Source organism: Nelumbo lutea, chromosome 5, assembly GCF_056320005.1.
Source record: "Nelumbo lutea isolate HS-2025 chromosome 5, American lotus-T2T, whole genome shotgun sequence".
Taxonomy (NCBI): Eukaryota; Viridiplantae; Streptophyta; class Magnoliopsida; order Proteales; family Nelumbonaceae; genus Nelumbo; species Nelumbo lutea.
This window is the reverse complement of record NC_142688.1, coordinates 19334321-19405945: the sequence shown is the minus strand read 5'-3', so window position 1 is coordinate 19405945 and position 71625 is coordinate 19334321. Positions and strand designations below refer to the sequence as shown.

The 71625-nt window shown below is 36.5% G+C and overlaps 4 protein-coding genes, 1 non-coding gene and 2 pseudogenes across 27 annotated transcripts in view; all 7 read right to left on the bottom strand.

The window, feature by feature from the left end:
• LOC148850778 (uncharacterized) overlaps window positions 1-7504 on the bottom strand; it is a 7622-nt gene extending 118 nt beyond the window's left edge. Inside the window, exons 1-17 of one of the 2 annotated variants that reach the window (XM_088942786.1) lie at window positions 7397-7504; window positions 6877-7035; window positions 6652-6787; window positions 6371-6495; window positions 4420-4470; window positions 3840-3959; window positions 3620-3739; window positions 3030-3171; window positions 2782-2952; window positions 2537-2692; window positions 2330-2436; window positions 2131-2221; window positions 1905-2046; window positions 1652-1808; window positions 1399-1515; window positions 452-575; window positions 1-366 (exon numbers count right to left, since the gene is read on the bottom strand). The exon at window positions 1-366 is cut by the window's left edge and continues 118 nt beyond it. In XM_088942786.1, the coding sequence (XP_088798912.1) occupies window positions 109-366; window positions 452-575; window positions 1399-1515; window positions 1652-1808; window positions 1905-2046; window positions 2131-2221; window positions 2330-2436; window positions 2537-2692; window positions 2782-2952; window positions 3030-3171; window positions 3620-3739; window positions 3840-3959; window positions 4420-4470; window positions 6371-6495; window positions 6652-6693 (1923 nt within the window). In that variant the 5' untranslated portion in view covers window positions 6694-6787; window positions 6877-7035; window positions 7397-7504 and the 3' untranslated portion in view covers window positions 1-108. Of the gene's footprint in view, window positions 367-451; window positions 576-1398; window positions 1516-1651; window positions 1809-1904; window positions 2047-2130; window positions 2222-2329; window positions 2437-2536; window positions 2693-2781; window positions 2953-3029; window positions 3172-3619; window positions 3740-3839; window positions 3960-4419; window positions 4471-6370; window positions 6496-6651; window positions 6793-6876; window positions 7347-7396 lie in introns of those variants that run through there. The other variant, XM_088942787.1, reaches the window with a different exon arrangement.
• A 7528-nt stretch (window positions 7505-15032) lies between these two features.
• On the bottom strand, window positions 15033-31245 carry LOC148850777 (receptor like protein kinase S.2-like; annotated as a pseudogene). The gene is made up of 5 exons (XR_016099403.1): window positions 30684-31245; window positions 24174-26610; window positions 23925-24014; window positions 16421-16634; window positions 15033-16253 (listed from the first exon to the last, which is right to left on the bottom strand). The product of XR_016099403.1 is annotated as a receptor like protein kinase S.2-like (transcript).
• Window positions 31246-43689: 12444 nt separating this feature from the next.
• LOC148850775 (uncharacterized) lies at window positions 43690-48595 on the bottom strand. Of its 19 annotated transcripts, none has more exons than XR_016098679.1 (11): window positions 48197-48595; window positions 47985-48057; window positions 46175-46253; window positions 46002-46061; window positions 45600-45766; window positions 44969-45070; window positions 44716-44794; window positions 44580-44622; window positions 44324-44504; window positions 44131-44229; window positions 43690-44045 (listed from the first exon to the last, which is right to left on the bottom strand). XR_016098679.1 is itself a non-coding variant. In XM_088942531.1 (9 exons), the coding sequence occupies exons 1-8, from the start codon at window positions 48336-48338 to the stop codon at window positions 44591-44593; spliced, it is 651 nt and encodes a 216-aa protein (XP_088798657.1). In that variant the 5' UTR covers window positions 48339-48595; the 3' UTR covers window positions 43690-44504; window positions 44580-44590. The 19 variants fall into 19 exon arrangements, 2 of the variants coding, with proteins under 2 accessions (XP_088798657.1, XP_088798656.1); XR_016098681.1 differs by having other exon boundaries at window positions 44401-44504; XR_016098680.1 differs by having other exon boundaries at window positions 44131-44341; window positions 44448-44504.
• On the bottom strand, window positions 43911-44549 carry LOC148850776 (mitochondrial arginine transporter BAC1 pseudogene; annotated as a pseudogene).
• Window positions 48596-53833: 5238 nt separating the features above from the next.
• Window positions 53834-57162, bottom strand: LOC148850774 (Concanavalin A-like lectin protein kinase family protein). Of its 2 annotated transcripts, none has more exons than XR_016098847.1 (2): window positions 54909-57162; window positions 53834-54794 (listed from the first exon to the last, which is right to left on the bottom strand). XR_016098847.1 is itself a non-coding variant. In XM_088943129.1 (2 exons), exon 1 carries the CDS (start codon window positions 56874-56876, stop codon window positions 54963-54965), a length of 1914 nt encoding a protein of 637 aa, XP_088799255.1. In that variant the 5' UTR covers window positions 56877-57162; the 3' UTR covers window positions 53834-54794; window positions 54926-54962. The 2 variants fall into 2 exon arrangements, 1 of the variants encoding a protein (XP_088799255.1); XM_088943129.1 differs by having other exon boundaries at window positions 54926-57162.
• Window positions 57163-57304: 142 nt separating this feature from the next.
• On the bottom strand, window positions 57305-57431 carry LOC148850773 (U6atac minor spliceosomal RNA). Its single transcript, XR_016100129.1, has one exon. It is a non-coding gene; the product is annotated as a U6atac minor spliceosomal RNA (small nuclear RNA).
• Window positions 57432-60646: 3215 nt separating this feature from the next.
• LOC148850772 (uncharacterized) lies at window positions 60647-69158 on the bottom strand. Of its 2 annotated transcripts, XM_088943145.1 has the most exons (6): window positions 68917-69102; window positions 68690-68781; window positions 67591-67726; window positions 64440-64577; window positions 64234-64352; window positions 60647-60994 (listed from the first exon to the last, which is right to left on the bottom strand). In XM_088943145.1, exons 2-6 carry the CDS (start codon window positions 68731-68733, stop codon window positions 60835-60837), a joined length of 597 nt encoding a protein of 198 aa, XP_088799271.1. In that variant the 5' UTR covers window positions 68734-68781; window positions 68917-69102; the 3' UTR covers window positions 60647-60834. The 2 variants fall into 2 exon arrangements, with proteins under 2 accessions (XP_088799271.1, XP_088799272.1); XM_088943146.1 differs by lacking the exon at window positions 64440-64577 and having other exon boundaries at window positions 68917-69158.
• Window positions 69159-71625: the final 2467 nt, after the last annotated feature.

Sequence of the window (71625 nt, the reverse complement as noted above, 5' to 3'; positions counted from 1 at the left end):
TCAAATACAAGCTTTGACCTACTCTCCTCAAAGAAACCAAAAGAAGGGAAACTGTTGGTGGGCTTTCCCCAGAAATGTACTTAATTCTTATGGAGATAATTAGTAACCTTATTTGTTCTTGTTTGGATAAGTTGTTGAGGGCCCTTCTAAACGAATATAGTCATACATTATCCCTTGGAATGGGCTGGAGCTTCTTGGTTGAGTTAAGAAAATGGTATTGTCTCCTTCCACAAGTCGAGTGCCTGGTACATCAACATTGTACAGCCAATACAATCCGTGAATGCCATGTCTTGCAATTGAGTTGTCTCTCCCTATTAGCCCTGTTGTAAAGTGAGGCCGGTTCGCTTTGGGATCATTGAATCGAACCTAAACACAGAGAGTGAATTCAATTAGTCCAATTTAACCTAAGAAAGGACTAAATTTTGTTCGGGAGTTAAGTTGGGTTCCATACCTGTAACTCAGAAAGCGTGGCTGATGCAAGTGCCAATCGCAACTTATACTTTCCGGTTCGGTTCACGCTATCGAGTTTGAATTTAATTTGCCATGTTGTTGCCTGATATCCGTTATCTTTCTTCCTGCAGTGAGTGTCTACAATTATCAAGTTTTATCTATAAATATTTGTGGCGGAAATAATGTCATACCATCTATTTATTTTTCATTGATTCATATTTCATAAGGTGTACTTACTATCACAATTTTTAATAATATTAAGTTCAACAATTTTTTTTTTCTTTCATAATGCCATTCATGCACCATAGATTTTGACCAATTATCAAATAATTGGGTGGTCATGCCTAATCTATATCTATATCTATACCACCTATAAAAGAGCAAATGCCCATTCTTTTTAGAATTTTCATTGGATGCTTTCTATCTTCCCTGTCTAAACATATAACGGGCATAAAGAGGGTATTTATGTCCTTTATTCTCACTTTAGAAGCTGTTCACTTATAACCGTTTAGAAACTAACCACTTATAACTATTAAGAATCTGTCTATGAATTACATTTGTCTTAGAGATATTGCCATGTGTATTTAAATACAGTACATGTTTACTAGTTTGTTAATCTATCTATATGCTACCTATAAAAGAGTCAATGTCCCTTTTTTTTTTTTTCTGGAATTTTCATTAGACATTTTCTATCCCTTATCTAAGCAACATACAATGGGCATAAAGAGGGCATATATATACTTTATTCTCACTCCAAAAACTGATCATTTATAACAATTAAGAAACTAACCACTTATGATTGTTCAAAAAGTGTTTATGTAAATAGTTGCGTTGGAGATGCTGTCACGTGCAAATCATTTGCACATACATATTTACTGGTGTAAACAAAAACATAGAAAAAAAGGACGGAGAGAACAAATTCAAGTTAGGGGGTTGAAAGATCCTCACCTGTTAACTTGAGCAAAGAACCAATCTTTCATGTAGTCGCTTGCTCCAATCGTGAAGACCAGATCTCCGTCGGGATATAATTCTGTATATCGATCCCACAGTCCATACTGCCTAAACCTGTAAACCAAAGTTGGAAATATGAAGGTTAATAACTAAAAATCACTCCAACGAGTCCCTTAAGGCTGCTTTGTATGAGAGATTACAACAAACACACAGTGTACACCGTTGAAGTAATCTTCTATCATAGGCTAACCTGTCTGGATGATTGACGTAAAGCTTGTTTACGTAGTTGGGGTTAGGATCAGGAACGTAGAACTCTGCTGCAGATCTATCAGGAATGCCTATCTCCCACAAGGTTGGCCCATCTCTAGGAGGTTCGTATACGATTTCACCCAGGTCGACCTTACACCCTGATTTTGAATGTTGAAGCAAATGACAAAGGTGTAACGTTTCATGTAATTAGATCAACTCTGAAGAAACTTAAAAGAAAATCGGGAGTCTCAGACCTCCAGTGATGGTAAGGACAACTTCGTATCTGTAATCCCCAATAAATCCAGGAGCCCATGCATAGAGATTGTAGTCTCCAGCGCGTATGTTGCTGATAGAGAAAAACCCATTCTCGTCAGCTCTAGTCCAGAACTGGTAACCCTGAGAAAGTAATCAAAGCTTAAGGTTTATGATGGAGAATGACAATGTAACTTTCGGCCGGAGATAGTTTAAACAGAACACAACCTTGCATTCTCTTTGCCAGGACCCAACCTCACCAGGCAAAGCCAAACCAACATAAGCAGAGTTTGCAGGTACCCACTCTTCATCGACGTAGCTGTAGGCGTAGAATCATTAAGAACAAGAAAGACGGAGTAGATTGACAATTTGACAGACTTGAAGCGAAGGAATAGAGCTACAGAAGTTGAACGAGAGAGGGATACACCTATCACGGACGAGTAGTCTACCGCTAACAGTGCCTCGTTGATCTGAAAAAGGGAAATCTTCTGAAGCTGGGAAACTGTATGGCCAGCTTTGGACTTCGGTCAGCATCTAAAGAAGCATGTGCCGAGTTTAGGTTATTTATTCTTCAAATACATGAAGATGTAGAAATTTGCAGAGGGAATTGAAACAAAACGTCAAAACTCAAAACCTGCGTTTTTGCATCATTCCAGAGCGACAGTGGATCCTCCCCAATGAAGGCCGAATTAAGATAAATAAAAACAGGCCCAAAAACCTTCTTCCATGCTTCTCCCTGCTGGAATTTTGGCCCAAGATCCGGTCCGGCGTAATGAGTACTATGAAGCATCTGAAGATGCCAAATTAGCTATGAGAATTGAGAACATGATACGAAAAAAAGAAACTTTGAAAACATGTAGGAAGAGTGGAAATACTTACGGCAAGGGTCGTAGGGCCCACATGAGAGGTGAGGTTTTGCTTTAATGGCCCACAAGTTCTGAACTCATCGCTGGGTGTGATCTGCCAGAAGCCCACTGGAGGGTCCATGCATATCCACCCATGGACCTTGTTATCCTTGTTCTCGCATGAATACTGGTACTTGTCATCCACCTGTTGCATTATTCATTATATCAACTTCTCTAGAGCCTCTATTGAGACTTTGAGAGAGAGAGAAAGAGAGAGAGAACCTCTCCTTTGAATTCTGGTTCTATTGGATTTGTTAAGAGAACTGCTTCAGCGTAGGCAAGGGATTGGCAACGTCCTTTTGTCCGGTCATCCGGCAGAGGCATGGGCCTTTGCCTATTGTCTGCAATAACCATGTAATGGAACCTACATTCCCACATCCTTGATGTTAATGTTAATATTCTGCATTCAGGGATGACTTGGGTCTGTATGGCAAGTCTTTCAATAGCCCAGTAAACAAGAAGATACGTTAAGCTTTTGGGGTCTTATCTTTAAAGACCAAAACTGTTTGATTCACGTTGTGATCTATCAGCTCTACCGGACTGTTAAAAACATAGGAAAGACTAAAAGTTTCATTTGAAGTTTCCCAAATAATTTTTTTTTTTTCATCTTTCTGCATGCTCGTATTCAGGTCTTTCGGTCTTTGCGATATCAAATGGGAAAAGACCATTTTTTATTCTTTTAGCAGCTTGTATACTGGTGGGTTAAGACAGACCTGGGCATGGTCCAAACCGGCCCATTAACACTATCAGCTATAGTAATAATAATGGAACCAGGTGAAGAGGGGAATTGATTATTGATGTCATGATCTTACTTGTCTTTCTTAAGCTTGAAGGCAATCCTGGTTTCACCAAGGCTGAATTCAGGCCATTCATTCAAGTGCTCATAAATGGCATAGGAGTAGAAGCCGGAGCACCCACGCAGCATTATAAACCTGCAAATTTGCAGTAAAAAAAAAGAAAAAAAAGAAAAAAAAAAAACTAAGTACTCTACTGATGAGTGATGACGAGAAGGGGAAACTACAGAAATCAGACCTTTTATCTATATTCAGAGGGATGACTTTGTCCTCAAGGGATGGATCCCATGGTCTTGTGAACGAAAGCTCCACCTGGTCTTCATCTTCCTTTATTACCTTAAAACTTGTTCCCTTTATCCTGAAGAAGAATTAACCCGGTCCAACCAACAATAGAACCAAGTAAGATGCTTATCGTTTCCAACATACTAGTTCAATTTGATGATCTTAACCTCTCTTTGAATCTTTCTGGGTTGTTCGCCACCAACACTATATGTAGAGCAGAGTTGAATTTATAATTTGGATAAAATTCAATTTTATTTCTCTTCTTTGTTCCACTTTTAATTGCCCCAATCCATTTTTCTTCTGATATACTCATAATTTCTCCCAAAATTAAACATATATGACATTTATCCTATAATTATATATAGTCCAGACTGGACCTACCCTAAACCCAGAAGTGACTTACCCTATAATTACCACATTTATGATTTCAATTAATTTGTCAAATGTTTTTCGAATATCATATCTTTTCGATACCTTTTTTTGTTTTACTTCTTTCTTTTTCTCATTGTCTTTTTATATAGAGAGGAGTGACTTACACATCAAATATTCCGCTGGCTTTTGCTCCATTCCAAACAACATCCCAGTACCTGCGGATTTGGTTATAACCAAGTCAACTAATATCATTTGCATAAACACTTATATAACAAAGAATAAAAACACACGAAAGTGATGCCCCATGAAATTTTACATGCTTTTATGTCTGAAGAATTTTCCATGAACTTTATATGTTGATCGTTGATCCAAATCATCAACTCCACCTGAATCTTGAAGGATGGTCATTATTCTTTTTTCTCCATTTTAAGTTCAATATTTTTTTTTTTCAGGCTGAAATTCAGATTGTTAATTAACTGAGCATTCCACTTGCATCCTTCATTTAAGGAGAGAAGATAAACTTTGGAAACATTTTTCAATGTACCAGTACCACAAAAAAACTATAGGGCTGTAAATTTTGCATACTTAATTTGGTTGTAAATTTTGCATAGTTTAAATCTTGTGAACAATGGGTGCAATGTTCACAGCCTCCATTTTGTAACATTTTACACCCTATAATGTTTTTACACAAGGTTTTTAAAATCGAATTGGACAACGAATGTGTCAGGGGTCCGATTTCTGAGTTAAATGGTCCAATCGTTTGAACTGAACGGATGACCCACTTTGACAAAACAATAAAAAAATAAAAAAAAATGATCAAAACCATTGGACGGTTCGATCACCTGGGTCAACAGTTTGCTAACCAAATCAACGGTTTTTGGCAAAATAACAGTTCTAAGGTAAAACAGAACTGATCACCTGACCTGTTCCCGGTTTTTCCGGTCCAGTTTTGAAAACCATGTTTTCACAGTATGATACTGTTTTGAGTCATAGAGTAGCATTTTTTTTTTCAAAAAAAAAAACTATGGTATTATTGTATTTTTAATGAATAATTCACTTATTTACATATTTTTCTTTTCATTTTTTAAAGTGCACAATTGTGTAAATGTTCTTTCCAAAATACAGAATATAATGTATTTTAAGTAAATAAGTAGACTGCCAATTTTTCTTAGTTATATATGGTTAATGATATATACTGAGTAGAGGTGTTACATAATGACTTACGATTTTACAAGCCAACTTGGAATTTGGCCAAATCAACTGATTAAGAAAAGCTAAAAAAATCTTAGTCAGATGATTGAGCTTTGATCATTACATAGACAAGTGTTAACTATGCTTCTTCTTCTGAAGTAACAAAAAGGGGAAAAGAAAAAAAAAAATTACTAATAACCAGACGTGAGTAAATGGATCGGTTCTACCTTCAATCAATTAGCTAGAGCCGATTTCGAAGTGGCATTACTCCAATCAGTTCTTGAATAGGGTACAGTTCTAAATTCTTGAAACTGACTTTCACCCAAGCTGGTTCTAGGTTATGGGGTTTATTCTATCTGAACCAAACCAAATTCGAGAGCTGGTCTTAATTGGTTTTGGTGAAACTGCCTTAATTAAATTGTGTTAGTGACAATGAAAATTGGGAGATTGGTTCTTTTCTTTTATTGGTTATGAGATTTGGCTTCTAATGTAATTTGAACTTAACCTATTAATTACTTTGAATGATGGTTTGATTATGTATTAATTATACTGTATTGTTTAGATTGATTATGGATTACAATTTATTTGCATTGAGATTGCATTTAATTAAATTGTGAAAAAATTGTGATTTAGTAATGATTGTGTTTTATTTTCTTTGAGATTGGATCACTATGTGGATCTGAAATATGTAATTATTGTCATTAACCTTGGAACCTATATTTGAGAGGATGGATGGATTGTGATTCCAAAAGCGTAGATTCAACCCAACCTAAACTGATCCATACTATGTTACAGAATCTGTATCCCTAGAAGCATTCTAAGCAATTCCTCAATTCCAGAGTTTCCGATCTTTGATTTGTGACAAATAAAGAAGAGAGAGAGAAGGAACAGATTAGTAAATAAGTTTACAAGTAAAATTTATACCCTCCATAATTATCTTTTCCATCGACAACCTCTAGTAAATTGTCGATGCCGTTGAATTGTATTCCGGTGACAATTCCCTCTGGTTTTGACAGAGTTACTTGCAGGAGGCCGTTGTCCATCACCACCTACAAAATCAATTTCCTTGTTAACCTCTGTTGATCACGGAGTTCATGAGATCGATCGTCGGAAACCCAATAAAACAATTCAACGTTGACAGTACAAAGCATGCAACAAAAAAAATGAAGATACAAGAATAAAAAGAAGAAAAAAAAAAGAAATACATATCGATCTTGTATCTGCAGTCGCACAGCGATCGGTGCCATTGTTTTGGGGTTGTGCTAGCTCCGTCAACAACCTTCCAATATGAGTTCTCAAAGCTTTTCGACTTGCCAAAAGGAGCCCCAGAAGTGATAATTTCTTAACTTACAAAGAAAGGGAATATCAGATCACCCACTTCTGTTTTTTTAACCCACAATGAATTCAAAGTAGAAATTTATATATCTCACCTGTTTAATCTGGATCCGAACGGCGTCTTTCTCAAGAGCCAAGCTTCACATTGCTTAGCCGACATTCTTTCTCCACACACTCTCTCTCTCCCCTTTCCACCACCAGCGAGGCTTATCATCACTTTACTTGTCCGCCATTCCTTCAATCCTTGTGCTTAACTGTTATGGTGGTTATAATAGGAGTTATATCCAAGATTGCACAGGTGAACTATGAACACCTAGATCTTCATTAATACAAAGAAATTATGAGGAATTAAAAAAAAAAGCCAGAAATTAAAAGAAAAGAAAAGAGGGAGAAAAAGGAAAATCAACATATGCTCATCAGAGTTTGATATCTAAGCTGGTTCAGGAATCATGGCTTGTTGATTATAGAATCAGCAACAAAATGAAAACATTTGAATGCAAAAAACTTCTTAAATTGAGAAGTTATTTAGAAGATTAATATTTTTTTTTCATGAATTAAATGAAACGCACACAACCACGGAAAGAACAGCTCCTAAATTGGGGACAATTGACATACTTTTTGTTAGAACTAACAAATTCATCCTCATACTATATTAAGGATATGCCGTCGGCTTCCATCAGGGCAAGCCTGTACCCACACCCTTCTAACAGCCTTTTTCCAATCTTATATAGAAAATATTTTTCTATGAAATAAAACACACAAATATGTAGATGTTCTAAATGCAAGGCAATAAAGACTGCTCCAACCGAAGTGGAACTCGGATATAAGCTTAGGATATTTATTAAAAAGGCGCCTAAGATATTTATTAAAAGCCTTTTTACCGTCTACTCCACCTCATAATTCATAATTAATTCTCCAAATGTAATTATCCCCACCCCCGTAAACATCACTCTCCTGTACGATTCGCATTATGAATTCTGGGGGTGGACTAAACTCCAATTACCCCTTTATGAATGAAACATCCACAAATTTACTGTTCTTACAGTGTCTTACGTGGTGCGCGCAACAATGTTTTTTGCAACAGTTGGGTCCGCAAAAACAGACCAACGAAGTTTTAAATGACCCGGATTTTTTGAAGGTGGCCGGGCCCATGCCCTATAGATGATCTACTCGAGGTCATGTCATGTATTTGGTTACATGAGAGCGGAGGGGATGACCAACCATTGCACTAAGCGAAATAATACATCATCGTTTTCAAAATCGGACAGGACCGAACTGGATGGTCAGACTTGAAAACTAGGAATCGGTCAGGTTCTGTTTTATCTGAGAATCGTTATTTCATAAAAAATCGTGGATTTAATTAGCAAATCACTGATTCAGACAGTCGAATCATTTAATAGTTTTGGCCTTTTTTTTTTTTTATTGTTTGAATGAACCATCTGTTTGATTCAGTTAGACCGTTCAACCTAGAAACCAAATCCCTGATCGGTTCATTATCTGATTCTATTTTAAAAACCTTGTAATACACCGTGAGATTGGTGAAGATTATAAGACACGGCGGAGAAACGACAGAGTAACAGACAGAGATTAAAGCAAATTAGATCACTTGCAATAATTTTAATTAGAACAGAGAAGTTTGAGAGTTAAAAAATGAAGGAGTAAAACCGGTCTGCATCTCGTAGTCTTAAACTATCTTTAAGCTAAATGTGGTGCTGCACTATTCAAACGGCTCCTATAAGGGATTTGGGCGTATCACCGGAAAACCAAACAAAAAAAAAAAACAAAAACAAAAAATTAATTTTACTAACAGTTAAAATTCATCAAAATTCACAGGAGTGGCTTTAATTGGTCAAACTTAAAACTGTAAGATTTCTTCATACCATAGCTACCCACTTTCACATTTGAGAGTTTGACCAATCAAACGCCACATGGTGAACTTTTGGTAATCTTATCTCCACTATGGATCAAAGTGGTGAAAACCAATGACCCATTAATTGAAATGGTCACTCAATAACATCCCTCAGAAAATGAAGGATCAAACCTATAGAATCGCAGGCTCTCAGTGATAAGGTCAATAGACCTCATTTGCACCCTATTCTGTCCCCACACCTGAAGAGAGTGCAGGATTTGATGATAAGCATAGTGAGGGATAGTGGGCTGTGGGCCAAACCTGTAGCCATCTCCACTGTTCAGGATTTGTCAAAGATTAGACTGTGTGGTGTAGATTTGATGCATGGGATTGGGGTCTGGGGTTATTATGCCAGAAAGGCAATAAAGGCTGATGAGCTTTCCATGACATTTGTGTATTTGATGTTTTCTTTGTTTCTTTTGGTATTTCATAATGCATATACACTACTATGGGAGGGATTCTGTGTGGCTTATTCAGCTATAGCTAGGTCATTTGGGTCAATATACATGTAGGTTGTTATTCCAAAATATCCTTGGGATGCCGCCTTAGCCAATCTCACGGAGTCTCTTGGGTATAAAATATAAAATCTTCCCCCAAGGTTTTTGGCAATCATGAAAACCTCCCTCCCCTGAGATTTCACTTTAACAGTAATTTTGTAAAAAAAAAAATTGTATTTACCTCCCTTCTGTCATTGTTCCATTAAAGGAGATTGGAAGTGGAAGCTAAGAAATTACTGTTATTAATTACTTGTTAGAGCATTTTTTAACATAATTCAAAATGTCAATTTTTTACCATTTTAAATTTCACTACATGATGAGTTTACAAGGTAAAAACATTTTTCTTGGGGGATTTTTTAGTTAAAAGTTAAAAGCTCTTTGTGGGTGTTTTAGTAATTATAGGTAAAATGGGTATTTTAAAAAAATATAATACATTATCTGTCTAGGACAATGAGGACAGCAAGTAATTACAGGTTTTTTCAAAACAACGGTGAAGGTTCTTGTTAAAAAACATCATGTAATCATGGGAGGTTTTTATAATTGTTAGCAATCTCAAGGGAGGCTTTTATATTTTACCTTTTGTTTTGTTGTGGTAAAGACTAAGGTATATTTTGTATGATGGGGAAAATAAGAGAAAAAAGTTCAGGGGCATGCAATACATACTCCTACCATGTTGGAGTATACACGTCCTACCAACCCCTCGCTTTTCGATCTAAACCCTAAATTCTTAAACCTAAAACCCTAAAATCTAAACTATAAGCCTTTAAACATTAAACCCTAATCCTGAAGTCTAAAATCTAAACCCTTAAACCCTAAACCTTAAGCCCCTAAAGTCTAAAGTCTAAACACTAAACTATAAGCCCCTAAACCCTAAACTCTAAAATCTAAAACCTAAACTTTAACCCTAACCTTGAACTCTAAAATCTAAGCTCTAAATCCTTAATTCTTAACCCGCAAGGTGCCAACCAGCTGGTAGGTAAAGTTTCTTGCTGATCGTAGCGGAGGCTTGAGATTGAATCCTGCCTCCATCTGTGTTGGGAGATGGGCTACTCTCCATTGTGTAGCCCTCAAGAACATATAAAAAAAAATCCTAAACCCTTGAAACCATAACCCTAAACCCTAAAATCAATGTGTAAATGGTTATGGTAGGGCACATGTCCTCCAACATAGTAGGACTTAGGAGCCAAGTATTTTCCAAAGTTGAGAGAATACTTTTTAACAAAATCGATAAAATTAGTTAAGAAATTCCCACAAACTTCTGTTTTTCTCCTATTATTTTCTGCGAAATTAGGATAGCATTAACAACCCTAACCCTAAAATCTTAAACCCTAAAAACTAAACTCTAAATCCTTAATTCTTAAACCCTAACCCTAAACTCTAAAATCTGTGTTTAAAATAGCTATGGTAGGGCACATGTCTTCCAATGTGTAGGAGTCAAGTCCTTTCCAAGGTTCTGACAATGCTTTTTTAACAAAATTTGTAAAATTAGTTAAGAAAATTTCCTCAAATTTTTATTTTTTCTTAGTTTTTTGTGAAACAATGACAACATTAATGACCTCATGAAGGCTCAGTTCGAAAAGAGCATAAATACAAATATTTAGAGTGCAAAACTTTATATTTCGTATTATGTTATATGTATTTGTGTTGTATATATTTATATTTATACTCTTTTCAAACTGAACCGAAGCAAAATTTAATGACCTTATTGTTTAGATCAGCAAAAATTTATACTTGCTGATAAAATTGGGAGAATCAAACAAGCTGCCTTTGTTTTCATGCCAAATATCCATTGCGGGAGATTTACCACTTTTAGTTGGAGCCAAAAAGCAGAGTAGCAAGGTACACGGGTAGATTATCCATTTGGGAGGGCTGAAACACAGCGGCTTCTGGCTTTCCCAGATGGGCCCCATATGGACAACTTATAAATTATGCTTGTTAACAAATCTGGAGAGCCCAAATCCGCTGTCAGTTAGTCATTTTAAAGGATGAATCTTCAGCTCTCACAATTTGGCCCGTAGTAGCGAGGAAGAAGACGAGGGTTAATCACCTAATCAGCAGAGAACGAACATAGAGACTTAGGAAGGAAAATTAATAAGAAAGGGTATGATGTTAAATCAAGAATTAACGACTCCTTCCTAATTCTTGTTTTGATCTTTGGGCTGGGTGCTACTGCTAAGTTTTGTGTTTGTCTGGTTGTGGAACCAACGATAACGCCAGTGATAAAATGAGACCGGATCTAGTCCCAACAATTGATCCCAATAGACACTGCAGCTGTACATTGGGAACATCTTCAAGTGGAAGACAAGGGAGATGTTAGTGTTCCAATTCATGGCTGCAAAGGCTACTGAGACCTGATCCGAACTCATAAAATATATGAGGCCCACAAGGGAAAATTTGAATGATGCGGATTCATATATATATATATATATATATATATATATATATATATATATATATATATATATATGTATTCGATCTCATATAACAAATTCACTCCTGTTAAGAATTCACATCTGTGCCCCATAATACATTCTAATCGTGTATTGGAAACATCTCCCAATGACAAATATGAGAGATATTCACAATACACACTGAGATGTACATAGGGAGTATTTGTGGGGCACGATCCATTGAGTATAGATGTAAACTCACCTGCTAGACATGGTTTTGGAATTGGGATAAAACTGAAAAATCATGGCCTTCGATGAAGTGACCTCATGATGGAGCCACAACAACACAGAGAAGGTTAACCCCAGGCTAAAACCACATGGTAGCAAAAGTAAATTGTATAACTAGGCTGACAAGTGAGCCGGTCTCCATCTTACTAGTTCTCCACGCAGGGGTGCATATTCTTGAGAAGGCCCATCCCTATGAGCTTGTATATTTAGGCTCTGGTATGGACCTGGACCTGAAAGGTTAGGCCTGTCAACCCTGGCGTGAATGAAGCCTCGTATAGCTTGATCAGCATCACCAAATTGCTACTAAAATATTTGATAATTGCTGAAATAGTTGAACTGAATGACTTTTGCTTCATCTTTTAATAAATATGATGGTGTTTGGTATGACATTGGTTCATTTGTAAAACAATGGCAGTTCATCATCATGTGGGCATTTGTCCCAAAATGTTATTTGATAAGTCTATTTATTAAATAAATATTTTTCTCGATTTATGTATAAGTCGAACGTTAGGGGAAGCTTCATTTTAATGTTTTCACCACTGTTTTCAATTGGGAACTGGTCACCTAACTGATTCTATTTTCCTTCAAAACCGTTTTTTCCCATAAAACCATTGATTTTGGTCAGCAAACCGCTGAATCGGCCAGTTATCCATTCGAACCATTTGAACCATTTGAACTGTTTGAACCATTTTAACCATTTTCTATTTTTTTATTTTTTTAATTTTTTTGTCAGAACGGGCCGGCCGTTCAAACCAGTAACTAGACCCCTGATTGGTTCGGTCACCAGTTTGTTTTTAAAAACCATGATTTTCACCAACATTAAGGTATTTATTTACTGTTCTGCTTATGTGTAACATAATGATATTTAATGGCACCTACCTATCAAACAACAATAGAAAAATATTTATAAACAATTTTTCTTGGTTTCAAAGATAAATCAAGTATATAAACCATACCAAGCATCACCTATGTTATTAAAGAGGTTGCCTACTCCTGAAGCTGAAATTAGGTCACTTACTATACCCTTGAATATTTCATTCTTTAATTATTTTATATACATAAAACAAAACAATAAATCATTTAGTTGAGCAACTTCAGCCGTTATCAAATGGTCCCTTCTTATATTGATGTACGTATAGGCAAAAACCCCATAAATGATGTTACAACCTTAAGAGAAGAAGGTTATGAAAACATTAGAAATAACAAAATTAAATGTAATATTTACTTTGATACCCAAATTTGTGAAGAGAATTAATAAATAATATAACATTTAGGGGTGTTCTCCAATGTTAATTGTTTTTCTTGTTGTAAGTTTCAAAATATAAACCAAAATCACCTGGTTTTGAATGCAAAATGGTTCTTAATCAAAACATAAGAACACATTTTTGGTTGTATATGTGTTTTTTTTTCTTTTTTTTTTGTATTTCTGGTTTGAAAAACATGTTTTAAAACACGCTCATGCTTCATGGATCATATAATATTTGTACTGCTGGTTTGCTAGATGGTTAACTCCAGTATGGTTTTAAAAAATGACCCAAAAGTGGAACCGGCCACCGGTTTTCGAGTCAATGATTTGACCTTTTGGTTCGAATAGATGACCCATTCTGAAAAAAAATAATAAAAAAAATGGCCAAAAACCATTGAATGGGTTGACGATTTGACCACTCGGGTCGATGGATCATTGAATGATTCAACGGTTTTTGGTCAGAGACTGGGTTTGAATAAAACAAAACCGGTTGCTTGGATGGTTCCCGGGCCGAACAGTCCAACTATCTAGGTCAATGGTGATTCGAAAACCATGAACTCCAGTATAGATTTGGTTCCCGCAACCACCGACTTTGGGGAAGGGTGGGTTATTAATGGTGTGTATCACTAAATACAAAAACAACAAAAAAAAATTGTACTCTAAAATTTGTTTTGGTTTTAAAAAGCATTATTTTGATGATTTGATAAACATGAATTGTTTTTTACAAACAAAATTTAGCTTTTGAAAACAAAAAACGTATTTCAAGAATATGCTTCGTTTTTTTTTTTTAATTACAGAAGGGGGGACATTGAAAACAAATGACCCCGAAGACCAAAATTGTTATTGAACTGCCTCTTGCTGCTTAAAAGTTAAAACTAGTTTGTTATTCTGAACCTGGTGCAACTTGAGTTGGGGTTTGACTTGATCTACCCTTGGGATCGTCGGCTATACCTTAGGTTGTGCCTGAATTTATTCGAAATTTTTATTCAAATGTTTATTGTACATTAAAAAAATTATACAACACTTACCAAAATAAGAAAAATAAAACCATTTAAATTATGAAAAAGCAAGCTTGGGTTTTGGGATACAGGAGCCATAATAGATATATGGATCATCGAAACTTGCTATTTGTCGTAGATTAGGATGATCAGAAACGCTATTCAATGGAACCCATCTCAAAGAATAAAATAGAGCCAAAAGCGACCTTTATCTAAAATATGTGTTTTTACTTTTCATAGCAAATACTCCCTTGTCTAGCCTTTTTCTTCCCAAACCTGTATAAAAAAAGAAAAGTAAATACTGAAAGGTGGTAAAGAGGTCTATTTAAATATTCTTTGAAACCTCTGAAAATTGTTGATGAATCATTGAGATCAATGAGCCAAGGACAGTTGATCATGCCCATCCTTAATGTGGGCCGCTTCTTAGATGGGCTCCGACTCATCCATCGATGGGCCATGATAATGACGTCACCTGGTAAGTTATGAGGGCCTCAATTAGTCGTCCAGTCAATTCCTTAAAATATTAATATTATCTTCAATATATTTTACGAACTTGTAAACTTATAAATTAAGTTGTGTTTGAATAAATTTGAGGATTTGTGCTTTTTAAAGCCCAAAAGCTCAAAGCCCCACTTTTAGATTTTGTGCTTTGCGCTTTGGAACTTAACCTAAAAATGAGGCCCCAACTTTAGGTGCTTTGTGGTTTATGACATTGGTCCCAATTTTAGACTAACCCACAACATTTTTTCATTCAAAACCTGCCCCATAGCCCTTTCATGTAGCTAAATGAAGCCCTTTGTACAATATTGCGAAAGGGATTCCCTATTCCCTTCATCCCTTGAAGAATAATGATTTTTCATTTTGAAGTTTGAACAATACATCATCACCAACAAATTTGAATAATATAAAAGGCAGAATATCAGAGGAGAAAGCACATTCTACACAATCGATAGAGAATTGGTTGCCATTGAGGCCCCTGCTGCTGTTTGTCTGGTCTGATGATTCGACCAAGTAAACGAGTACTGGTCGGACAACATTGGTGAAGGGGTCAAATAGGTGGGCACGGGCATCTTGCAGGGCAGAGCAATGGAGCTTCAAAGTTCAGAACATGAATTGCTTGCTTAATGGAGGGCCTTAGACTGTGATCGGGGTGAACGCACCATAGCCCAACATTCATCAAACACTCCGCTTCCATCTCCTCAAACTCACCGCATAATGCCTCGTCGACTGCTTCCAGAATCCTTCCTCTTCCATGGAACTCCCATACCCATTCCACCAACCTCACCTTATTAGCTTCTTCAGCCTTCTGTTCCACCGGCTTTCTCCCACAAGCTATCTCCAACGCCACCACGCCAAAGCTGAACACGTCTGACTCTTTACTAGCCTTGCCCGTGATGAGACACTCTGGAGCCATGTAGCCCATGGTCCCAGCTAACACAGTTGTCTGCGAGCCGAGCTCATGGTCTACTAGCCTAGCCAGTCCGAAATCACCCAGCTTGGCGTTGAAGTTCGAATCCAGCATCACATTGCTCGATTTAATGTCTCTATGAACAACGCATTGCTCCCATTCCTCGTGCAGATAAAGCAATGCGGACGCTAAACCAAGAGCAATCTTGTGTCTCAGTGCCCACGTCAGAGTGCTTTTCTTGTGAAAGAAAGAAATGCGAGTCGAGACTCCCATTGGGCATGTACTCGTAAACCAGAAGGAATTCCCCACGTTCATGGCTCCAACCAACGAGCTGAACCAAGTTTCGGTGTCTCAAGCGGCTTATTATCTTAACCTCAGACATGTACTCTTTCTTCCCTTGTTTGGACCCTCGCGATATTTTCTTTACTACAATTGCCATGTTTAGCTCGTTGGAGAAACCCTTGTAAACACCCCCAAAGCCCCCTTGTCCAAGTTTTCCTTCCCCGGAGAAGTTATTAGTTGCAGAGACTAGTTCCTTATAGGAAAATCTCTTTGGCCCAGTTCCTTTCTCAAATTCTTCATCCATAGAGTCATCTAAATCCATGTCATTCTCTTGTTGATAATCTTCCATTCTCATCCTTCTGTTTCTCCATAAGACACCCAGAACTATTCCAACACCTAGAATAGACAGAGCCATCCTGCAAAAGAATTGGATGGAATAGTATTCAAAGAGTTTTCAGATGCTAAGAAGAAAGCTATGCCGCCTGAGCTCAAATTGGAATCTCCACTAAGGAACGTGATAGAGAATTCAAAGTAAGTAGTGAAATCTGTGATGGAATTAGTGATGGAATCCCATAATTGAATGGGTTGGGAATAGTGAGCTCGGCCAGAACTGTTAAATACGTTTCCGGCAATTTGATTATCGTTGAGACGGATGGAGTTGTGGTTAAAGACATTGGCTACAACAGCGGTTCCATTGAGAGTGATGTTGTGATCATTTGGGGAGAAGGATGAGAAGGAGAAATTTGTACAGGTGAATAGAATGGAAGGCGAAGAAGAAGAGGCAAATGAAGACCAGAGGATTGAATCTGACATGATTGGCCATGTCTTGAGGCAACTGATCAGAAAGAGTTCATGCAGCAGGCTAATATATATCAATGGTTAGATGAAGAACATGAAAAGGCTTATCTTGAGCTGTTTGTCTTGGTCATTCATTACTTTTCGTAATCCTCCATTAATTCCTTTTCCTGTTCGTCCGCGTAAAACACCTGAATCTGACGTTTTGCTTTGATTTTTCTTTTCTATCTTATGGTGGCAGGTGTGACTCGGCAAACGACCCGGTTAGATGGGTCGCTCGAGAAGTTTATGACACGGTCACAGGCTGAGAGTTTGGACTTGGACCGTTGGAATTTTGAAATTCTTTTGGTTATACAAGAAAAAAAAAAAAACTCCAGGACAAATTGATTTCCATTCTGAACCAAATAAGTGGAGGGAATAAGATCATATCTAACTATTACATATTACATAAAACGTATACGTACTAACACTCTGACCATTGTCAAGCGTGTTTTAGTGTCTGATCGTGTCTAAGTTCTTGTGTTAATACTTGATTAGGAATTGATTGTTTAAAGTTGTGTTTGGTTTGAAGTAAAAAGCTCCAGAACAAATTGATTTCCGTTTGATTTGTGAGAATAGGGTTCGAATCCGATTCTAATTATTTGGTTGGACGGAATCAAATGGTGCAATAGCATTCCCTCATTCCCTTCTCCCTGGGAATGAGATTTTATTTCAAACAATACTGATTCTGATTCCGATTCCATTCTGAACCAAATAAGTGAAGGGAATAGATCATTCCATTTGGAAGGATTCTCATTAACTGTGAATCAAATGGACATATATATATATATATATATATATATAAAGTATAAATCTAACTATTACATATTACATAAAACGTATACGTACCAACACTCTGACCATTGTCAAGCGTGTTTTAGTGTCTGATCGTGTCTAAGTTCATGTGTTAATACTTGATTAGGAATTGATTGTTTAAAATTGTGTTTGGTTTGAAGTAAAAAGCTCCAGAACAAATTGATTTCCGTTTGATTTGTGGGAATAGGGTTCGAATCCGATTCCAATTATTTGGTTGGACGGAATCCAATGGTGCAATAGCATTCCGTCATTCCCTTCTCCTGGGAATGAGATTTTATTTCAAACAATACTGATTCTGATTCCGATTCATTCTGAACCAAATAAGTGAAGGGAATAGATCATTCTCATTAACTGTGAATCAAATGTACACAATATATATATATATATATATATATATATATAAAGTATAAATCTAACTATTACATATTACATAAAACGTATACGTACCAACACTCTGACCATTGTCAAGCGTGTTTTAGTGTCTGATCGTGTCTAAGTTCATGTGTTAATACTTGATTAGGAATTGATTGTTTAAAATTGTGTTTGGTTTGAAGTAAAAAGCTCCAGAACAAATTGATTTCCGTTTGATTTGTGGGAATAGGGTTCGAATCCGATTCCAATTATTTGGTTGGACGGAATCCAATGGTGCAATAGCATTCCGTCATTCCCTTCTCCTGGGAATGAGATTTTATTTCAAACAATACTGATTCTGATTCCGATTCATTCTGAACCAAATAAGTGAAGGGAATAGATCATTCTCATTAACTGTGAATCAAATGTACACAAATATATATATATATATATATATATATAAAGTATAAATCTAACTATTACATATTGCATACTACATATTACATAAAACGTATACGTACTAACACTCTGGCCATTGTCAAGCGTGTTTTAGTGTCTGATCGTGTCTAAGTTCATGTGTTAATACTTGATTAGGAATTCATCGTTTAAAGTTGTGTTTGGTTTGAAGTAAAAAGTAGGGAAAGGAAGGAATAGGTAGAGAAACTTTACAAATCTAATTTTGTATAGGTTTCCCTGCTTTTCCTTTTCTTTCCCTACCTTTTTCTTCAAATCAAAAAAGTAGGAAAAGGTAGAGAAACCTTTATAAACTTAACTTTGTATAGGTTTTCCTGCTTTTCCCTTCCTTTTCCTACTTTTTTCTTCAAATCAAATATAGCCTAAAGGAATTCTTTTCCTTTTTATTGACTCAGCCGTGGCCCAATGAATCCTGCTAGCGGGTTCTAACCAAGTTATAGTCTTAGCTAGAGGTGTAAATTGAGTCATGTCAGGCACGGTACATTTGTGTGGGTCATGTTGGGTCGGGGGTTTCATGTCCATGGGTCGGTATGGGATAGCATGTGTCGTGTTGCCTGTGGCCCATGTGTCAGCCCTGCCCAGCACACGGCACGACCCAGTTCGGCTCGCGCCACAGTCCATCATAGCTCATATATATTTATATAATATATATTTATAAATAATATATAATATTATATATATTATAATATATAATATAATATATTAATAAAATAAGCAATTGTTTTCATTTTATTAAATAAACTTTTCATAGCTTTGGCGACCTGGGCCAAGACATGGCCCACGGACCAGCCCGACCCGTGGCATGGCACGGGCCCAATGAAAAAAATATGCTAATACAGCACCGTTTTCTAAAAAAACACCTATAAAAAAGGCATTAATTCCAAATACGGCCAAAATGAATGCCTGATGCATTGTTATGGCTCCACCTTAAATTACATGAGATGACGCCGTGGTGGACCACAACAGTACAACACTAAGGCCATAATTCATGGCTTTAAACCAAAAGTGATCACTGTGAATGAACATTTTTTTTTCTCTTTTTCTACTTTTTTTTCTCTTTTTTTTCCTGTTGGCGTTTCCCTTTCAATTGGGCCATTGATAATGTTTTGAACATTGAGCATAGGGTGCACTGTCGAAATGAAAATCAGGATATTCAACCAATGTGAATATCTTCTTATATATATATGATGTATGATATGACTAGAGCAGAAACTAATCAGAAACTGACATCTTGTTTGATCATCCTAAATTCCAACAAAATAAAAAATTGGCGACTTGTTTGATTAATTAGAAATCAGAACCAAATGGAATTACAACTAACGATTTGCATCTCAGATAGTTATATGTCATATTCTACCCTTTGGGTTCATTTGCTTATTAGATATTATTTTTTTTTGTTTTAATAATTATTTTCTTAATTTTTTTTGTTGAGGATCAATTTAAAATTACTAGGAAATTGTTTGGACAAGTAAACATAGAAAAAAAATATTAGTGGACATTTTTATTCAAGATTTTTTGGGCAATTGTTCATGGGTGACATCACCCAACTAAGTGGGACCTTGGTGGAACCTTCCACCAAGGCACAAACCTTTAAAATGGACCTAATGAAAGGACAGGACCCGACTAAGTGGGACCTACCACTCGATGTACCCCATTGAGAGAAGGTAGGGGGGGGGATCCTAGGACAAGACCCCAAACGTTTTAACAGGAACATCAAGTCAAATTGAGTCCACTTAGACACATTTGGAAAATAATATCTGAAAACGTTTTCATTTTTCAGGTCTTCTTAACTCAAAATGATTTTTTCCCAATAATCCAAAACCATCATCCAATCGAATGCTAGAAAATTTTATAAAACCCACCTGAAATAAAATGAACCCCCTCACCAAAATATTTCAAAATTATTAGTATTTAAAAGCAAAAGTGTAAAGAAAAGTACTTTTCCTTAAACATTATATGTCCCCATCTTGCAGTTTTAACTCCTTTTTCTAAATGCTTTTTTTTTTTTTCAGTATAGATAAGTTCTAATAAAGTATTGACCCCGAAGATTAGAATTTAGAAGTTCAATCATTTTAGTCCAAACACAGGCTTGGTTGGATGATCTCCCAGGGAGGACGCCATCACCATTCACCACTGTTTCCAAAAATGTGTCACGCTCTGGTCCTCATAAATATTGGTCGCGAAAGGCCAAAGATGTTGTTCAACTTCATCAATCAATAGAACTTATAGAGGTAGGCCGTAGAATTTACGTTTAAATGATTTTGAGGCTTTGACCTTATCTCCAATCCATTATCTAAGTTATAGTCGAAGGTGGGAATGAACATTGATGAGTGAACCAGGTCCCATAAATGTCTATTCTTTAGACGCGCTTCTTTAGCTAGCTGGCAATGGCGGATTGTCCCACACAAAGTTGCATGCCCACGGTATAGAAGGTGTTTCAGACGTCCGAGTTCACCCTTTTTGACTACTGTATTTTCTCGGTGTTTGTCCAAACGGAAAATGATGAGGGGAGATATATGAGATTAACGAGTTAATAAGTCCAGTCAAAAAGAAAAGGAGACTCAACGAGGAAACCTCTATATATTTTCATCATGGTTGTCTTCATCGTCAAAATCTGTACTGGGTGGGTCCAAACCTAGTCTCCTGATTTCCATACTTTATGAATCTCACAATGAACGAACTAGAACTGAAGATGGAGCAGATTTTTGGATGATATCAAATTTGATCATTCAACAGTTATTTGCAGTAATCAGTGCTTCCAATAATAGTTTGTAGGGACATTTCATAAGGCAGATAACAACCCAAGTCCAAATATCCAATCAAAACTGTTGAAAATCTCCCAGCGCCCTAGGTAATTAATTCGCCAATACAGGACAGAAGAGCCCCATGATTCTAAAGTCTAGAAGACCCTTTAATGGTTTCAATCCAATTTGGTTCTTGAGGACAACGGTATGTAGAGATTGACCACATTTTCAGTCCTAATATCCTTGGTGATATTTTTGGTCCAAATTTCTGCCCATAAAACAAGAAGAAAAATGGGGAGGAGTCATTTGGCAATCGAAATGGCTTTTAACTTGGAGCTGATAAAATTTAATTTGCCTATGATAAGGAAAACAAGAGCCCCTTTGTCGCCTTAAATTTTACTGGTTCAGTACATTCCAACATTTTAAAATGTGGAGGTGTGATGCGAGAAGTTCCCTTACCTAGAGGCATAAGGCGTAAGCCTCCCAAACACAAGGAAAAGGAAAGATTTTTAATAAAATCTTTTGTTAAGAAGAATAAAAATACATAACATTAATTGAAAGCCCCCCGCTGAAGGAACAGGGGCAAATCACTTTATTTCCCATTATCTTTTCTTCTCTTCCTTTTCATTTTCTTTTCTTCTCATTCTTTTTATTTCCTTTCGTTTCCTTTTATATATATATTTTTTTTCTTTTTTATTCTGTCTTTTTATATAAGATGTGCATGAGGCATACACCTCTAGCACAACTCATGAAACGCCTTCCACGCCTTTTAAAACACTGTTCTATACCTACTCCAAAAATTTTATATTATTTTTTATTAATGTCTTGTATTCTTTTTTGGTGATTTGACTTCATTAGCTTTAACATTGTTCTTTCAAATGTTTTTAATTTTTAATAATGAAATTTTGGATTTAAGCTTTTTGTTGATATTTGATTGAATCAATCTTTGAAATTTATTATTACATTTTTTTATGAAAACTAATGAAAATAATGATTGTTTGCATAGATTAAGTAATCTACTACATGATAAATTTCCCAATGACAAGTTCTTTTCACACTTCCCAACACTACTCTTTGTCGACCTCCCAAGAAGAAATTCCTCGCCCCTTTCTTGTAGTGCATGGAACTCCAGTCAAACGATGGATATCCTGAAATGTGTATGCAGGTTCTGTACATCTGACTTATAATGGAAATATGGATCCTATATGTTTATTTAAAATTTATTTATCTGTCGTTTATTTATAATTGAAATATGGACCCTATAAGTTTATTTTCAATTTATTTGTTGTTTATTTAATTTTCCATGCTCCTACATGCAGAATCCTTTTTTAGGGATGTCCGTGTATCCAAAAAATTTGGGATTCTATATGCTTGAATCAAATTTGGATATGACCTAATTCAATCTAATAAATATCTAAACTTGATTATATAATTCATATATAATATTTAAATAATATAAATAATTTATAGATTTTTATATTTTATATAAACAAAACATTTATATTACATAAATATTAATTATCTAAAAGATTAGCAGATCAAATTTAAATCAAATTGAATATTTTACCATTTAATTAATTGAATTCCAATTTGAATGTCAAATTTCAATATCTTGAATATAATTCCAATATCAAAATTTCTAATTGAATTCAAATTCAGATATTCCTTGGTTCCATTTGAATTTGATCTTTTTGATTGTGGGTTCCAAGACTTGTAAGATAAGTATAATAGCCCCCATTGTGTAGCCCTTAAAAAAAAAAGATAAGTATAATAGCCGATATGAGTGGTGTCTCAACATTAGTAGGGGTGTCAACGGTATTCGAAAATTTAATTTTGAATTTGAGATTCAATACAATCCAATCAAATTCGGATAATTCGAATATCTAATCAGTAGAATTCGGATGTCTTATTCATATTGAATAGCTAATCGGATTCGAATTCGGATATGACCTGATCCAATTCAATAAATATCCAAATTCGACCGATTATTTAATTCTTATATATAATATATGAAATATTTAAATATTTTATATACAATATATATAATAATTAAATTCTATAATTAATTTATATAGTTTATATACTTTATATAAATAAAATGTTTATTAATTACCTAAATAATTAATTGGTCGAATTTGGATATTAGTTTATTCGATTTGCAGTTAAAATACCCTATGACGAATGGGTTTTTAACCCAAAAAGGGAGATTAGTCCTTAATGCCAAATGCACCGTAATGGTGTGCAGTTGTTTAGTGTCTGAACGGGTTCGTATCTAAACTTGTTTGTTAATCGTTAATATTATTTTGATTAAGCTGACCTTGTCCCAGTTACCATCTGCTAAAATTAGCGGGATTGGAATTCATGCAACACCCAAGTGTTCACATTTGAAGCCCGGCCGGACGACACACCAATTAGGCGTTTGAAAGCGCCATGACTGAAGTGAAGAAACCATTATTCAATTAGAAATTTATTACAGGTCGGTCGTAACAGTGCGGCTTCAGCGGGGAACTGCGGCAGGAATATTGCTTGAATGGCGCCCGTGCTGGACGCAGTGGGCGCAACACCAACAGTCTCAACTTAGAAGTCTGCAATTATATATGTACAAGATTGCAAAAGATCTGAAGTATCTTATAAAGATTATAAAACGCATCTCCCTTTAATTAATAGAACTCCCGCCCCGTTCTGTTTCCTCTCTCTCTCCCTCTAAAAAAGAAAAAAACAAAAAGAAACACAAACCGGTACTTAGAAGTGAGAACATTACAACCTAAAAATTCACAACAAGCTCAAGCTCGCATCTCTCTCATACAATACATGACCAGAGTTTTGGTTACAAAAAATAAAAAAAGAAAATATATATGACCAAGCTTATGGTCGTAAACCAACAAGATCAAATTATATAGTCTGACCATGGCGTGTTGGGCATCGTTTGATCCATCTGTTCCCCATGAACATCTCCACCATTCACACTCTGCTCCTTTCCTCCATGGCCGTGCCGCCTGTTTGACAACAAATAATTCTTATAATATTCAGTGATGTATAATTTAAATGGTATATCGATCAAACTATAAGAGAGAGAGTAAATTAATCCATGGATAGAACAAACTAATAAATATATGGGAGGAAAAGCTGAACATAAACAGTGAGTTTCAAATTACCGTGGATTCAAGAGGAAAGCATCTGAAGAAGCAGCAGAAGCGGTGGTCAATCTGGATGAGTCATCGGTGGTGCAGCTATTGAATGAACTTTTGGTTCGAACTTTTTCAGTATTACTAACATCAAAGGATGATGTGATATTCGACAAGAAGCACGCGCTCGCAGGAGAGTAATACGTGGGCACAGGCATATTGGAAGGGAGAGTCGGCAATGAAGCTTCGAAGCTGAGAACATGCATTACTTGTCTCATGGAAGGTCGACTGTGGTGATCTGGGTGAGCACACCAGAGCCCAACAATCATCAGACACTCTACCTGTTTCTCATCATAACTCATATCTCTCAGTCTCGGATCAATTGCTTCAAGGACCTTCCCTCTTCCGTAGAGCTCCCATACCCACTCTACCAACATCATCTTACCTTCTTCGAATTTGATCTCGACAGACCTCCTTCCACAAGCGATTTCCAAAGCAACAATTCCGAAGCTGTAGACATCTGACTCCTTGCTAGCCTTCCCTGATGTACAATATTCAGGAGCCATATAACCCATGGTGCCGGCCGGCACGGTTGTCTGTGACAGTTGCTCATGGTCGACAAGCTTCGCCAGCCCAAAGTCCCCAAGTTTTGCGTTGAAGCTCGAATCCAGCATCACGTTACTGGATTTGATATCCCTGTGCAGGACGCACTGTTCCCACCCTTCGTGCAGATAGAACAGTGCAGAGGCCAAGCCAAGAGCTATCTTGTACCTTGAATCCCAACTCAACAAACCTTTCTGCTTGAAGAGATATGAATCCAGGCTTCCGTTGGGCATGTACTCGTACACAAGAATCAGTTCGTTTCGTTGATGGCACCAGCCCACAAGCTGAACCAGGTTTTTGTGTCTCAACCGACTGATGATCTTCACCTCGGCCATGTACTCCTTTATCCCTTGTTTGGAATTTTTGGATACTCTCTTGACGGCCACATCCAGTTTGAGATCTCTCAGGAAACCTCTGTAAACCCCTCCAAATCCTCCCTCTCCCAGCTTCCGTTCTTCCAAAAATTTGCTCGTCGCCCGAGCCAACTCACCATACGAGAACCTCTTAGGTCCTGTTCCCTTCTCAAATTCATCGTTCACAGAATCGTCAAGTACCATGTCTTCATCTCCTTCCCCTCTCTCTTTCCCCCTCTTCATCCACAAGAGAAACCAACCCACGCCCATGCATCCCATCAGAATATATACCTACAGCAACAACCAATCCTGCTACGTACCAATCTTCTCTTCTTCGTGTGTCCCCTCTGAGGATTCTGGCTACCTGCTTCGTTACTCAAAGCCGTGACTAATTTTGAAACCAGATTTGCCCGATCCAGAGTCTCGGTTTCCAAGCTCGAATCGAATTCCAAGCTGAGAATTTTATGCTGCTCGACTGGAAATCCCGTGGAAGCAGAAAAACCAACGGTGACCCATTCCGGTAGGTAGTCCCTCGGATCAATTACGTAAGAGAGGCTGGAGTTCTCTTTGAACACAGAATAACTGTCAATATATGTCAAGATGACGCTCAAATTCTTTGAAGTGGACTCATAATTAACCCAAGCATTAGCTGTCCTCCCATCCCACATACTACTGTAGAGTTAACGTTGATACCTATATGGTTGCCGCTCAGATCCCAGGATTCTTGATGAGTATCGAACTCCACTGCAACGATTTGGTCTCTCGAGAAATTGCTTGGCAAAGTGGAATTAACTAGCGCAAGGAGGCCAACTCTGCAATCAGCAGCAGGAATAGTGGACCCGCGGGGAGAGAGGAAGAAAGCTAGTCCGTCGCCGTGATTGGTGTTATTGCTTGAGTCAATGATAAAGGAGAATTTAGTGGTTAAGTCTGCGAGTTCTTTTGTTTCTCTTTCCCAGAGCTGCGATGGTTTCGAATATATAGCTCGATCCTGGTTACCATCGGGGCCGTTGAGCTGTATGAATTTATCAGATGCAGAAGCTCCTCCCTCGTATGTGATTTCCTGCGCGTCTGAGTCAAAACTGAAGCGGAGGGGTGTTGATAGCGCAGAGGGGACAAACAGTGATGGAATTAGAATGGAAACAACTAGGATCGGAGATTGATGAAAATGGATGTTTGGATATTCAAGATGGGAATTTGCTGAGCTGTAGGGAGTCATGGTTGAAACTCAGAAGAGCTTTATTTATACAACTTGAAATTGTGGGTATTCGTTTCCCAGATGGTAGTTCTGTCAAGCCTGTCATTTTCCAGAGTAGAGAACTAGAGATAATTTTTTGTATATATATTTTATATATTTTTTCTCCAAATTAAACAAACACGATTTGTTTATTGTTGACTCAAAATTTCAGTCTTTTCTTTCTTGGTTATCAACATCACATGGCGAAGTTGGTGCCTGACTTCCACATGAACACAATTCATTGGACAGATGCTAGAAGGAGAAAGAAACCGAGAGCCTGGTCAATGGAAAACAGCAGGAGCAATTAAATTAATTCTTGGGATAAGTAGACTGCACTCCACCAATTCTGAATTCAGCAGTAAAAACCTCATTTGTTTTTATACTTTTACCCCATAAAAAAAAAAAAAAAGTAACTAGAGATTTCTTATTAAATCTGTCTTCGATTTATGTTTGTCAATAAAATGAGGATGGGAGAAAAAAGACAATTTCGTAGGTGGTGTTTGGGAGAGCACGCAGATTTGCCATAAACAGTGCTTTTGCTTTGTGGATACTTTTAGTTATATGTGAATAGGTATGAAGGAAATTATGCATTGACTGAGATTCGGGATTTTAGTTTTTACTTTTTACAGGTTTCTGAACATGAACACTAGTAATTTTTGAAGTGTTTTAATTAAGATGTTTTACGAGAGATCAAGAGTCGTTGTTGGTGAATGTTGATACGATTTTTAGGGTATTTATGAAGAAACTCTGGGCTATAAAAAATATAACGAATAACTTGTTCGTTTATATAGCTGACACTCAAAAAGTAGAAGCTAAAAGTAAGCCAGAAAATTGTACTTCTCTTTTTTGTGAAAGGAGAAAATAGCTAAATTAATCATCTAAAGCACGGCCAAACAAAAAACACCTGCCTTGGGGATGTCAATGGTCAGGTTAAAACTGACCCCCCCAAACCTAGAGGTTTGGGTTAGGGTCAGGTTTATTCAGATATACGGTCAGGTTGGGGTTTTTTTTTTTTGAAGTCAGGTTGGGGGTTTTGATGGTTCCACCTGAGTAGTGTTTATCATACATATCAAAAAGGGGTCATGATGTCTATAGAGGGTATTGTTCTAATTTAATATGACTTCTAACCTATTAATCTTAAAATTAGGATTTCTTTTCAAATTTGTTATAATTTTTTTTCTTTAATTATAGAGGAAGTGACACCTTAAAATCCATCAACCAAAATTTTCAACTTACATCAATGGTTCTAGGGTTTTCAAAGAATATTATTAAAAACAATTACATTACTGCGGATCAAATTAAATTCGAACTATATAGAGTTCGGATATGCTGATCGCAACACATTGTTGGTCATATTCATCCAGCTGCACATCTAAAACATCGATTGTATTTTACATCACTGATATTCTCAATATATAGTTAAATATGCAGTTAAATGAACATGGGCCAACAATGTGTCGTGGTCAATAGATCTAGACGAGTCTGGATTTCTTGTTCATACAAAATTTTCCCATGTCTACCCTCATAACATTGCAGACACACATGAAAAACATCTCATTCTCCTACATAGTATTATGTAGGGGAAGATGTTTCTAATTCACGGAATAGTATATTGTGAGTAGATGTGGGCAGAGTTCTTGTGAGCAAGTGTTCTGGAGTTGATCTAGATTCAAATCATATACGGTTAGGGAGGATTCAAAAAACTACAAATAAAGAAGGTAGTGGGGTGAAATGGGTTAGGGTGAAGATAAACAAGCCCATGCCAAACACGATGTTAATTGACATCCCTAATGTCCTGCCTTTTTAACCGTGCCAAACGTGGTCCCCACATCTATTATCTAAGTATATGAATACCCCTCACCTAAAGGCAAATAAATAAAAAAAGAAAAGAAAAGAAAAGAGGGAAGAGAGTGGATTACAAGTTGGGCTTTTATAAGGTTTTTATATTGTCTAGTCTTAACACACTATAATTGTATAAAGTACCATATATGGTGTTAATACACTTATAGATTTCAACGCCAAGAACACGGCACACGGCACACGGCACCATATGTGAAATCATGTTCCCATATCGTTCTGCGAACGGATGATTATAATTTATATAAAACCAGTCAGTTGAAATGATCAATATTTGCGATCTAATACTTAAGACAGCACTCGGTGTTCAGATTGCAGCTACCAAATTGCTTTTTCTGGGCTTTTTTTTTTTGGTGTGTGTGGGGGGGGATTGAGGGCTAAACCCAGAAATTTCGTTGACAATTCTAACAGAAAGTAACAGCAAGAAAACCAAAACAAAATTACAAGGCAAAGACCAGAGTTAATTAGAAATCCGATTGGAGGAGTCATCGGTTACTACAGAATTTTATATGGGTCAAACATCAATTGCCAATTCTTTTTCCATTTGTGTTTTCTACCCGCTGATATGATGGTTTAATGTTTTAAAAATCGATCCAGAATTGGAACTGTTTTGATTATTCGTTTTCGGTTAACAGTTTAATCATTTGGCTTGCATCGATTTAGAATTGGTTTAAAATTCGTTGCAATTTAAAAAATAATAATAATAATAAATTAATTAAAATAAAAGATAAAAAACGATGTGATAGGATTTCCGAACCAAACGGGTTGATTGAAGGATTTCCGAACCAAACAGGTTGACCGTCTGGATCAACGACGGTTCAAAAACGATGTGATAGGATGAGATTGGAGAAGACAGCTGGGGACACGAAGGCGGTTCAATTCTGGTTTAATGGGCGAAATGGACCCTACAGTGAAGCGTGGCATGTATAATGCGGGTTAGGAACTCAGGATGGGTTGAAATAGGGTTGAGGTTTAGTTGAGTCTAAGAAGGTGCTTTATTGGTAGGCCCATCAGCCGTTTTGGTAGAAGTTTTGAATGGTTGTGTGGAATATGGCCAGTAATATTCTATGATTGAAGTTGCGGTGCATTTCCAAATAACACGCCATAGCCAAATTTGACATGTAGTGACTCTTCACACTGTGTGAGCGTGCGTGACATGATATCATCGGAGGTGGACGGTAATGATTCAACGATCGATAACCGTTTCGTTAGGGGATGCTTACAGTACGGTCAACGAGTTCGGATCACCTGCCAATAAGACATTGCGACACCCTAGTCCCTACCAATCACATCTGACACCGCACATGGATTCCACTTTGGGCCTATCAATTTTTACAATTCTCTGAAGTAAAATCGAACAAGTATCATTGGTTAATTAATTGGAGAGCGCGTTCTGTGCACCCGCGAATTGCATGTCGACACGTCGATCAAGTTAATGTTATGTTCAAACGCGAGTAAACGTGGTCTGGTCCAGTTCGCGGGAAAACGAATTGGTTCGCGTGAATACGAACCGGTTGAATATTCAATCAAAAAACCCCTTTTTTTTCTCAGTTTCTTCAACTCTTTCGGTTTTTTCGTCCTTTTTTCTGCACTGAACCCTACCCATACAAATAGGGCTGTTCATAATAAGACCCAAACCGATCAAAGCAACTAAATCGGTCCGATCCAACCTGAGTTGGTCGTTTTTTCTTCAATATCGATCGGTTTTGGGTTAAAAAAAACATAAACCGATAATTCGGTTTGATTTCGGTTTTCATATATGAAAATCGAAACTGAACTGGCCCGAACTGGCTTAGATATATATTATATATATAATATATTTCAAATATTATATATATATATATCTGGTATATTTCAGCTTTAATATATATTTTAGATATATATTTGTGGAAATATATATATTTCAGCTTTATTTCAGAAATATACATATTATATATAAAATTTCTGATATATAAAATATTAGTTTTAATCCATCAAATCATTTTTTATTTTCAGGCATCCAGCCTTTGCTTTGTTGAACTTGAACCCTTTGCCATTCACACCGAGAGAATCATTTACAAAATCGACCCAAACCGATTCAAACAGACTAAGTTGGTTTTATTTAATACTGAGTCGGTTTTAGTTTCATTTCTAGGTAAACCGACCAGATCGGGTTGATTGGAAAAACACCAATAAATTCTCACAAATTGAGCAACAAAGGATTAAAATTTGCTTGTTCAATGCATATAGTCAGCATTAAGCAAAGGTAAATACAGCAAACAGCCCCGTATGATTTATTAATGGGTCGAATTTTTGGAGAAAAATTAACTAAAATTTATTAAAAAAAACAAAGCAACTAAAATGATATTAGTTGTTCTTGGAAGTGTAAGATTCCTCATTAATAAATCTAAGTGATTTAAGATGATACGTTGATACTGGTTTAGATGATACCTAACTTTGTTATTATCAAGTCATATAAAGGAATCTAGAAGTAGCTGTGGTCGCCGGTCATACCTATTCATCCTTCAGATCGAACCTGTTCCCTGTGGTCGTCGGTCCTCCTTCCAAGGATGTTGTGCTCGCCGGTCCTCCTTCCAGGTGGATGTTGTGCCCTTTCTGTCACCGCCGAAGCTCTCAAGGGAAACAGAAGAGGAAGAATGAAGAGGAGAAGAAGAAGAGAAGAAGAAGGGTTCTCTTTGTTGCCGCCAATGAATCGTTGGAGCTTTTTTTGTCATGCCGATCTTGGAAGGATTCAATGTATGAGTAGTATTCGATGGAAGGAGCTCTCCAGGGGAAATTAGGGAAGAACTTCGAACACTGAGGTTTAACACCCCACCCCTTTTGTTGAAGAAGAAGAGAAGAAGGATGCATTGCCGCCGGAGCTTTGTTGCCGTTGATTCACCATCGGAGCTCTGTTGCCGCCGATGGACAAGGGTTGTTGTATGGGTAGGGTTCGGTGGAAAGAAATGGAAGTTGGAAGGAAGAAGGAATTCGAAGAAAACCAAAATGGGGTTTTTGCTTGGGTACTTGACCGGTTCGTATTCACGTGAACCAGTTCATTTTCACGTGAACCGGACCAGACCACGTTAACGCTCAAACACGCGTTAACGTCGGCCTGGTCGACGTGCACCCACAGGTGCATAGAACGCAACTTGACTGGTTTTGGGTTTTTGATCAGTTCAGTTTTTTGGTTTTTTTATATATATTTATAATATATTATATGTTATAAATAGATAATTATAAATATAATATATGTGTATATTTATATATGATATATAGGTAATATATAATATATAGTAAAAATATATAATATAAATATATATACCAGTTGGTTTGAATCACCACCGATTTTTCTAAATAAACTGAAAACTGAACCAATTCTTTATTTTTTTAGAAATACCAAAGCAAAACTAAACCGATCAATTTGGTTTACTAATTTTTTTGTGTTTAATTTTCTTGGTTCCATTTGGTTTTTTTCTTTTTATGAGCACCCCTACCGGTTTCTTGAGTAATTTGTAATGTGTTAAACCCTACTTTGTCTGTCACTGTTGGCTTAAATTAGGCTAATAAGCCAGCCTTTTTCGTCAAGTCTGACATAGTCGGACCACATTTTGTAAAGAATTTTCATTGATAGCCCTGGATGGGCCCATAGGGGGACAATCATTGAGATGGAGTGGGGGAAGGGAAAAATTTACATGGAAAGTTGTATTACAGTGAGAATTTTCAGAACTATTGATAGCCATGGGCATGGTTTTTAAAACCGGCTCAGAGATTGAACTGGCCAGGGGTTTGGTTATCGGGTTGAACGATTTGACCATTCGAACTGAATATTCAACCCATTCTAACAAAAAAATTAAAAAAAAATTAAAATATAAAAAACAGTCAAAAACGTTCGAACGATTTTGGGGGAAAACAGAACCGATCACCTGACCTGACCGGTTCCCAATTTTTCCAATCTGATTGTCTGGTCCAGTTCAGTTTTGAAAACCATGCCCCTGGGTCCCCCTGGCTCCACCCCTGATGTGGACCATATAAGCCCACTCCAACATTTGTAGTAATGCAGAATTTCATGTCAACAATCATCACAAGTAACTCCGCTTCAATGTTAATTTGTGATTTGGCTGAGTTTAATTGCGGTGCAATTTTATTTGCACTAAGCCATTAATACAAATGCATGGTAATGCAAATGAAAAGAATGCAATTTTTGTTTTGAGTTACTTTATATATATATATTATTATAAATCAAACAAAATAAGCAAAACTTTGAAACCTAAATGAATCAAAATTTACATTCAAATTGTTTGCACTATTATACTTTAGCATCAATTCAAATAAATTTGCATTACAACCAAACATAGCATAATTACAAATTAAACCCCAATAAGAATCCTCTATACCCCCATCCCCCCTCCCACTTAGATGATCCGGCTTTCCTGGTCAATCTGTTATGCAGAAGTGAGATTGTGGAGATTAATGGAACCTTAAGAAAATAAAGAAATGATAGATAAAATACAAGAATTTAATTACATGATTCAGGAAATAAGGACGAAGGCAATCAAAATAGACAATTATGCAATAGGATATTAATATAAAACAAAATTCATTCTTAAGTCTATATATTTGTCGAAGCTATACTCTATAAAAAATACTTGTATAATTTCTCCTAAAAGGATTTTTACACCAAAGAATGAACATGGGATACAAAGCTATGTAAAACTAAATTCGTAGGTGGGAGTACCCAATTAGAGGCGAATAATATCTCCACTACCTCTAGTGGAGGACTATAAGTTTCCTGTATCCCAAAATGCATCTCTAATGGAAGACTGAAGCCATTTTATATCTCAAAGTGGAAGACCAGAAATCTGACTAGCTGCGTTTGGTTTGATGGAAAATTTCACAAATTGAGCACTAGACCTAATTAGCATAGTTAGTGGTGGTAGGGTGCATGGGCGCACTAGCATTCACTACACAAATAGCCTACCCTCCTGTCAATTTTCCAAAATTTCGTGGAAGGGAGAGATGTTGGGTGACCATGACCAATTGATGTCTTAAAAAACCCCAAATCAAGATTTTTAAAATTGAATTGCACAATGAACCTGTCAGGGGTCTGGTTTCCAGGTCGAATGTTGACCGTTTGATTTGAATGGATAGCCTATTCTGGCTAAAAAACAAAATGAATTAAAAGAAATGACCAAAACTGTTGGATGGTTTGAACGGTTTGACCGCACAGATCAGTGGTTTGTTGACCAAATTAATGATTTTTGGTGAAATAACGGTTCTGAGATAAAACAGAACTGGTCATCTAACTGGTTCCTGATTTTTCCCGTCTGGTTTTGAAAACCATGCCCCAGATAATAATAGTATTGGTTTCCAGATGAGAAATAGCCTAAACAAACCCTGGACATGTCATAATCTAAGGCTGCATTTAGCATTCCTTATCTTAAGGACTTATCTTCTTTTTGTAGTTAAGAATTCAATGTTCATAGGGGCATTTTAACTAAAAAAATGAGATAAATTCTTAAAATAAGAAATACCAAATGCAGCCTAAATCACTATTTTTTGTAGAATTCATTGCCTTGTTAATGATTCTCATCAAGCAAAGCAATTTGTAATTGAACCAGCTTACATTCTTTTCCTTTCAAATTTCCCATACAATTAATGCATGGATGAGGGAGTTCACATTTGCGCCCCACAAGGGTGCACCCCTCAACGTTCCACAGCACATCCCCCGTGTGTATTGGGAACATCTCCCGGTGAAAGTATTAAAACTGATGATGTCGTCATCAGGAGATGTTCCCAATACACACTGGGGATGTGTTGTGGGACGTTGTGGAGTGCTTCCTTGTGAGGCACAGATCTGAACTCGGGATGAGTATATTTCCTTGTAGCACTAACACTTTAACACAATTGGCTGTTGGACCCACATTTGTAGAGACATAGGAGACCAGATCTGCTCCTCACACTTGGTGCCTCACACACACATCCTATCATGCATTTGGGAACATATCCCATACTTATTAGTTATTATTCACTGAGATGTTCCCAATGCACCATGGATGTAATTATTATTTTTGTGCAAACGCCCCATCTATCTAGAGCTTTATTCTATTTCCATTCAGCTTATAAAGTTAGAGTTTGAGTCTCACAACCTATATAAATGCTTAGATTCCCTAAGATATACTTTACTTTGCGGAAAATAAGCCAGAAAAAACAGTTGAGAGAAAGTTCTTAAATTCTTTTGTAAAATTTCTAAAGTTGCCATTGGTTGCGGTACAAACACAAATATGTATCCTTCAAATTTGTGCCCTGTCCGGTTCATTAATACAAAGTAGGTCCAGTATTTCCAACCCACTTTGTATTGATATTGTTTGTTTCGCACTGATATTGTTTGTTTCTTTTTTCAATACAAATACCAACGCATTTTTATTGCATTTGATAGTGTACATCGATGCAAACATTAAATAGCCACAACGGCTAACTATTCGCTTCAATACCAGATCTGTCTAAACCAAGAGGGTTTCTGACATCAACAATGTCGGACATTAGAGATGGGGGAGAACGGTTTTATAGCGGTGTGGGATGTTGAGTTGGTTGGAATTTACCATCGGGGGAGGTCCAATCCTCATATCGGACATTGGAGATGGGGAGAAGGGGTTTTACAGCAGTGTGGAAGCTAGATGACTTGGTTTTACAGCATGGTGGTGGAGTTACAGGTGGACTCACAGTGGTGGTCTCTCTCACTCGATCAACGCAGTCAATAAACCTGTTTGCATCAGCTTTTAAAGAGCACAAATTTGTATCTAAAAAATAGATACAGTAATGATACAAATGTGTCAAATATATTTTCCCCCTCTTAAACGATACAATTTTGCATGACAACCAAATGCTAACAAACCTGAAACGGGGTATCTAAATACTACGATTTGTCATTTGTATCAAACAAACATAGCCTTAAAAACTTTCTATTTTTCTCTTGTTTTTTATCAAACACAGTGCCGATAGACTTAATGTGGCCTAAATTCGGTCTGCTTAAGGTTGGGATTAGACCTGTTCCATAGACCTGAGGGCTGGGCCGGATTCGGGCTTTTCCTATATCTCATACACTGTGCTAAGTGCTGGCCCAATCTCAATCAGGCCCGGCCAATAGCTTCAGTTCAACGCTATCAATTTGTGGCCAAAAGATATGGGAAAATCTACGGCCGACGTCCCTTGATGGCGTTAGTTAGAAAAAGAACAGCCTTTCTTAATACTAGGGGTGCTCACGGTTCAGTTAACTGAACCGTGGAGCTTTTTCTTGAATTGAACTGGTACTGGTTTTTGGAAAACCAGTAACTGAAACTGAATTGAAAACAGCCGGTTAACCATCGGTTCGGTTTGTCAGTTTTTTGGGTTTTTTTTTCAGTTTTTACAATATATATTATAAATATATTTATATATAATACATATTTATTAATTTATAATATATATACATAAATATATAGAAATATATGTATATCGGTCGGTTCAGTTAACTGCTGATTTTTTATATTGGTTAATCGAAACTGAACCGGTACCTTCAGTTTTTTAAAAACACCAAACCAACCAGTTCGATTAACCAATTTTTTGGTTCGGTTTGGATCGATTCAATTTTTCAAAATTTTCTCACCCCTACTTAATACAGTATACAAATTAATAGGTTGACTTGTAAATTTATGACGCTGAAAAGGTACGATAACCAATAAATATCAAGCCTTTTTTTATATAGAATAAATATTAAGGGTTCTCTAGAAGGCGTTTTGGAAGTATGGAAGTGGAGACGGAGATCACATAGTTTTTTTTTTTTTAATGGCAATATAGCATATCATATTCACCCCCGTTTGGTTGGGCGGAATTGGATCTTATTTTTATTTTTATTTCTAGTAGAATGGTATTTCCTCATTTGAGGGAACGGCCATTTCTCCTCTGGATAAAATTTTATTGCAATTGATTTCAATTCTCATTTTAGTTTCTATTTAAATTAAACATATTGAAAATAGCCATTTTGATTTCGATTCTAAGGAATTACAATTCCGGTTCTGATTCCGACTATGAATCAAACGGACCCAAATTTAAGAATAAATTACTTGTACCTCCCCATGGATTTTTGGTAAACTGCTATGGCATATTCTCAAGTTTACTTAATAACTTTTCCTTTTCTGTAAGCAAGTTTTCATAATAAATGATATCCACTTTGACCACCCAACTATGGGAGCTTTTGTCCATGGAAGAGGCAGGACTGTGAAAAAAATATCTTTATCAAAATATTCTTAATAATTATATATTACCTTTGCCTTTAAAATATATATGTAGAAATTCATAAAAGTATTTTCATTTACAAAAGCTAAATACAGTTAGTTCATCATCTCAAATTTTTATTTTATTTGGATCCTATCGAGTATTAATAACTTTGCCTTTGTACCAAGTATTAACACCATACTCCATTATTAATTATCAAAAGATTCTTTTGTTTTCTTGTATCCGATGGTTATTAGAAATCAAAATAGAATAAAGAAAATATTTAATATTAAAGGATCCGGCTAAATCAAGGATAATAAACGGATCCTTGGAGAGAATGAAACTCCTCCTCCCAGGTAACATCTGTTTAAGAGTCAACTTAGTTAGGTAGATTATATGAAAGCCTTACACCATATAATAAGAATTAAGAATAGAGAAAGGAGTGGAATTTACTCTAAAAAATCCCAGTCTATATCAGTGTGTCATGATTTCTACCAGAATGCTTGGTACGATTTCCTGCAGCTCTATATGGGCACTTTTTCATCAAGACTTTACAGATGCAGAGCTTACCTGATTATTTCTCGGGATTTTCAGTCCAGAGCTATAAAAAATCTATTTTTTTGCCTCTTTAGTGTTCAGTCCATCTCAAATTTGTTTTATTGATTTCTCAGATGTATTTACGCCCATTCTCCTATAAACATCATCCCCATGAATTAGAAATCTTTTCCCCTTTATACTGACCCTAATGTATCATCACATTAGAAATTTCAAGTGGATTGAACTCAAATTACCCCCTTTTTTAAGTCAAAACTACTATTGTGGGTCTTCATTGTTTTGGGCAATGAGAATCAATCTTAACCCAGTTATTGATTTGACCATTTGAGTCTCTCCTTATATTATAAGCTTCATCCACATAACAATATAGAATTATGGGTATGTACTTGGTACTAAATGGGCAAGTCAATGCTGGAAGACCAGGCCCATGTTGCAGAATTTTGAATTCTACTGCACAAAAGGTCAATGTTGGTGCAAGAGTTGGAATGGTTGAGTGGTGGTGATGGTCTAACAACCAGCAAAGCCGACATGGTTGAAAGGTCAGCCTGCTGGAAGAGTGGTGGATGTGGAAAAGAATAATTTCCTAGCTAGGCTTAATCATGCTAGCCAAAATTCAAATTGTAATGATTTCTTTTTATTGTTAATATGGATCAAGATATGTTCTTTCCAAAACAACCTAGTTTCATCCTCAGTATATTGTCTGTGCGCGCCTATTGGCCCTATCCCAATCTATTTTATTTAAAGCCATATCGCACGGATCATTGTTAAATTATTAGTGCTTAAATCATTTATTATTACTTCTATCTATGTCATTTTTGGTTTAACCTTAATCCTTCAATCCCATTCAATTTATAATAAATTACTTCTTCTAATTGCTGATGTTAATAGCCATCTATGCAAGTGTGCATACCATCTTAATTTACTTTCTCATTTTATCACCTATTGGGTGATTTTATCAAGGCAATAAAAATATTGTTGATTTATGTAATTTGTCTTTGTGTTTCACCTGCTCATGCTAATGCTCACATTTTGGTGGTTGCCAATCCCCAAACAATCTTTCTTTGAAGGTTCTTTAATAGCCTTTTCTTAGATTAATTCATGCCTTAACTCTCCCTTATTCTGTTATTCAAATAAAAACTGTTTATATATAGGTTGGCAATGGCAGTTTGCACTTGTTAAAGCCCACGAAAACTGATTTTATATTGTTAACGCAATCTATAAAATTGGCCTACAAACAAGCAATTCTGTTTTTCTTTTTTTTCTTTTTTCTTTTTGATGGGCTTACAACAATCTATTCCAAGGCCCAAAAGTAGATTTTCTTTTGATATTACATATTATTACACATGATTGGGGGGGGGGGGGGGTATAAGGATTGAGCGGAAAATCCAACTAAGCGATTCAGCTGTTTTAAAGTGCTTTGATAAATTATTCAAAAAGGCTGAAGCAAACTGTCCCTCAAATAATTCACTAATAGTTTTTTTGGGCTCTCTGGATTTTTCATCAAACATAACTTATAGTCTGTCCATGTGAGGCCCACCTCAGAAAGCCAAAAGCCACTGTGCTTCAGCGACAGTCTCGTCTAAAAGCTCGAGACAGTCATCCAGAGCCATCTCTTGAAGCGGGTCGAGTGTTCTGCGCTTCATTCGGATGCCAGTGCAGTTAGAAGCAGATGTTCTGACTTCATTGACTGTGTGCTGGACTGTAACGGACTGGCATCCGAATGGGCGATCTGAAGATGTTTGTGAAGGTGCAATGGTGGGTTTTGATGGACTTTGGTTCCTTTTTGATCGGATTTACTGAGGAGAGTAGTATTAGTAAAAGGGTTGAGAGGGTTAAGAGAAGAGGCAGCAGCACTTTAGTTATGCTTTTGAGATAGAACATGGTGCTTCAGTCTTCAGAAACCCTATAAAAAGTTATCCTATTTTTGTTATTTTATAAAACTATTATTTTTTATTTGATATTTAAGGTAAAAAGTTGCCCTTATCTGTGTCAGAAACCTTTTTCTCAAGGGTGAACAGCATCTCCTCCCTCTCACAAGGCTGTGTTTGGTGATAAAAAATAAGAGAAAATCAAAAAGTTAGAAAGTTCTTTTAGTAATTTTGTGAACAACTTACCCTCAGATTTCTGTTTTATCTTATTTTTTATCAAACAAAACATATCTTAAAGTCTTTATATACGTGATGTAAATTCATAAAGTTGATAAAGAAAGATAAACCGATTTAGGAACAATCTAAACAAATTGGCATTGACCCAAGTGATCAAACTGTTTAAATTATCACCCCGTGACAGAAAGCATAATAAAATCTCAAAAACTGTTGATTTGATCAAATAATTATTTATCAATGGATGACGGTCAACCCATTTGATTGGGCAAAGGGTCACGAGATATAAATTATTATACAAATAATATACAAAAGCTCCTGAAGGTCATAATTTTGTGGTTATTGGGTGGATTGAGTTATCTTTCTTTTTTTGGATTTTTTTTTTTTATTTAAGGGTTCTCAATCCAGGTTAACCCCAAACTTGAGAATTTGTCAAAAAATTATTGAGTTAGTAAAAAAAAACTATTGATCAGGTGATCCATCAATCTATTTGATCCAAACAAGGGTCACGGGTTACAAATTATTATGTACACATATAATGTATGGAAACTTATGCGGCTATAACTTTGCGCTGAAATCGGCTTCAGTGTGCTTTCAAGACCATGCTCATAATGTTCATACAGTTCCTTGCAACCTTGCATTGAAAATCTCTCCCTATAAAAAGTATATAAATATGAAGATATCCTAACAAATGATTATAAAAAATTGTGCGAACAGTTATGATAGCATGGTCTTGTGAGTACTAAAGCTGATCTCCTATGTGCTTGGTGTCGAATTGAGTTGTTTTTTTAGACAAATGACACCCATATGAATTTGGTCTATTTATAACCGGAACTGGATTGATTATGGATCGATCCTTGTCCAATCCAGGTATCATCCCATTCGATTCCATATATAAATATAAATTTTATATAAATAATTTTTAATTAATCTTATTCAGAAATTTAATAGGAAAATCATTTTTAATTCATTTTACTAATAGAAATATTAAACTCAAAGTAAAAAATCATATTATATTATATTTCGAATGTAATAGTACACCCCCTTCTTCTTGAACATGGCATGCTGTATAAATTATGGCTCTTCTATGCGAATTATGATTCGGTTGGATTTGCGTAAATTGAACATGCCATGCGACACTAGAAGAGTCCTAACCCTAGTGGCTCACTGTTGAATGAGTCCCATCTAAGAGATCTCTTATCTACAAATTCTTCCCACATTCCTATCCAACACTCGTAAGAAACTGCAACCGTGTGCTGTGAACATATATCTCCCCTGAGAGATTCAAGTTCCACATTTCAAGGGCCTAATGTCTCTTGGGACATCCAATTTCACTGGGTCACATATCTGGTTAATTACTCATGTAGACCCTGTATATTTAGGAAACTATTTAAATATACCTTAAATTTTTAATATATATATATATATATATATATATATATATATATATATATTATTGATTTTGTTTAAATTAAGTTTAACAGATAAATGTAAAACACTTAATTATTCATCGAATTTTCAAAATATGCCATGAAATCCACACACCCCGGGTTCGATATGTTTGCAGCCTTATGCCCGATACCAAGCACTCCTCATGCTTAAAATGTGCCTCTCTCTCATTCTTCTGAACTGCTAAAAAACATTCCCCAAGGCATATTTGGGTGATTGGGAGTAAAGACGGTACGAGAGAAACACAGAAGCACAGCGGAGCCACAACATGTTTTCACATTCTCGTCAGTGAGCTGAGTTTGATCGAGCGCAGCTGAGCGACTGGCCCGTCTAAACATGTTTTGGCAAGCGCCTCACCTACTAGCTAGAGCCACCTCCATGATGAAGAGTTGATATTGATCCTTCTCCACCGATCTCCCGTGCATTTTAACCTCAGAATTTTAATCCATTCTTAGGCCTCAGCACTATTAAATGATAAAGATCTAAAGCCAAAGGGAAGCTCAGGCCTCAGCTCAAAGTGCATCCAATTTACAAAAGCGGAGGGAGATATTAACCGGAAAGGAGCTTTTAAAATAAGTGATGAGATTAAACGTGGCCTGAAATTTTAGGGTCAAATAATCTTGCCGATTCCGCCAAAATTGTCGTGGTCTCTGATTGTACTTCCACCAATGCTCCAAATGATCAACTTATTCAAAAAACAAACCCTTTCTAAAATCGGAAAACGCTTCTTCAAGCTTCTTCAAACTTAATCCTTTTCCTGAGTCATTGCCACCGCCAATATATAGCAAGAAAACACTCAGATGGTTAATACCAAGGTTTTTAAAATCGAACTAGACAACGAATCAGTCAGGGTCCGATTCTTGGGTCAAACAGTTCAATCATTCAAATCAAACAGATCACCTGTTCTGATAAAAAATAAAATAAAATAAAAAATGGCTAAAACCATTGGATGGTTCAAATGGTTCGACTACCTGAATTAACGGTTTGTTGACCAAATCAATGGTTTTGGAAAAATAATGGTTGTGGGGTAAAACTGACCGATTCCCAATTTTTCCGGTCTGATCATCTGGTCCGGTTCAGTTTTGAAAACCATGGTTAAGACTCTAGCAATCCAGCTACTTAATCAGAGGTTTTGCCTACAATGTTAACCTTTCTTTAGGCAGGACAAGATCAATTTAGATCTTTTTTTTTGTTTTTTTCCTGAATTATTATTTTTGGTGTTTTTCCTGTTCCCCTTTTCAGGGTTTGATGCATGATTTTCGAACCACCATTGATCTGGACAGCCGGACCCTTCAGCCTAGGAACTGTTCAGGCAACTGGTTCCGTTTTACCCCAAAACCAATCCCTGGAAAAAAACTGTTGAATCAGTCAACAACCCATTGACCCGGGTGGTCAATCCATTGACCCATTCAATAATTTTTTGCCATTTTTTATTTTTAATTATATTATAATTTTTTTTTATCAAAACAGATTGTCTATTTGAATTGAATGGTCGAACCATTGACCCGAAAACCAGTGGTCAAATACAGTTGAGTTTTCCAGGTCGTTTTTTAAAACAATGATTTGATGAACATTAACATAAAAGATTTCTGGGTAGTTATAAGGGCAATATTAATATTATAAAAACATTTAGCGCAAGCTCCAAACGGTCTATTAAGCTAGGGTAGTCCTATATATATATATATATTATGTGGGGCTGATTTCATCAGGGTATATCTTAGTAATTTTCTAAATATAGTGGCTATATATAAATAATTAACCCTCACAATTTCATTATGTAACCTTGCAATATATATATATATATATATTGTAAATATAAATAATATCACTTGTCGGTGGTCTCAGGTTCTCAGCATTGTAGAAACTAAATTCGATACTGGCCAGTAATTCCATGATTCCATCAGCATCTAATTTGTTCCTTAAGATAATGCTGATATTAGTGGAGTCAGCTTATCGTTCCTTTACATAAAAAGGTCGTATTTGGAACGGCTCATGGGATGCATCCTATTCAATTCAGGCACGACACAAATGCAGGCATTAATATTGGATATATGAGCTAATACATTGGCGATATACCTTCTTCAGCTGTGCAAATATTTTGATTCACTGGTTCTATTTTACATATAAACAGAACTGATAACTGCTTGGCTCAGCTTTTGGCTTATAATGATTGTAATAAATATCAAAAGCCACTAGTAGTAGAAAGGTACCACTATAGAAATAGAATATCAAACTAGCTGCACTAAAACATTAAAATTAAATGTATGAATTCTTCAAACTTCAATGACATAGAAATCTGTTTCCAAATAAGATACAAGTTAATTTCAACGACCCTCTTGAAGGCTCGAACCTGGTTCTGATTTCTAAAGCGTGAGCCGGGCCGGCCTTTCATTCATTATCAACACAATATATATTCAGTCCTGAGCCTGAGACCGAGCCCGAGCCCAGCCCGACCATTGGGCTTAGATTATAAGCCCAAGGCCCGAGCTTAAGCCCGAAGCCCAACTTGTAACTTGGAAGAGGAAAAGCATTGAATGTTGATATTGTAAAGCTCATCTTGACTCAGAGCAAGAACGTTGTCAATTCTTTTTCACGAACCAGCTAGACTACAGCATCTTGTGATTTCTATAGCAAATTTTACATATTTAATGCTTCCATACAAGGTCTTTGCTGGGATTTTCCAACGCCAGTTAGCCAATGTAACCCCTTTCATTTAATTTTCAGATTTTTCATCTATTTTATTTGTCTTGGATAAAAACTCGAAGTTTTTTCATTTATTATGTTAATATTTCATTCCAATATTTTAGTCTTTGTTTCTCATGAATGTTTTCTCGCTTACGGCATGAATCAGAGAATGGTATCATTTCAACATTTAGTCTCTTTGCTAAGCAAGATAAGGATGTAATGAGAGAGAGAGGGGTGGGAATAGAGAGAGAAAACTAAGGGTCCGTTTGGTTAAGTCAGGAATCAGAATCGGTTTCCAATTCCTGCTGTTTGGTTCAACTAGAAGCTGAAATCGGAATCAGCCAAAATTTCCAATTCTGCCCCTATTAAAAGAACCTCAAAAACATCCACTAATTATATATTTTCAACATATACAGACATTGGGAATTCATGTAACTAAACCGGTTCTGTCATAAGAACTTCCATACGATGACATCTTTAAAATCAAATCATCCTCACTAGCAATTATGATTTATGAATTATATCTAATAAAACTCATGGTAGTTCAACACAGCACTTAATATTGCATCAATCAAGAACAAAACTCATGAAAACAAAATTGCCAAGCCACTTGAATGATTTGCCATCGGAGAAGTGCACGTTTGCTATTAGGATGAGGACAGGAGCATAATGGAAGTCACTATCATCAAATAAGCCTTCAATCGAGCCTAATCCCTAAAAGTTTGGCAGTGAGCTCCCATGCAATAATTGCAGCAGCATTTGCAGGAAATGCTCTTGCTAATGTGGGACCAATGCCAGTGTAGCATCCTTTAATTCCCTTCATCCTGTATATCTACAGAAACAGCCCTGATAAGAATGTGCCATAAGGTGGTTTGAACATCCAGGATTCCAGGGGGAGGAAAAGAACTACATATTACCGAGCTCAGTATGCGAAATGGATTTCTACTAGAAGTTGAATCAGGTGCAGTCTGAATAACAGTCTTTGCCACATCAAAGGGTAGAACCACGGACCAGTACTGTCAAGAAGACCAAATATTGTGAAATCCAGTCTCATATGATTCTGATATGCATTAAGTTGTCAAATAGTTACTACAACACCACCAAACCCACCAGTGATTGTGCCAATTCCTGCATCAATCAATATATTTGGCAGATGGCTATAGACAGATAAAGCAGAATTCACTTGCATGTACATGTAGTAACGTGTATACTCATAAGTGCTGAAGAGGATCACATTTCCAACAGATTCTCTCAATAAAGTTGCAGTACCTCCACGAAATATACCCTTGAGCTGAGAATATAGATGACAATAAGTACCAATCACATCATTCTCCATGTTTCAAAGTAAACAGAGATATTATCTTACCCCCTCACTCTTTATTGTTTTAACAGCACAATCAAGAGTACTACTGTATTTGTCACATTTACCAACAAGCGAATCAGTCCCTTGAACTTGCAATATGGCCAACAGACAATTGAAATACAGGAGGGCAGCAATTCACCTAAGCTGATTATAGCTCCGCCATAAGCTGCTGATGGAATGATAAACTGAAATTGTGGCTTACTGCTATTCAGTTCTCCCTTCACAAATAAGACATAGTACAAGTGTTTAATTAACCAGGGATTAAAATTAACTTTTGTAAGTAAAAATATATGCAACATCAACAAATGAGGTTATAGCCTGCAACAACTTGTTTCGGTGTTGAAAAAAAATCATTGAACAGCATATTCAATCACTCTATGACAAAGAAAAACCTGAAGTGATTTTTTGGTTTGGGAATAAATGCCAAAAAGAATTGAACTTTCAACTGCCACTCCAATAAAAGAAGAAGTTGCACCTCGATATAGTCCTCTAACCTGTAAAATAACATAACCACACTTCATTATTTAGAATCAAAATTATGGAAAAGGTTTAGGTTTCTCAACTATATTATAAAGTCACAGATACAAGTACTGTTTAGACCATCTGACCTGAAAAGAACCACTAGATGCAGATGCACTAATAGCAACCCCCTCCCCCCCCCAAAAAAAAAAAAAAGAAAAGAAATAGATGCAGAGATATCAAATCAATGCAGTACAGCTTGTTTAAAATGAGATGGAACCCCCTTCTTAACAACAGTACTGGTATTTTTTCTATTAATGAATACCATGGTAAATGTTTACAAAACTATAATATGCTATTAGCTTTCTACCAAAAAAAAAATAAAATAATAATAATAATAATAATAGCTAAACTTAGGAAGACAGTATTTTATGTACCACATGCAGGAGAAGCAAAATGATCACATGTTGGCAGGAAAATATCACTCAGTTGAATCTATCACCCACAAGATTTCTACTCAATTTCTATATAGAAGGTCTGCAGAGGACACTATGGCAAAGTTACCTCATATGCTCAAGTTGACTAACAAGAACAGATAGAATGACTGCATATACACTGCTTGTTATCCCAGTTGACTCAGATATCTCAAAATGAGTGAACACATAGGAAGCGGATTGTGTAGTCAGTGACACAAGAGGAAGCATTATAACTATAACCAAGCCTCCAATAACCTGTCAAGGAAGCAATACAATTTTTAAATGTTACACTATCAGCTGGATGTTGCTGGAAATGACTTATCAGAAATCACTTAAAAATGAAAAGAAAGACAAAAAAAAAAAAGAAAAGAAGAATAGTATACTATCTATGCTGGAAATAATAGTATTTCCCCTTCATTTCCTGTAAAAGGGAGCAATAAGAGCAGGTTGTGCTTCTATTTGTTAGTATTTAGACAGAGTTCTGTTTCACCTGTATAGATGCTAAGGTGCTTGGACCTTGCATGGGCACAACTTGAAGCAAGCTTCTGTCCTGGAAACCAAAAGACAAGTCATAAGGAAAGAAAAATACGAACAGCATGTGAAATTGTATACTATCTATGCTGCATATACAAAGAGTTCAAGCCACAATAAGGAAAGACAAACCGCTTTATTTGAGAATTTTCCTTTTTTCTGTTGCTTCTCCTGTGGATTGAAACGTAAGTACTTGTTAAATCCTGAATTCCTGAGTTTTATTGTAAGAGAATTCTAGTAAAATTTCAGCCTCAGTCTGGAGGGAATCAAAATTAACACATAAAATAGTCAAACAGCATGTATACATCATTATCTTCGTACCATAATTTGACTATTGAATCATAGATATACATCATTATCTATTAACAGCTTAGGGGTGATTGCTTGGTGGAATGGTAATATCATGAGTGAGAGAACATGAGATCTAGCCCAAGAGTGGTCGCTTAATGCAAAAGATGCTAGAAGCTAGGTCCATATCCAGCCCACCCCTCCCAAGATCCCAGATAGCTGGGACCAGAATTGGGTAATGGCCTTCCTTTATAAATCTAGCTACATCATTGTTTATTTTAAGCAACTTTACAGAAAACGATTTTATTACGGATCATCCCCCCAAGCTTAGACCCTAAATTCCTCATTCCAAGAGATTAAAAGTTCCCATTAATTCGGTTAATACATGGATGGCAACGAATATTTGTTTCCTTGGTGAACAGATGAAATACCAAACTACCAATATTTGACAAATATGGTGATGCAGACAAGCGCTATACCCAGATTTCTCAAGTATATTAAGAAGAAATACTTCAAATTACTCCGCATACAAAATAATTATTAGTTATTGTTATTATCTGGTCATCTCTGGTCCCCCTGTACAATGGCCTAAACAAGGTAAAGAATGGGGAGATCTGCAGGCTGTAGCAAGGGTGTTGTGTTATGAGCTGATTGTTGTAGATGGAAATACTGTCATTTGAAAAAAGAAAAAAAAAAGAAAAAAAAAAAAAAAAAAAAAACTCAGATGATTCATGTATCTCTGGTCAGAATGAGTTTGGACTTGAATTGTGCACCGACTCTGATGACCCAAATTATGCATGGTAAGCTTCATAAGTATCCACGGTTAGTTTCTCAATTTGGTTTCAATACACCCTTAGTTGCAGGAGTAGGATCTTAACATATTAAGGTGTCACTGTACCTTCAGAGATTTGTTTCTGTTTAGCATGCTTGCATATTATGCATGTATTATTTTTTTTATCAATATATTATGCACCTATCATATTATGTACAAACTCCACAATCGACATGTTTTGGAGTAAACATTTAGAACTTCACACGGTTAATAATTTCTAGGCAAATAATTTGCCATTTTCAGAGAACGAATATGGAATCTGTATATAATAATGTTTTCTTGACCTTTATAGGTCATTCTATGCAAATAATTTTAAAGAAAATATTTTTTGTCTTTTCTATGTATATAATCATATATTATACATCTTATATATTTTACATGATTTGGTCAGTAATCTAGTTAGAAAGAAATGAGAAAATAGAGGGAAAAATAGAAGAGAGAAAGTATAAAGTTGAAGAAAACAGGTCTGAAAAAAAGTATGGGCGTACAGTCCCTTTCCATTATATAAACTCCTTTTCAAATATAATTGAAAACAACCATTATACCCCTGATTGTACTCCCTTAAACTGCAAATCATAAGAGATAATCAAAGACAAGAACTTAAATGAACCCAGGAATACACCTGTACACATAAACTCCCTACTCTCACTCAAACATTATACAAGATAGAAATATGGAGCATTTCTCAATAATATGCATTAACATGTAAAATATATGCATATAAGATAGAATGAAAGAAAACCATACACGAAAGCTTCTTGTACTGTATTATTGTTGTATGCCAAATTGCTAATTTTTTTTTGGAAATGCCAAATTCCTCACCGATTGCTTGGTGTGAAAAACCGATAATGGTAGCAGTGAAGTAGATCGATCCCAAAAATGAGTAGGAGCAGATCTGAAAATGATAAAACCAGTCAGTGAAAAAATAAAGAAGGAAGAATGAGGAAGAGGAGGAGAGGAAGAAGAAGATTCAATCAGTGGGCGGTTGATTTCGAAGAAGGAGGAGGAGGATAATGGTTTAGCAGTGGTCTTACCTCGCCGGAGGTTGGTTCGGCCCTCTGTTCGGCGATGGAGTTCTCTCGTCTCTGTTCGGCTCTCCGAATAATGGAAGATGGCGATGGAGTTCTCCAATCTCTTCGATTGGATTGAAAATGAGATCTGAAATGGGAATCGCATTCCTTAGGAGGGGTCGGAAATGGCCATTCCCCCATACGAGGGATTCCCATTCCGCCTAGAATGGGAATGGGATTCCGATTCCGCTAAACCAAACATTTGGAATTGGAACGGATCGTTCCGATTCCGATTCCGAAACCCTATTCCTACGAACCAAACAGACCCTAAATACCAGATGTAAATAGTTGCTGCCTTGCTGGTTTGGAAACCGCCAGGCGTTGTTGTGGAAGACGGTGGAAATAGAGAATGGTATTGGCGACACTAGTTGCTCTGGGTACTCGGAGTTTGAAGGAGAACGATACCATCCTTTCGCCGGTGCTTGTAGATGATACCGTCGATCGCCGCTATGGAAGGTGATGAATCAATTTTTTGTGTTAAGTACCTCGTCATTTGGTCTGCTTTCAAGTGGCCAATGACTCAGATGCTAAAGTGAGCTTTTGCTAGATGAGGACCTGGATGCTGAGTTGGCCAGGCCGAGCTGGGGGCAGATTAGGTGCCGAGTTAACTGGGTCGAACTGGGCAGGTTAGGTGTCGAACTAACTAAGCCAAGCTAGGCAGGTTAGGTGACGATCTGACTGGGCCAAGCTAGGCAGGTTAGGTGCCGAGCTGACCAGAGTGCCAAGCTGACCGGAGTGTCGAGCTGCCTATTAGGTGCCAAGCTTCATAGTTCTATAGAGACCTGCAAGGAATCAATGTCAAAGAACCCGGGGTGGCTAACCCGGCGAGGTCGCTCCGATGTTTAAGTCAGTATTGGCGACACTAGTTGCTCTGGGTACTCGGAGTTTGAAGGAGAACGATACCATCCTTTCGCCGGTGCTTGTAGATGATACCGTCGATCGCCGCTATGGAAGGTGATGAATCAATTTTTTGTGTTAAGTACCTCGTCATTTGGTCTGCTTTCAAGTGGCCAATGACTCAGATGCTAAAGTGAGCTTTTGCTAGATGAGGACCTGGATGCTGAGTTGGCCAGGCCGAGCTGGGGGCAGATTAGGTGCCGAGTTAACTGGGTCGAACTGGGCAGGTTAGGTGTCGAACTAACTAAGCCAAGCTAGGCAGGTTAGGTGACGATCTGACTGGGCCAAGCTAGGCAGGTTAGGTGCCGAGCTGACCAGAGTGCCAAGCTGACCGGAGTGTCGAGCTGCCTATTAGGTGCCAAGCTTCATAGTTCTATAGAGACCTGCAAGGAATCAATGTCAGAGAACCCGGGGTGGCTAACCCGGCGAGGTCGCTCCGATGTTTAAATCAGTACTCTCATTGTAGACTACGAGCTAAAAATCACAAAGTAAGAGAGCTAGAATATGCTTACTTGCCCCTCTATGCCATTGGGGTTGGTACCTTTATATAGGCATTGTTTGGCATGGGCTTCATGCACCATATCCGAGATTTCTGAGAAGTCGTCTAAGTGGTCCGAGATTCCCTTAAGTAACCACCATGCACGTTGACCACCCTCCGGATCGTTCGGCACGTGGGCCAACTTCCAAGGATTGCGGGAGTGTTTGGATATGCATGCCAAATTTTTCGCCGAGCACGTCTCGCAGGTCGGCGCCTATGCCAGGCCGCCAGGTTGCGCTAGTGCCAGGCTGCCAACTTGCGCTTGTGTCAGGCTACCAGTTCGCATTAGGGCCAGGTCGCGCATGTGCCAGGCCACCAGGTGGGACACCATCAACTTGGCTAAGGCAAGTTGTTGCCAAAGTGGTTCCAAGTGTCACCTAGTTGTTTTGAGGTGCCATGTGTCACAATATCATTGGAGGGCCAAATCCACAATGAGGTAGAGCGCTTGGCCAAATTTGCCCAGGCGGCCAAAAGGGAAGAAACCTTCCAAGCTCAGGTTTGAAGAAATACAAGGGTAGCACTTGAAAGAGACCGAGTTTGTGATTGTCAAATGAAAAGATGAGCGGCTAGGGTTAGGAAAAAAATATAAATACATATGTTATTAATATTTTTATTTTATAAAATATTATTGGGTTGGGCTTTTCTATAAAATCCTGAGTCCGGTCCAAAAGGAAGTTGGGCTTACATAATAGGGCCCGAGCCCAGGCCCGCAAGCCTAAGAATATGTTCAAGCCCGACTGTGGACAGGTCGGGCTGTTGAGCTATCTGGCCCATGAACAAGTCTACTTAGGAGAAATGAATCTTTTCTAGAGTTCAAAAGAGACCTCCCACTAGGGCTCTACAAACAATTTTTAACTTCAATCGATCTCTTCTAGGGATTGAAAGAGACCTCCCAAGCTTTGAGCACCACTCTTACATAGTCTCCTTGACCTGTAAGTGGAAAGCTCTCTAGTTAGCTAGGGTTTTTGGGAAAAATCTGCAGCTTCAGTTTCTTAGCAATCTATAGCCAACTTCTTTCTCTTCAAGCCCTCTAACAAGAAGGCACAAAAGCTGAAAACTATGAACAACTTATCTATCAATACACTCTTGTAATCGAAGAGTGTATGTGATTAAGAGAAAGAGAAAAGCTTTGATACTAAGATGTGATTCAGTCTAATAAAATCAGAAAATAAAACTCAAATTGTAGAGAGAAAAGAGAGAGAAATAGAATAGAGACAATATTGAAGAAGAGGAAGAAGATGAAGAGAGAAGGAAAAGATGTTTGGTATCTTCACTCCTTACTCCACGAATCTTTTCTTAATCTAATCTTGATAGTACAATTACAATACTACCCCTAATGGGGCGGCTAGCTCATAAAAATGAATTAAATTAAAATAAGTAAAAAATTGATTAACAGCCCATAAGGACAAGGCCCACTAACAAACATAACGAGTAAGAAAGAATAAAAAACATAATAAGGAATTGGGGCCCATTTGGCTCAGTCTCTCTACAAACATGCAGGATATTCCACAAATAAGGTGGCATTTTCTAAAGCACATCTTATTCTTAATTTCTACCAAAAGAAAAAGAAAAAAAACAAATAAACAACCATGACCTAATCCGAGTTAGTTCGACTATACATATACATAAATGCATATGCATTTACATACATATAGGCTTACATGTTTGCGTATATATATTATATATACACATATATGTCAACTTTGAATGTGGTCTGGGCCTAGATTGGATAGATTGGCTTGACTTAGCACTAAGTTCAGGCTCAGAGCTTAGGCCTAATTCTTAAGGGTGAGCATAGGTTGACCTTAAATCCCGGCCAGCCAACTTGACTTGCACCCCTACCATCCACTTTCACCATTTGTCATATTGCCAAAAAAATAAGGTTTTCTTTTGGTTTTATTTTTTAATTGGGTTCAACTATGATATATAGTCAAAATTTATTGCCAATCAACTGATATCATAAAAGAGGTTACCAATTAAGGGTGTAAATAGATCGAATTCAAATTGAATCAGGTAATATTCAAATTCGAGTTTGATTAGAAAATTCAATACCCAAATTCGATTCAATATCTTATGGATATAAATATATAAATTGTTTATATAATTTAATTATTTATATATATATATATAAATTATATAAAACTTTTAAACATTTTATATATTATATATAAGAAGTATATAATCAGTCAAATTTAGGTGTAATTAAATTAGGTCATATCCGAATTCGATCGATTAGATATTCCAATTATCTGAATTCGATTCAATTATATCGAATCTTAATTTTGAAATTGGATTTTTGAATACCGTTGACACCCCTATTACCAATCAAAACAAAATCTAGTCGTATTCATCAAAATTCACGGAGTACTTTGATTAGTCAGAGCTCTTCCAATACCATGTCTTTCTAGTATCATAGATTTTCCTTTTTAAGGTTGAAACTTTGAATGAACCATACATACCAATCTGCACCTAAAAAAAAAAGAGGATTCGGGGATTGGTTTTGTAAAAGATATGGACAGCCACACCTAATCCAATGGATGGTTGGGTGAGCATTATTCGGTTAAAATCAAAAAACATAACTGAAAATTTTGGTTTTGGTTTTTTTAGTTTGGTTATTTCAGTTTTTAAATATTTCAGTTTCAGTTTTGGTTTTCATAATTTGAAATTCGGTAAATTGAAAAACCAAATTAACCGAACTTTGCTATATAACATGTAATATATAATATATATAATATATAATATATAATATATAATATTTAATATATAATATATTTATATATTAATATATTTAATATAATGAAATATGATTTCATAATATATTATATATTATATGTTATAATATATAATGTATATAATATATATATATATATATATATATATATATATATATATATGTATATATATATATATATATGTATATATATATATATATATTATTGAAATTTGGTTTTAACCAAAAACCGAACAAAAAAATTTGGTTTTTTTATAATTCGATTTTGGTTTGGTTTTCATTTTTAATTCAGTTTTTAGAATTTCAATTTATTTGATTCAATTTTTAACCAAATGCTCACCCCTTCATTTATAAAATTCCTCCGTTTCTATTTTTTTAATGTATGAAAAATTTTGCTAAGACTGTATTTATTTTTGGTGTAAAAACGAACTGGTGTAAAACTCCACTCTTGGTCAATATTTTTATACATTTGGATAGAGTATAAGTTTTACATAGAAAATCGATCTAAACCTCGCGCACGGTTGAGTTTTACATCAATTATCACACCTTAAAAAGTTCCAACTGTTCACTTTCATTTTAAGCCCATCGGTGTTAAACTCCAACGATGTTCAATGTAGTAACGAAATGACTATATTTAAATCTTAAACCAGATTGAAGGTTATCTCATCTCCTCCTAAGTCTGTCTTTGGTTTGATAGATTTTATTTTATTTTATTTTATTTTTTTTGTAAATCCAGGTTATTTTAATAGAAGATAAGAAAGAAATAGAAAGCGATTTATGAATAATATAAACTACAACAGTACAAAAAGGCTGTCAAAATGCTTCGTAACACATTCCTCACAGGTTGAAAATCCAACACATTAATTGTTTATTGTCTTGCCTTCCAAGGCAAGAGTCCTAACTAATCCAATTAAGTATATAATCTTATTCATTATCGTCATCTTCTTTAATTATGATTATATGTACCAGATTTCAAAGTCCTAATGTCTTTAGACACCCACTCTGAAAGTTCTTCACTGGTCGTCAAAGATTTAAATTAATGGTTAACACAGTCCAAACTGTATTGCAAATATAAAAAATTTAGAGAGGTCGCCAGGTCACTTAGTCGGTGGCCTAAAACTAATCCAATACTACCCAGCAATGCCATCAGCATTACCTTAGTCCTTAGTAAGTATTCATTTAATTTTTAAATGCTAAACAGAGTGTCAAGTTGCATTAAAACAAATAATTAATGTACAAATTCTTCAAACTTGAATGAGAAACAAGTTTTTTTGCTTTCACTAAGGGTCTGTTTGATTGTTGAGAAAATTGGATTGAGAAAGGATGGGATGAAAAATGTTGGAATGAGAAAAGGAAAATTTATTTTCTCACTTAGTTATAATGTGTTTGTTTGCTAAAAAAAATTGTAAGAAAATCCACTTTCTAGTGTTTGTTTTGCAAGAAAATTTTTTTGAGCTGATTGTCGCTAGTAATCAGAGACAAAACTTCGGATCGTCGCCAGCAAGATTGGATCCAGAAATCCAAAATTGCTAGAGATTTCAACTGTCCTAAGATAGCCGACAACCATTGAAACACGAAATTAACCATCATGAGGTAGAGATCGTCGCATTCGTCGTCGGCGTCGGCGTCGATGTCGGGTATCCCCCGAGGATTGCTCAACACGAGGATCGCAATCTGCTTCATTATGATCTTTGGCGTGTTCAATTGTTCCATGCTAGGATGGCGCATCTTCAGAATTCCTGGTGATGGTTGGCTGGGATTGGGGCTCAGAAGCGAGACAGAGCTTTCTCCCGTTTTGTTTGGAACAGCCACTGTCTCCAATGCCTTCCTCTTGTTTGAAATCAGGGTTAGGGTTAGGATTTGAGCTAGTGGGGGCAGTGGTGCTAGAGATGCGAGACAGAGCTTTCTCCCGTTTGCGGAGGAGAATCCTGAAATCTTTGAGGGAAATGCGAGGGATTGGCATGAGCCATCGCCGAGGGACGTCGGGCACTCTGTGCAGGTTCCCTCTATATAGTGTGATCGCTACCATCTCATTACTTGAATGTCGATTGATCAAAAATGACAACGACCGCCCTTCTGTTCCGTTTCCTGTTGCTTTCTTCTATTCGGAATTTGGACTCTCGAGTTTCGATCTCGGATTTCGCCCCTTTTCTTTCTTTTTTGATGTTTCTCGGCCGCCTGAAGGCGAAGGGCGCCACCTTCGTGAGGGAATGCCTTTTTTCTTCGTCCAATTGGAATCTATTTTACACCGCATCCCACCTTGTATTAGATTGCTCAGCTTGCATTTTCTTAGCATTTTCTTTTCTTACTAGGGTCGCACTGTTTTGGTGCGACCCCGCTCACTTAATTTTGGGATCCCGTGTCCCTCTTGTTTCTCATCCCAAAACACTGTTTACCTGTAAACAAACACAAGAAAGGAAGAATAATTCAGGAATATTCCCTTTTCTCATTACTTTCTTAGCAATCAAACAGACCCTAAAGAAAACAATAAAATCAAATGAGATAGATACAAGTTAATTTCAACGACCCTCTTGAAGGCTCGAATATGTAACCAAGGGATCGCTCTAATTGACTGCTGGTACTTGATACGTGGCAACAGGCATTTTTGGTGGTAGATTTGGCATCACAGCTTCAAAGTTGAGTAATTGAATCGCTTGCCTGATTGAAGGCCTCAGATGGTGATCAGGATGAGCACACCACAATCCAACAACCATCAAACACTCTACCTGTTTGGCATCGAAATCCATCTCCAATCTCTCGTCCACAGCCGTAAGAAGCCTTGCTCTTCCATAGAGATCCCAGACCCACTCTACCAACCCCACTTGGGAATCCTGTTCCATTAATGGATCCACTGATTTTCTCCCACAAGCAATTTCCAAGGCCACCACTCCAAAACTGAAAACGTCCGACTCTCTACTTGCCTTGCCTGTGCTAACGTACTCCGGCGCCAAGTAGCCCAAAGTTCCTGCTATACCTGTAGTCTGCGAGGCTAGCTCGTGGTCCATCAGACGAGCTAATCCGAAATCGCCCAGCTTTACATTGAAGTTTGAATCCAACATGACATTGCTCGATTTGATGTCACGGTGGACGACACATTGCTCCCACTCTTCGTGAAGGTAGAGCAAAGCCGAGGCCAACCCATGAGCTATCTTATATCTCACAGCCCATGTTAGAGGACTCTTCCTGCCAAAGAGATGAGAATCCAGGCTTCCGTTGGGCATGAATTCATAAACGAGTAGAAACTCACCTCGGTCATGGCACCAACCAATGAGCTGCACCAAATTCCGGTGCCTCAACCGGCTTATAATCTTCACCTCCGTTATGTATTCCTTCTTCCCTTGTCTAGATCCTATGGATATTTTCTTTACGGCTATAGCCAAATTTAAATCGGACAAGAATCCTCTGTAGACACCTCCAAATCCTCCTTCTCCCAACTTCCTTTCATCTGAGAAGTTGTCGGTTGCAGAAGCTAGCTCCTTATAGGAATACCTCTTGGGTCCAGCTCCCCTTTCGAAATCAATGTTTATAGATGTAAGCTGGGCCAACCCTTCGGCTTCTCTTTCTGGTTGTCTCCTCCAACGCCTCCTTAAGATTGCTACTGTTATACAGACCCCACCAATTAAAACAGCTGAGGTAACAACCAAGCTCACTACCAGTTTAATATTTCTATTGTTCTTTCCTTGATTCTCCGTTACTTCCAAACTGGAACTGAACTCCCACGATTCAAGAATATGGCGCTCGACGTTCTGGCCTGTAGCCGCCGAGAACCCGATGGTGACCCATTCAGGCAGAACCTTCATCAAACCAACCCGGTAAAATAAAGTAGAATTAGTTCGAAAATTGGGGTTATCTTCATAATTCCAAAACACACTCAGATTTTTGGTAGTAGCATTATAAGTAATCCAAACATCTGCAGTCTCTCCGCTGTGCAAGCTAGCATTCCAAGGAGCAAATACAGCAGAAGCGATGGAGTTGTTGTTGATTCCGACATGTGGGACAGGAGGATCCCATTCAGGGTTTGAGAAAGAGTCGAACTCGACCGCTACAATCTGGTTTCTGGATACAGAATCGCTTGTTGTAGTGTTAAATAAGCCGAGAAATCCACCAGCTGAGTTGGGTGGGATTTGAGAACCTACTGGAGCAAGAAAAAAGGTGAGGCCATGACCATAAGAGGCAGCACCCTGCGTGTTGATGGTGAAGGAGAAGTGGGTGGTGAAGTCTGTGAGCTTTCCGGTGGCGAAGTCCCAGAGGTGCAGCCGTTCAGCATAGATAGCCCAACCTACTCGGTACAAGTAATTAACTTTGTTGAACTCAATGGTTCCAACTGAAGGTATGGCATTGCCTTGAAAGAGAACATTGGTGGCTTCGGGATCAAAACGAGATATTTTGAAGGAAAGAGAGCTTGCAGAAGGGGTAAGAAAGATTAAGATGAGAATTATGAATAGAAGGGGAGGAAATGGTGAGTTGCAGAACGACATCTCCACAATTTTGAGAGAGAGAGAGAGAGAGAGAAGAAGAAGAAGAAGAAGAGAACGTTTTGGGGTGGAGAGAGGTGAGGAGAAGTGCTTGAAATTAAAATGGCACTCATAGATATCATATATTGAGCTGGTTGTTTTTAGATTTTGTTATACAGCTAATTGAATTCTCTATTGATGCCAAAAGGAAAGTATTATTTTTTGAGGTTTTAACATTCTCAACAATTGCACCTTATTTTTGAGACTAGCTAGACAGCTTAGATGTCTCTATCCTAGCATTGAAAACGAAGAGATCTTCACCAAAATTAATAATAAATAATCTGCTGAAATAAATTCTGCTTGTGGATGGAGATGGAAAACACAAAAGAATTGGCGATCTCCCACAAGAAATTCCAGGGGCGGATCTTCTTGGTCGTGTGGAGTTGACTTTGATAAAACATCGTATACAAGTTTTGCTGTTTTGCCTTTATCCATGGTTTGTGGTGTAACAGGTAAGCGCGAAGGCTGCTTCCGTTCCTGTCACGGCAGATGCCAACCATCTCTCCTTATAATCATATTTGATACGACACAACAACAAATCAAATTCCTTGATTCGAATTGGCTGAACGCTTTAGCTGTTCAGCGCAGCAAGCTGTGTAAGCAATGGTAAGATTTTACAGCATTAATAAATTAATGGGCTCATTATAAAAGATGCGGGCTCCATGTATTTTTGCCCTGAGTCATAATACTGTTTGTAGCAAAAGCAATGTTTTAAATACCGACTTGGAACTGGATCATTTTGGTTTTTGGATTAGTGGTTCGACCGTCCAATTTAAATAGAAGAGTTGTTCTGATTTAAAAAAATAATAATTAAAATAAAAAAGGCCAACAGCCATTGTTTGGATCGGGTTGAATCAGTCGCTGACCAAGTTAATAATTTTTGGTTCAAGAATGGTTTTAGGGTGAAATGGAACTGATTGCCTAAATAATTCTTGGGTCAACCAATCAAACCATCCTGTCCAGTCTGATTTTCAAGACCATGAGCAAAAGTGAATTCTTCTCCATGGAAGCTGAGGCTGAGGCATGAGCCCTAGAACCAACGTTCAAAGTATGATAATGCATTGTATTTAACAAAACGTCAAATATGGAGAGCTAGGGGTCTTTATACTCAAACAATAGAACCCCTCATAACATGTATATTAGGAGATTCATACATCCAACTTGTATGAAATCATGGTGCATTAGTGAATATCTGTGACATGTTAACTAAGATGTCAAATGATTTACTTACTTTTTCATTAGTTCATATTTTACAATATTGAATTATCATTAAAAACTTCAACAATATTAAAGATGTCAAATATATCATTCTATCACTACTACACTGTTTGCTTAAGCAATTCATGCACCATGGATTTTGCTAAAATTGATTGTTAAATAGTCAAGAATCTAATACTTTTATCACCAAAATAAATGCTAATGCCTAAAAAGCAATGCTTTCAAATCGACGTTGACCTAGACGGTCAAACCATCTGGCCCGGGAACCATCCAAGCAACTAGTTCTGTTTTATCCCAAACATAGTCCTTCGCCAAAAATTGTTGAATTGGTCAACAACCCATTGACCCATGTAGTTGTTGATCCATTCAACAATTTTTTGCCTTTTATTTTAATTTTTTTTTAATTTTAAATTTTTTCCTCAGAACGGGTTGTCCGTTCAAATCGGGGAGTGGATTAACTAGACACAAAATCATACACACCCAGCTGAACAACCTATCATGAGTGAACACACTAGTGCTCACTATGGGCCCCACTCAATCCCTAGCTATACTCAACACTGGCATGTTCAACCATAATAGGTAATTCAACTCGATGTGTATGATTTTGTTTCAGCTCGTCCAAATTGTTCAAACCAAATGGTCAAACCATCAACTCAAAAACCAGTGGCCATAACAGTTTTGGTTCCAGGTCAGATTTTAAAACATTGCTAAAAAACGAGTACAATAATAAAAGATATGCTAATGTTATGACATTTTTTAATCGAAAAGCTAAAAGAGAAACCTTCAAAATGAAAACATTCATGGAGATTTAGGCTCAGTTTGGAAGGATTGCTTTCTATACTGTACATATTTGTATTTGTACTCCTTCGAAACTAAGGCTTAAGTGTAATAGAACAATCAAGAGGAAAATTCTTAGAAAAGAAAATAAGAGATGCAAACAATGAGACATTTACGAATTGGAAGCTAACTGGGCATAGACATAAAGGATTGCACCAATGATAAAAATGTGGTGCGAGTTTAAGGTCCCAGAAGAGATAAACTGGATGCCAAAGATTGGCCACTTCTTGCACACATAAAAAAAGAGCCAGAGGTGGGGTCAATTTCTGGTCGTAAATCTTAAATATATTATATATATATATGATTTTTGCTCTAATGTGATTTTAATGCTGCACTAAAACTACAAGATCAAAGCCTATTGTGGCCCCACTTTGAATTAGGTGAAGTGACGTTATGGTAGTGCTATAACAAATGCTCCTAACCCTGCCCCAACAAGTCATCAGTCGCAAATCAGGAATATCTCCCCAAGAATGACAAGGGAGATGCTTCCAATGTGTGGCTGCAGTGGTCACTTGGGACTGTTCCCAGCGTTTTGTTGGTAGCAGATCCCTTGTTGAACTCTATAGTTAGAGCCATTGGGGAAATATACCTTATTCTGCCATTGGGAAATGTGAATCTTCCTATAGGACTAATGGTAAAATTAGCACAACTGATTGAAAACTCAAGGCTTTATGCTCTGAAGACTGATCTGTTGGTAATATAGAAGTCTAAACAATAACGAGATAAACAATCAACATAATGCCTTCACAGGACTAGGGGTGTCAATGAACTGGTTTTGGATTGAACCCCATCCAAACCAAAATCAATTTGGACCAGGTTAGGATTAGAATCAATTTAAATTAAAACAAATTTAAACAAATTGGACGGTGTAGACATTGAATTAGACCGATCCAAAATATCCATTGGATTGGAATTGACCTGGTACATTTGTAATGGACTCACATTGGACTGGATCGGATTGGACCAAATCCAGTCCAATTGACACCCCTACACAGAACCAGAGAGATTGGAAATATTGTCAAAAAGTCAAAAGTACTCTCAAACTGGTCAAGAATAATTAACAGAACAATTTTAATAGATAGCAGCTCTGAAATTGTTCCCATGGTAAACTTGCACTCTTGCCATTCAGTAATCAGCCAGCCAAATCATATTAGTCTAAACCATCCGAATCAATTGTATATTTATGGACATTCAGGAAGAAGATAAAAAAGGCTATCCATTGAATGGTTAAAATCACAGCCAAGCTGATTTTCAGTCATAAAGACCTCTATCAAAAGAGTCCAATTTAGCAGCCCAGACCGATAAGACCATTGGCTCACCCACGTTGAACTGATGAGGCTAGGACGCTAGGTCAGGCAACATACAGAAAAATCAGACCTAGGACACCCCTAACATCTTAAGCAGAGCTCAAATATAGATGGGTTAGGATAGCTGGGAACAAAATCAATGTACAATATTGCTATCTGGTCTTCAGTAAATCAAGAAATAATTTGGTGCTTTTCAGTTTTCAATGCTATTATGTGATTGACCGAACCCTATCCCTTTTACATTTCAACAGTCATAAATTAATACCCACAAAACAAACGACAGAGGAATCTTATCAGACACCAGGTGTCCCAAAACAAACTTGTGGCATAACACACAAGGAGATAAATCATTAATTTGAAAAGAAAAGCAAGGGGATGAAGATGTCAGATGCCATTGCATGCTAAGAAGTCATAAGCACAATCTCGGCTAATACTTTACATGATCCTTGTGTGTTCAATACAGCTATTATAAAACAATAACTTTAGATCCTTTCAGATACGTGTAGAAATAATACATCACTTCAAGAAAACGTAATAAATAAAAGTCCTTCCAATCTGTTTTACTGCAATTGATTGCTGTCGATTTTTTTCTGGAGGAAAAATGACCCAAGTAGAACAGCAATGCCCGTTATTGCAATTGTTAATAGTAAGCGTCTCCGTGATAGATCATGTGGTTGCCTTCTATGAGCATCGTGCTCTCTTTCAGATGCACTTGCATCCCTTAAAAATTAAACAAGGAGATCCATTTTTTTTTTATCAGCCAAAGTAATCAAAAGTTTTGACCAATAAATGTAATGCATTCATGCGATGAGCCCTTGGATGCTAATGAACTAAATATTCCTGTATGCTCTCTCTCTCTGATTCCGTGGGGCTACACAACAGGGGGGTAGCCCATCCTCCAAACCCATAACCCCCCAATTCTCTGCCACAAGCAGAGCCAGAGACCTTTCCCACTGAGCCAGTTCTGAATTACAGTATGAACCAGAGTGCAAATGCACAAGGGATGCTTTTATTAATGATTTAGTTTCACCAGCATTCAAGGGCTTATCAAATCATTTAGATACTATTTCAAGTTTAAGAATCAACAAAAGATACAGTTTTCATTTTTTTTATAAACAACAAAATATATGTTTTTTACCGATAAAAAAACTATGTCTATTAAAAATCAACATTTCATAAGGGAATGCTAAGATAACAGAAACAAGGAACAGAGGAAGAAAAGGAAGAAAGATCCTCAAAGAGGCCCCCCCAACCTGCACTACTGTACAAAATAGGAGAGTTTAGAGTCATGCTATACATTATTACTACTCTACATCCAGATGTATTTTATCACTTTCTATTGACATTTTGTGTGGTGTGCCCAAGGGTGCTAATGTAATTTCTCCAACTTTTAGTATAAAGAATTTGTTTTCTCCTGGACTGGTCGACAAAACTGATTGCCCTTTCCAATCTGAAACCAACTTAGAAACGACCCCCAAGAAAACCAAAACAAATTACACGCCAGCCATTATATTTATAATAAAGGGTACCAACAACCCTACAGACACTAGGAACCTTGACAATTCAATATATATCCAAAAAACCATTCACAACTCTCCTGCAACTTTCCTACCTTAACGTGTGCTTCATATCCCACCCAATCTTCCCCAACTTTTGTTGTAGTTAAGACCAATAGAATCGCTGAATTCACCATAGACTAGTTCAGAACATCTCTTTGACCGTCCCTACCTAGTAAATTGACTTATCCATCTCCACATCAAGCAGCACAAGTGGGCCTTCCAAATGTGGCTTTAGAACCAAACCGACAGGGCATCTTAATGCTCATGTGTCCCAAAAGTAAGGTGTCTTCACAACTTGCAAGCCCAATATCCTAGGCTCAATCTTTAATACACAGCCTGAAGTTGAAACCAAAGAGTCTAAAACAGGGCTATTCTAGAGAAAAGGAGATACTCTATATATAGAAAAATAGATAGGAGAGCACATAAGAGACTCACCTTAAAAATTAAGAATATCTTATCCTCTATATTAGTTTAGAATAGATAGACATCAAGAGAGCTGAATTCAATAGCTGATGGCTTCACCAAAGGAAGGGGTGAGAAAAGATGCTTTTATACAGCTACACCTCCATGCCTAGTTAAGACTTCTTTGGTTTGGGCAGCATATTTTTGTCTTCCTTGTACGTCATTATATACACTCATGTTGTTGCTATGGTTGATGATCCCCATTACCAAAATTAAAAAAAAAAAAAACAAACAAACAAACAAAAACGAAAACAGAGCGATCCTGGAATGCTCATTCCCAAATACAAAATTTCCCTATCTACCCCCCTCTAGTAAGACAATTAGGGTATTAACTGACCCCAAAATTCATCTTAACTGTTCATTTTGGATGTGAGTGATCTTACTTTCCATGTGCTGTCTGAAGTGTGAAGTCCAAGACATGCAATCTGTAAAGATAAATAAATTAGTATGCAAGTCTCCATGAGTCAGTCCCACATTTTGGATCCAACAGATCTTGGTAGTTGAGCCTCCCCCAATGGCAGGGAAGTCTATGTTTTGCAATCCAAGCAGAAGTTAGGAGAACAGGTTACAGGTATCTTGACTAAGGTGAAAGAAATAAAGGAACCAGCTAACCAGCTATTTATCAATATCCTAACTGGAATGAGAGGTAAGATCAATTATTGTAAAACGGAAGGAAATCAGGGCACAGATCTCTAGCCAGGAAGAATGGGCAAAATTTTTGAATCTCCACCAATGGATATTGCTTTAGCTTTTTATGTTGATGAGTTAAGGGTCACAACCCTAACACTTAATAGTTATAAGTTGTAGTTTGTATTTGTGGTTTTGTTTCCATTGAATAAAAATTGGAGAAGAAGAAGATAAGGAACCAAATGATCTAATGAGACATTTCCAAGAATTGGGGGACAAATTGTGTAGCAGTATAGGGTTCTATCCTATTCATTGGCATTCATCGCATACTTTCTGTATGATGGTGGCTCAAAGGCTACTTGGCTCCAGCAAGAATCTCCAGAGACATTTACAAGTAACATCATGTTCCTTAAACAGATACACCCAAACCAAGACCACCCTCCATAAATTTGCAAACAATTTCCCACTTCACCAAGTGATCCCCCTCTTCTCCCAACTGTCATTCCAAAGGAAGTTCTTTTGCAACTGCTCAATTCTGTTCTTCCCTCTAGGAGGAATCCAAATACCAAAAGAAAGTACCTAAGTACATAAGACATGATTCGCTTGGTCAAAACCAGTTTCCGGTGTTCAGAGATGTGTTTAAATTTCCATGTAGCCAACCTCATCTCGAACTTTTTGTCACAAGATCCCAAATTTACAAAGTTCCTAGATTTCTGCCTAATGGTATGCCAATATATTAGTTCAACCATTTTTCCACTCTACAACCTAATGACAACAATTCAGCTAGAGAAATGGATGTTCTTTAGGTGACTTTTCACCAAATTAATGGATGTGCCAATTACTGCACCAAAACAATTAATGACACCTTGTGTGATACATGGAATCTCATTGAGCTTCACACAACAAATTTATATCATTAACAAAATGCAAATTTGAGATTTCAGCTCCTTCATTTTTACTAATAAAAATTTATTGATGTGATAAATTAGAAAAGGAAAAAGAGCTGACTTTGCTTCAGCCTTCAGCTAGCTCAGAGCAGTGGTTCTTATAAGTTATAATTAATTTTTTTTATCAATAAAATCAACTTGATTGTGATTAATGATCAAAAGGGGGAAAAAAAGATGGCAGTCAAAGAAGCATCTCAAACTATATGGACCAGAATGCAAACACATATGAACCATGAAATGTCTCAAGACAAACAGAAAAATAGTAGTAATAGAACAGTTCTTCAAGAGTGGTGCCATATATTTGGAGAAGAATAAAATAATCATTTGTTGAAGGCTAAAGTAAATAAAATAGTGTTCCATTTACCTAGAAAGTCTGGCATTGTCTTGAGCAAGACGACACTTGGTTTCATGGTCATTTCTTTCACGCAGTCTAATATACCGGCTACACAGATGACAATACTCTGTCCGGTTCCCGCATACTTCCTGAAATTAGGAAACAATGTCATTGAACCAGCAAATGGTACCAAGACATGAGAAAACAATCTTCAATTAAATTTATCAATGAATAACCTGATGTTTGAAGAGATCAACTGCAGGCAATGGGAATTCACAGTATTCACATCTGACAATTCTCTGGGGGCAGTTTTCACCTTTATGGAGGGTTAAATTTTCACAATCTACTGTCTCACTGCATAGCGAACAAGATACCTGCTTCATCCGAATTCAATCACTAACCTATAGGTAACTTTTTTTTTTGTATGGGTCTGGTTTTTCTTATTTGGCTATTAAAGAAGAAAGAACTAATTGATGAATAAAGAAGAACAATGCAAGAAAGAATTCAGTGTGAGTGCATGCATAAGCATTTTATTCATCATGTAATTATCAAATCGAACCATATTCCATTAGTCTTAACTATAACTTGAAGGTTAAAACACACATCATTGCTTGCCTGCTAGACCATCTATGCAGTAGCTAGAGAATATATTGATAACACTGAATGAGATTTTGTTTCTTTTATTCCTTAAAAACTTGATTGTTTTTATTAGTAAACAGGTTAATGTTGCCCATGCCATATGGTTGGGACAAGGCTTAGATAATGATGATGATGATGATGTTAGAGTTTATTAAATCATGCCAAGCATCCCTAGGTATAGGTTGGCAAAAACAACCACCTAGCCCAATTTTCTTTCCTTATTAGAACTGAATCCAAAATGGAGATTCCTAATTTACCCCTTGTTCGGCCAATGCATCAGCTAAACTATTTGCTGATCTCTTAACCCACTGAACAGTTGGCTACAACGCCCAAGCCAAAAGCTTTATCTCCCTCATCATGTGTTGATATGGCCATGGTCCAGCACTCCAGCCCACCACTACCTTTGAGTCTCCTTCCACAACTATGTTTTTGAAATTTGATTTTTCAGTATGTAATTTTAGGAAATGAATGTAGGCAGACCAATGCCATGCAGTTTTATTGAATCATAACTGAATGTTTTCAATAACACCTAACAAACAAGAAACATCAACACATTCAGCATCTCATAAAAACCACAATTTCAATACTGGTTTCATTGTAAACATTGACACTTTCTGACAAGCAAAATTTAGATTTCATTAAAAGAAACTCTTTTTGAAAAGTAACAACTAGATTTCATTAGAAAAGACTCCTTGCTACCCAATAAAGTGGGCAGTAGGCCAGAGGTACAGTGCCAACTCATATAATAGCTATTAGAGTATCACAAATAGATACCTGGCCCCAGTAACCCCCATATGGTCCCTTACAGCCCCTATTCTTGCTAATGGATCAGCCAAAGTATTTCCTCTTCTAGGGACCCATTTGAATAAGCTACTCAAACCGCTACCTAGGATTTGTGCCTGTCTAACTAAAGGCCTGAAACTCCAGGGAATATCCTCTTGTTTCTTCATCCAATAAATTATGGTTTGGCTAAGGTTTTTTTCCCCTTTTTGAGAAATGATAATTTGCAGGTTGCAGCCAGTGTTGCATGGGCACAGACAGAGGAGTCGGAATCTAACACATGTCCAACAGTCTGACTTGGAAAGATAAGAAAACATGGAATTGTGGAAACATCTACGGAAAAGTATATACTATTAAAATAATTCATATTTTTGGATACTAACATTATATACCTATGAAATACGTTGCCTTTGTTACTAAATGACATTTGATACAAAAATTGGACTCATTTTGTAGATTAGCTGTTCATCTATGTTAAATAAGCTAATAGATAAAAAAGGAAATGTTAAGTAGAAGTTCCCTCAAGAATCTACGGAAACTACGGAGTGTCAGATTCCTGCACATGTCCAGCATGACACATTATCCATTTAGAAGAGTCCATTCAGCTAGTTGCAGCCAAAGAAGGAAACCATAATTCTGACTAACAAGTCTTATAGATACATCATTTCATTAATAGTAAAACAAAGAAAGGGGAAAACACTTAAACCTCCCCTGGCTTTTCTGATAAGACCTTAAACCTCCCCTGACTTTTGGGGATAAAGGGACTTATGAATCCTTTCCGTTACATTACTGTTACAAACCTAACAGCAATCATTGATATCATGGATTTAAACATATTAAAAGTTTAAAATTTATAAGGCCAATTTTTCCCTCATATAATATCATCAAATGTTTGATGACTGAAATACCCTTAAACCTTTAACAAAAAAAAAACTTAAAACTTTTTACCAAAAAACCCTTAACCCAAAAATGGGTTTGTTTATGCAGTAAAAAAATGAAATACTAAAACATAATTACTCATATTAATAGTCCAGGGTAAAGTTGGAATTAGAAAAATCTATGTTATGGGCCCGGGCGTAGGATCTCGTCACGGGTTGGTCCACGGGGAGAACCTCTAGCTTCCCCTTGCCCCTCCCTTTGCGTGCAGACCCTATCGTGGTGACCTAAGGGGTGATTTGTCCAAGAGATCACCCTAACTCTCCTCGACTCTTCTCTTGACTGAAATTCTTGGATGCCTTTATTCAATAATAGTGGCTCCTTAAATAGGAGATTACAAGAGTCCTGCTCTTAGGGAGACTCCTTGCTGAATAGGGAGACCTCCAACTCTATCTTGATAAGATAAGACTGATAAGATAAGATAAGTCTCTCTTAATCCTAATCTAATAAGATAAGTCTCTCTTAATCCTAATCTAATAAGATAAGATAATCTAATCTACTAACTTAATAAGATAAGAATAACAAGATAGTCTACTTTAATATGCTGAATGGATAAGACTGTTGCTGCCGAATTGGATAGGATGAGAACACCGGATCATTGCTGCTGCTGCTCCCAATACGTGTCCACATCAATCTACTAACTTGATTGGAGGAATTAGTATGGGCATAATAGACATTTAATGTCTATATCCACTTAAAAGTAATAGAAGGGGTCTATAAGTCCCTTTATCCCCAAAAGTCGGGGGAAGTTTAAGGGCAGGTAAAAGTTCAGTAGAGGTTTAAGACCTTTTTCAGAAAACCTAAGGGTGGTTTAAGGGATTTACCCAAATATATATATATATATATATATATATATATATATATATATATATATATATATGTATATATATATATAGAATTTAAAGAGGGTTTTGACAGAGCAGTCCAACATAAAAGCAAAAGTGTCTCTCAAAAGGAGATTATACAAAATACATATTCTAGCATCCTCTGAAACAATAACTAAACAAGAACATCTACATAAATTTAACATACCGGGGCATGTGTACTCAAATAATGCTCTTCAGCATGTCTTTTGGGCACCATATCTCCACAAATTTTACATTTTTCCAGATTCCGGGAGCAATGTGCATAGTGCAAATCAATATTTGCGGCTGGAATAGCTCTGTCACTAAAAGCGTATAAGAGAAATTGTCAATTATGTATATTTCTTTGGTAAGAAAAATTGAATAAGAAATTCTCCAGAATGCATTACCAAGTCCCTACTCCCTAATTCCTATGTAGGGGTGAATAAAGCATGACCAAGAATACAAAAATGCACAAAAGGAATAACATCATACCGGTGTATCAAAGAGAAGCACCAAGAGAACAATTCATAGAATGAAGTAACTACAAGCAAGAGTAGTAACAAGCATGACCAACAAAAGAACGTAACAAGTAAGACAAATGTGTAAGTTCAACAAACCACTTGGCGTTGTCATCAGAAGTAAGATTTAAAACTATAGTTTTTCTAGTTGTCTTGGTTCAGTAAGACACTTTTTCAGATGAATTTTTAAGCGTATAGTCCTATGGTTTCATTGATAGAATGACAAGGAGGTTCCCATAGAATACGGTTTAAGAAAATAAATGCAGCTCGTCCATTGAAATCAGGTTGAACAATTAATAATTGTTGAAGTGTGTGATGACCAAAATATCATCTATATCTGGTATTGCTAACAAGAGATTATTATATGAAATCAAACATAGAATTCAGCAAACTGACAAGCATTTATAGCCACGTACGCCTTTAACTATAAAAAAATATATATAAAACAAATAAAAAGTAGGATGCCGAGTTAAAAATGAGAACAGTTGAAGATATTATTGCAACAATATGTAGTCACTACATCGAATTTGCAAAAAAAAGGAAAAAAAAACTAACTAATTCAGGAGGAGAGCAAAATTTTCCAAAAAAGAAAATTTTATAGAAACGAAAAGGGAAATTTAACTCTCATAAAGATTGTTTTGACGAAGAAATTTGAGGATTACAACAAGAATGCCTCACAGTTAGGAATCGCCACATCACAACTACGATAAACATTCAAAATAAAATAAGAAAAGTGAACATAGATTTCAGAACAGGATCATCTCTTACCAGTGACTGCAGATGCTTGTGACTTGTTCTGAAGGAATCTCCATGAAACCCCAAAGGAAAATCGATAAAACCCTTATCTCGTTTAAATATCTCTGTAGAGGAAGCAGAAATTCAGAAGAAATAAATAAAGGGATCATGCAAAATTGCGAGGGGAAAAGGAAAAGCTTTGAGTTGGATTGCAAGATACAGTAAAAGTACATAACGAGAAGGGAAAAGAAAAATCAAACCTTGGATAGAATCCGTCCTTGGATGCTCTTCGATTTCGATTGTGAAAACTAGGGAAGAGTCGATTTTTTCGCCTGCAAAAATTAAATAGTAAAGACTTTTCCGACTCCCAGCCAACCGGGTTTCGTCCACGTTGGTGATAGTAGTACTCGGTTTGCATTTATACGTACAGGGGCGTGATTCAATAGCAATCAGTAGCAAAAGCCGAATGCTCATTCTTTTAAACTTTACGATCGGAATCTTTTATTTGTTCCATCGCCTCCCATGTTTATATATTGTTTGCTCGTATCTTCTACGGTGCTTCAACTGTGCAATAATGCAAATACACAATCAACGACACCCAATCGTACATCACAGGAACATTCCTCCAGCTTAGATGATAATATGAAAGATCCAAACCGTCTATCTTATCAGGAATAGACCTGTTCATGGGCCAGGCCGGGCTTTTACTGTATTAACAATTTTTTTAAGGCCCGAGCTCGGCCCTGATAAAAAGCCCGAAGTCCGAGCTTGAGCCCGGGCCTAAAATTTAGCTTATACTATTATTATTATTAATGTTGAAGTAGCTGAATAGAGAAAAAGAGAGATTGAAATTATAAAGAAAAGAATAAAATATATATTAAATTATAAATATTATATTATTTATATATTTTATGTAATATATAAAATACATATTATATATTTTATAAAATATATAATACTAAGTCGGGCCGAGCTTTTTTGACAAATCTTGAGCCCGGACCGAAACACAGCCGGGCATACTGTGTTAAGCCCGAGGTCAGGCCCGCAGGCCTAATTATATGACCAAGCCCGACCAGGGTGCAGGCCGGGTCGTCGGGCTACCCGGCCAGGTCTAATCAAGAATGGTCCAACTTAGTCACTCTTTTTTTGTCTTCTTGTCCTTGTCCACTATCTTTCTCTCCAAAAAATAGCAACTGATACTCTTGACTTCGAGAGTTGGAGTTTACTTTACCTCCTTTCTTAAAAAAGCAGAGGCAAAGGGTAGGGGGTGCAAGTCAGATGGTTTGGGCTGTGTTTAAGCTCAACCCAGGCCAACCCTAACAATTGGAATGCCCGAATCCAATGTAAAGCCCGAATTGTACAATCCAAGTTTAATATAAGGATGAAATTATTGTTATCGGGTATTGTATGTATTGGATAAGTCAGATACGGATACACTTTGATAAGCTATGGATATATATAAACAAAAGATATAAAAATGATTGGATATGCTAGGAAAATATATATAAATCACATAAATACACTATTAATACTAAATCAAAAGCTGAATTATTTATAATAATGTATAAAACATATGAGAAATGCATACTTCAAAAGGTTATATAAAGAGAAACATTACAATCAGCAATATCATAACTCTAGAACATTCAAACATCATACAATAATTATCACTCTATTTAAATTTTTATAATTATAATTTTTCAATTTTTATTATTTTTTGAGAATATTTATTAATTTATTTTTTTGTATAAATAATAACTCTTTTTTAAATAATAAATATGTTTTCATTTTTAACGTATTTTTTATTTTACATACAATTGTAAAATAAAACATATAAACCATTTAAGATAGATAAACTATTTATAATTTTCAGTTTTTATTAATTTTATTGGAGAAATTAGATCTTAAATTATTCATTTCAGTTTTTTATAATTATAATTTTCTGTTTTCAGTTAATTTTGGTGGGAAAATCATTTATTTAGTATTTTTATATAATAACTCTATTTTTTCAAATAATAACTATGTTTTCATTTTTAATATATAATTATGTGTAAAATAAAATATATAAATCATTTAAGGTAGATAAAATATATTATTTTTTTAATTTTTAGCTTTATTAATTCTTTTGGAAAAATCAAATCTTAAATTATTTATTCCAGTTTCTATAATTATATTTTGTAATTTTTATTAAAGATGAAAAACAATCCAAAAGTAGTTAATATACAATTTGTCAAACTAGGCATAAATATGCTTCTATATTCATGTGTATTGGGTTGTATCCATCAATACAACACGATATGGCTTGATACGGAGGCGTATTGTGCCGATACATACAAATTGTGGGATACGTACCTAGTTGTGATGTATCATGTATCCATGACCATGGATATGTATCCTGTATCAGGAATATTGTATTGATGCTTTAATCCTTGAATATGCATAGAAATTTAATGCATTTGGGTTGAGTTTGGACCCGATTTGAGTTAATTAAATAACCCATATTGATATAAATATATGTTATATATGTATATATGTATTAATATATGATTTACAAGAATAATATATATGTATATACAAATATATATGTGTGTGTGTGTATACAAATATATGTATACATAGTCAGGGCCAAGTTTAGGCTATCTGAAAATTAGACGCGGGTCCAATATGAAAAATTAAAAAAAAAAATCCAAATTTTCATACCCAACCCAACGTAAGGATTGAAAATTCAAACCCAATCCGTATAAAATTGCTTGGTGCTTGGTAGGCCAATCAAGGCTTGGGTTGGCCGCCCAAATTATACCCCAATCTCAATCAGGGTTTGGGTTGGGCCAATCATAATACGTCATGTTAACCTGATATTGTGGCACCCCATATGCATAGAAATAAAATACATCGCCATTGGCCCAATAATGAAAGTGGATTGTTGAGGAGAGCAGTCTCTTCCCCATAGCACCTCAATCCATTCAATC

What these genes read in the sequence shown, in the direction of transcription:
- LOC148850772 (XM_088943145.1), bottom strand. Translation starts at nt 68,733, where the DNA reads ATGGAGATTCCTTCAGAACAAGTCACAAGCATCTGCAGTCACTG. An exon ending in ATTTGAGTACACATGCCCCG is followed by an intron (nt 64,578 to 67,590) that starts GTATGTTAAATT and finishes CGGATGAAGCAG; the next exon opens with GTATCTTGTTCGCTATGCAG. An exon ending in GACAATGCCAGACTTTCTAG is followed by an intron (nt 60,995 to 64,233) that starts GTAAATGGAACA and finishes TTAATTTTTAAG; the next exon opens with GGATGCAAGTGCATCTGAAA.
- LOC148850775 (XM_088942530.1), bottom strand. Translation starts at nt 48,338, where the DNA reads ATGCGATTCCCATTTCAGATCTCATTTTCAATCCAATCGAAGAGATTG. An exon ending in TTTTTCACACCAAGCAATCG is followed by an intron (nt 46,254 to 47,984) that starts GTGAGGAATTTG and finishes AATAAAACTCAG; the next exon opens with GAATTCAGGATTTAACAAGT. An exon ending in GCACCTTAGCATCTATACAG is followed by an intron (nt 45,767 to 46,001) that starts GTGAAACAGAAC and finishes CTTCCTTGACAG; the next exon opens with GTTATTGGAGGCTTGGTTAT.
- LOC148850774 (XM_088943129.1), bottom strand. Translation starts at nt 56,876, where the DNA reads ATGTCGTTCTGCAACTCACCATTTCCTCCCCTTCTATTCATAATTCTC.